The following is a 50,903-nucleotide window of genomic DNA, read 5'->3' as shown; positions in this document are numbered from 1 at the left end:
GAGCTGAGGAGGGCCCCGCCGCCGGCAGGCGCCATAAGAATCAGTAAAAGTAGTTAAAAAACAGGGTTTCTGGGAGGCACTGCCGCCTGTCCGAGCAGAGAGGTGTCTGTGGGAGGTGGCGGGGCGCCCCGCTGCCCGCACCCCCGCGGGAAGGCACGGCCGGGCCGCAGCGGGAGGGGCTGTGCCAGGGAAGGGACAAGCGAGGCGGTAGTAGCTGAGCGGGGAGTGCCAGCCTGGCTGCTCAGCGCCGCTGTTTTGACGGTTTTGGAGTAATTAGGCCCCAATGCCGGGTGGGGAAGGGTGGCCGGGGGAGCGCGGAGCCTCTGCAGAAACAACAACTCGCTCACTTGTGGTGGGTGTGTCAGCTGCCGGCCCGCTGGCAGAAATGTGTCTAGGGCAGGTGGATGCTTTCTTTCAGAGAGGGAGGAACTAAACAAACTATTGAACATCAATTCTTTCTCTGGCTCAGATCACAGTCATTTGTTGTGATAACTAAGCTCAATTTAAAGGTGGTTATACTAGTTTATAAAAGCTCTGTAATCATTTCACATGAATGTATATAGCAGGGTATCATCCATATTACCAATGAAAATCTAGCAAGACCCAGACTGATAATTGCATGATTATGCAGAATTTTTAATGAAGTTATGTTGCTGCGTAAATAGAGGCCAGCAAGAGGTTTGTCTAGCACTAAAACACAGCTGACTCATAATAAAATATTGCAGCTTGTTAATGATATGCCATCTAAATATTTCACCAAGATTCTTACTGTAATAAGTTTAATCAGTATAAACTATAACAGGGGTTTGAATTGCCAAAATCCAATTTAGAATCAGGCTGATACTTTATTCCAAGTGGTCGAACTTCAGTTGTATCTCATTTGAAACGGTAGCAAACCGGAGAGTCGGCAGCAGTGTCAAAAGGGGCTCTTGCATACCAGCTTGCCGAGACTGATTTCACATGTGTGTAGAGTGCAGGGTTTTTCTGTTTCTTTTCCATGCAGGTACTGACTACCGCTTTTCATTAACTTGAGATCCAACTGAACTGAACCACAGTGGTGCTCCACAGAGCTGAGTGTTTGGAGTTCCATAGTAATACTTTTCACAAGAGAGTTTGCTTTGGGTTTTGTTTGTTTTTTTGGTTGTTTGGTTGGTTGTTTTTTTTAATTTGTGGCAATGGAGACCAGATCTTAAAGTTTTAAGTACTGCAGACTTCCCAGAACTTCATACTTCACTGATTTCAACATAATTTGTTTTTTTAACTGCCCATCACAAACACAGGTGAAATTAAGGTCATGAGGGGTGGCTAAATCATGACTTCTTTGTGGAGTTCTGGACCCCAAAGGCAATTGATTGACTCAATCCCATATAGTATTTTGGATTCATTCCTGAGAGCAGTTGACTGAGCCTCAGATTAAGAGGGCAAATGTAAGGCAATACATTTTTCTATGAGTATGTAGCCCAACCTGAATACAGCCATTCCAGTGTTAGTGATTTGATTTTAGAGACTTTGGCTATACCTCTTCAATCTTGAATTTATTTTTGCTCCTGCGCTTACCTTGATTCTGGTTGGGATGATAGAAGAAAGCTAAGCAGATACTTGTAGCCTACTGATGTCCCTTCTGAAGTACTGTGGGTTTTTTGAGACTTTTTACAATATTGTAGCTTTGTAGAAGCAGGTTCAACTTACTGTTTTTGTTTCAAGTGGAGAACTTACTGTTTCATTTCTCTACAGAAAATGTTGAGCAGTGCTGCTAGCACTAAATAATTGTATGAAAGTTGCTTCCAAATTTATAGCTGTTTAATCAAATGCTATGGAATTTTTCAGCATCAGTGTTTTAGGTGCATATATGGCTTGGCTAAACTTACTGTCAATCTCACTATCTTTTCCTTCAGCTAGTCCAGGAAAATTAAGGTCTGGGTATTTTATTTTTAAATTAAATGTTTATTTGCATCTACTTCAATGAATGTCCAGTAAGTAAAAATACTGTTTGCTTTGCTGTAATGAAGTATGAAAAAGCTAAGCTTTCTTTATAATAACATTTAATTACATTAACAAAGTCCCTTTGGGAAACTACTTTCTTCAGGATTATGTTTCTATGTAGTGATTGTACAGTACTTTACATCTTTTTAGTAAAATATGCAGTTTTTACCAATACTTCTAGTCATCATCTTGTGCTTCAGACTGGAAAACTGAAACATGGGTTTATGACATTCTCAGACACCTCAGGCGGTCAACATCACAGGGACTGGTGTTTCTGACTTTCTGTCTCAGATACTTCACTCTTCAGCAATATCTCTTTAAAAATTAAAGTCAATGCCCTATCTCATTAGAAGACAGTAGTGTAGTTATAACTTTCATCATATCCCCCTCCCTAAAACAACTTCCAGATTTTTGTACTGTAGGTCAGCTCTTCTGTGCCTCAGCATCATTGCATTTCCTTTATGTGAGCACCATCCCTTTTTCAGTGATTGCATAACATTCATGTGGCAACTCTAGCATTGTGAAGATTGGAAACTTACAGGAAAATACTTGTCATTTGATTATGATTCACTGCTTGGTAAGGCTGCTGACACCATATGGCAAGACATATCCATAGCCAGGAGCTACCGACCAGAGCTCTGGTTCTCTGCTGTCCCTTTGACTTAATTTTGTTTCCTAGCCCTTATCATTACCACGTACTTTAGGAGTTTTTGTTTTGTTTTTGCAAGGAACTGCAAAATTAACTGGGAGGGTGAATTAGAAAGCACTATTGAGGCATTTTGTTACCCTTCATGAAAAATGCATAGCTCCTGCCTCAAAAATATTTAAAATCTTTGTAGTTCTGTGGCGTATGCATGGTCATGAACAGAGGAGATAGCTCAAGGATTGCTGAATTTCCATGGATCTGACTGCATCATCTAATCCAGAATATGCCTGCTGTTCTTTGGGGGGGCTGAGACAGTCAGTTGCAGAACTGAGTTTTTGAGTCAGGAGTCTGGGGTTTTTGGTTGCATTGACAGTAACTTCTTTTTGTTGGAGAAGCAAAACAGAACACTGGAATGGAGCAAGGTGTGAAGCATAGATCTGATCTTTCACTCTCTGACAGCTCATTTTCTGAAAAGTCTGTGGTAAGCTCTTAGCAGAAATATTGTTGTTTCTTGGTAAGCCAATTAGGGGCACTTCCCCTAGATTCATGTCTAATTGTTTGCTAAACCAGTAAGACATGCCTGAAGAACTCAAATCCAGTATACAAATTGGTGGTAGTCTTAATTCTACTATTCTACTCTTCTGAATCAGTACAGCGTGGATATAATTATTAACTTAAGTGCTAGAGAAGAGATGACTGAATCATTTGTAATATGTTTCCATTTGCCACCTCAATAATTTACACTGTTTAGCTTAAGCAGGGCTTTTGTGACTCTGATGTATAATGTTTGCCCTGCTGCTGTTTCACCTATATTTGTAAAACTTTGTTTTAGCTTTATCAGATAAATAGCATTTAGAGCTGGGAAGGTATCACTGAGGAAGTGGAAGCAAGGGAGGACAAAAGTAGATTGAGCTAAGCAGACTTCTGTTTCCAGCAGTGCTCTGCTTATTGATTGGCTTGTTAAGCTGAAGGAAACAAATATTCATCTTTGCATGTAAAACCCATCTTGAGAATAATCTGCTTTGTTTTAGGGGAAGAACCTTGTGTAACCCTTTACAAATTAGTTGGTAAGTCACTTTGTGCAAGGTTCTTCCACATGCTGTTTGTACTCTAGCTTAATACTGTGAGTGTGATGGGTAGTTACTGACGCATTCTCCGGATTTTGGACTCGCAGCAGTTTGGAGCTGTAAGCCTATGCAGAGCAGCCAGCCAGCCTGTAGTTAACAACCTGCCCAGGTGGATAGTACACAGGTTTCCTTTGAATGATTTTTAGGATTTTACAGAAGTCCTGAACTACCCCATAGATGAGTTTTTCTGCTGTTCTGGTGCCCGTTTTGATCCCAGATTGTCTATAAACTTTTAAGCTTTCATGATTTCACTGTCCCTGGGAAAATGAGAGATCCTAACTGTGGCGTGTCATGGAGCACCGAGGAAACTATGGGCAGTATATTAATTAGTTAAAACTATATATTAATTGTACTAGAGGACCTCTACTACAGAACTGTTAGAATTTTAAAATGACATATGAATACCTGGGAAAAGATGTTAAAATAACAGTGTAGCTAGTTCAAGAGGTGCTCTGTATTATTGAATTTTTTCATTTTGGTCTTTAATCAGGATTTAGAGCAAATGCTTTTATACATTAAATTAATCTTTGTTTATATGCACATCATGTAGTATCTTGTTCCTTTTTTTTTAAAAAAAAAAAAAAGGCTTTCAGTGTTTGTTCTTATATATGTCAATTTGGGAGATGACTAGACTTGTAGCCAAAATAAAGAGCTGCACTGTAGATCCTTATGTCTTGTTTCTTGTCATATTTTGCATTTTCAGTTCCTTTCTTAGTGAATACTTAAAGGGAGCTTATAATAAAGATGGGGACAAACTTTTTAGTAGGGCCTGTTGCAATAGGACAAGGGGTAATGATTTTAAACCAGAAGAGGGTAGATTTAGACCAAATAGAAGGAAGAAATTTTTTATGGTGAGGGTAGTTAAGCACTGGAACAGGTTTCCCAGAAAGGTGGTGGATGCCCCATTCCTGGAAACATTCAAGGTCAGGTTGGATGGAACTCCGAGCAACCTGATCTCATTGAAGATGTCCCTTCTCTTTGCAGCAGGGGTTGGACTAGACAACCTTTAAAGGTCCCTTTCAACCCAAACCATTCTGTGATCTATCCACTTAACCTCTTGTGCGCTGAGTTGTGAATATATGCACATTCAGATCAGTGGATGGGCCCAGTGTCTGAATTTTACTCCCATGCCTCTGTCACTATTTAACCTGTACGTGTGTAATATCTGAAGTTACAGCCTGTTCATAAATCTAGTGTTATGTTTTGCCTTCCATCAGCATCCACTTCCTCAGCTTTTTACAGTGTTGTTGCTCTGCTGTTTGATGTGTGAAGGTCATGATAAAATCTTACTTTCAACTCACAAAAAACTAATAGTGGTAAACACTGGGCCTTGAGTAAAACTGTAGATCTATTTGTGTTTGTTCTTTTAGAGGGCCAGAAAGCTGTAAAATACTGAGAGCTAAACATTTGCTTTTATGTGTGTTACTAGGTCATTTGAGAGAAACCCAAGGTCAGGAGAAATCTTGCGGAGCTGTTCTCAGCTGGATGAACTAGCTGTGAACATTCTGGTAATCTCGGAGACAGTGGTTAAGAAGGGGGAAGTAAATTGCTTACAGTAGCATGTTACAAAGGTTGAGACTAAGCAGTAGTTTCTGTACTTGTTACACTTAATCCAGCATCCTTTCCATATGTTCTTTTAACTAGATACTAGCTTTACTATGAAATTTTAAAAAGCATAAAATCACAGAATTTCTCTAGTGTAGGCGACTTGCTTTACCTTTGTGAGGCATAGATCCTGTGGACCTTGCAAGACCAGCTCCTAATTGAATAAACATTTACATGAAACGGTTTACAAAGCATTTTGTATTAATTTCTTTTAAAACACTCTAATTAAGACTTCAGGTTTTAAATGCTTCATAGTAGTAAACTTACTTTTAAATAACAGCATTTTCTAATTTCACTGTGGTCTTCATGATATTGGGAGTAGGCCTTTCCCGTGTGCACTGAACGACTGTGCAGATTAAGAAGATTCTGTAGTATTTGGAAGCATGGAGTCTTGGAAAGTCTGTGACACTGTTATACCTGCTCCTTTCAAGATTATCAGTTTGTTTTGCCTGCATAAGCATGCTAAGTGCTAGAATCCAAAGTTCAATTTATTGTAATTTGTTATGCCTAGAACGGCAGCCTTCCTGGATGCATGAAAAGGGATAATTTCAAACCCTAAATTGTAGTGACTGATAGTTTAGCTGACAACTCTTTTTATCTGACTTCAGTGCTACACAACCAGGAGGTTTTAAAAGATGGGGAAGCAGCATCTAATTCTGTGTTTAGAAAATTGTGACAGTATTTTTTTGTAAATTTTCAGAAATACAACCCCAGTTCAGCTCCTTTCTGCACTCCCCCACATAATAATTATAATAGTCCTGAAGCTGGAACTATTCTCATGGCTAATACAGCAAAGTAAGTGCAAGCAAACTTTATGAAATGCATCATGTCATTCAGATTTCTTTCCTGAAAGCTTTTAAATAGCTCTGACTTGGCCTACTTGTTCTTTTTTTTCCACTTTTTTTGTGTGTTTTGGTTTGTTTGTTCACTTTTTTTAAAATTACCCGTTAGTCATGCAGTGTATTTAACCAGCCTTTCTGATCTGGAGGGCTGCATGATGATGTCCCTTGGAGCCTTTCTGCACAACTTGAAAGCTGCTTCCCAGCTTTTATCAAATGCTAGATCTTATTCTACTCTATTTGTTAAAAAGAAAGAGTCAAATGACTAATTAGAGACTTTAGCAAGACTGGTGTACCAGATATGTTCTGGACACTGCAATATCTCTTATATGTCTTCCCCTTTCTTTAAGTGAAATGTTTTTTGCAGGCAGGTGCATGCTGTGCACTCAGTGGGAATAAACTGGTTTCAACCCAGAAGCTGAGTAGTTACGGTGCTGAGCCCAAGCTAGTATATCATAAGGGATTTTTATTTCAACAGGCTGTTATACCAGCCATGCTATGCGGCTTCTGTGTGTGCATACAGCTGTAATAAAAGTTTAGAGATATCCTAAGTTGCAGTGCTTTAATTACTTCATTTGAACTGAATGATATTAATTGCAATGAGAGAGGGATAAAAGGCTTGTGTAAAAAGCATGTAATGTGGAGATTAATATTTTGCACTGAGCTAAAAAATAGTAATTTATCCTTGAAGAAAGGCTGTATCTTCAGATTTTAATGGATTGTGGAGAGTGTTTAACTGATTCTCTCTAGCTTGTTAAAAGTAATCTGATTAGATTAGTCTTGTGTGTATTTTAGATAGGGCTAAATCAACTGAAGTATATAGGCAAGCATAAGAAACTACAGTTTAGACATTATACAGTGTACAGATAGGAATTTTTCTGTAACTTTGGGAGCTGTAATGCATATACATTCAGATTTTAAGAGTTCTCCTCTGAAAGTCTCCCGCTGTCTACAGGTGCACTGTAAATGGGACATCTAAAATGGCGAAGTGCTTCAGAATAAGCACAGCCATGATTTACTCAGACTTCTTGTAGATTTTGTCAGAATCATTAGTATTAAAAAAAAAAGAAACAAATTGCAAGTTTGCAGTTGTATTTTTTAAAAGATGAGAAGGGCTTCACAATTCTAATTACTTCCTTTTCTTTTACTTTAAGTAACTGCTTCATCCTTGTTAGCATTTAGAAACTCTGGTAGCATTTTTTTGGCAAGCATACTGTTCGTTTAGGTGTCTCTAAATTTCCATGTCCTGAGAAACTGAACAGGTCTTTAGTATTTTGTCTCATTATGTTGAGCTATTAATGAGTGGTTATAGAATGGTTATAAATCTATTGAGAATCTGCTGTTGCATGGATTTTCCTGCATAATTTCAAAAACACTGTATAATTAGAATGTGTCAGAAATACTGCTTGCACTGTAGCCACCTTTAATGTCTACTTTAATGGTTATATTTTTTGTATCTTCACTTAATGCCCTTCCTTCTCCATAGTTTCTTCCCATTTTCTTACTGTACTTAATCTCTTCCAGCCCATCCCATAAATGTGTCACACATCCACCTCTACAGTTTAGAAAATACACCCAGTTGCTAATAGGTGGTGGATTGTGCTAATGTGAGACACTCTACCATTCAGTCAAAGCAGATGTGAAACCAGCACCCTCCCAAACATGCAGGACAGCTGCCTGAGCCCTACTCGTGTGATTGTCTTAATCCTTGATCAAATTGCAGTTTAGCAACGGTAAATGCCGTAAACTACTCGTCTTCCCCTCACCAAATCTCAAGCCTGTTGCAAAGAGAACAGTGGGATCTTCCCACTTGTAACCCTTTCCCACTGTCTGCTTTGTGGGTTTTTTTTTTCCTTTTTTATAGCTTCAGTGCCTCTCTGCTCACTGTTTGCTCAAGCAGCAGTACAGCATTGACCTGATTATTTTTGACAAGAGCTCTGAATAACAGCAAGGGTACTGACCCAATGTAGTGCTAATTTTGATCTTTTTCTTACTAAAGCTATAGCAGCAGCTGCTTCATACTCTGAAGGTCTGCTTGCATGTGTATCAAGATAGTACAACATTGCTTTTATAATCATTCCCACGTCTGCAAAGTTACCTTCATAGCAGCAAGCGGTAGATACTTATAAATGGAAGTGTGAATTCCTTCCAAGTGTGAAAGTGTTAGTTCAGGATAAAAAATTTTGGCTGGTAATGTTGGTTAGTCTGTAATAATAGTCCACTTATTCTCAGCCAAGTTTTGCAGAGGGTCAGGATTTTACTGAAACTTGGTAAAATTCATAGTACTAAAAAGGGAAAAGGTTCTAACTTGACGCAAGAAACGTGTGGAAGCAGGACATCTTCAGTTGACTGTAGTTATGTTCTGAGCTATGTAGTTGTTACAGATCACTCCCAGCAGTTTTTCTGTTCATCAGTAGCTCCAGAAAAAATCTTCAGCTTTGGGCCTTATTATAATTTCTACCTTAAAGCTTCTTAGGTATAATGAATAAAAAAGTGATAACTTTTCTTCATCTTCCAACAATAATTTCTTCTTATGATCCTTGTCAGATGAGTGAATGCAATCTATAAACCATTTGTCTATAAGAATAATTACAAATTCAAATGAGTTTAAGGGCGTAGAAGTATTTAAGCCCCTAGAAACTGTTGATACATTTCCAGGTGCTGAAATCAATTAGGTGGAGCAAAATACATTCTTTGTAGCTATAGTCGCAGGCTGTTTGTTGAGCTTGTAAGAGACCCTGGTGCCTAAGCATCCTTTTTTCTTATCTCATTTTGGTGATGCAATGAGTTAGCAGTGTAATCTGGCTAAGAAATAGAAGTCTATTACCATTTCTTCTGTATGGTGTATTGAACTGGAAATATATCTTTAAGACTTCTCTACTAAGCAAAAAGGGCTCACAACTTACAAGCTGGAAGACTCAGTAGATCTCTATTCTGATTTTGGTGGGTTATTCAGTTAAAATTTCAGGTGTACTGTGGGATCACTTCCATCTGTGATGAGCTAGTTAGACAGCTACCTCAGGTAAGAGTTTTTGAAACTGGTCACATCCCTTTTTACCACTGCTTTGTGCTTTACCAAACTCAGTGAAACCTGCCTTAGAGACCTTTTTGTATTCTTTGGGTGAATACTAGTTTTACTCAACCCTATCTTCCATATACCTGATACATATCTAATGTTGGTGATGTCCCTCACTGAGTTGGTATGAAAAATGGAGGAAAACCTCAATATTAACAATATTCAAGTCCCTTTTTTTTAATCAGCTAATATGCATAAAGTAGAATTACTGCAGCTATGACAGAATATATTTTATTACTGGTTTGTTGGGACTGTCCTGGCCATTGTTGCACCTATTATTCTGTACTGCTAAAATGGTTATAGCTCACATGGGCCAGGTAGCTTTTCATTTTGCTCTTTGATTAATAGTGCTGGAACTGCAGAAACCCACTGAGCTAGGCTTGCTTGCTCTTTAGATTAAAAGTTAGTTCTGATACTGGGGGTGTGAACAGAATAGGTAGGGGAGGTCTTGAAAAGTGCAACCAACCTCTGAGACAACACAGTCACAGTAATTTCTAGAAAATTACCAATCCTGATTATAAGTTGCTGAAAGTTGCTATAAATTGTCACCTCCCCCACCAGTATGTAAGTGTTAAATTCGCATCTCTCTGAGAGTCTAATTATATAAGTAAAGCAGTATTACCACTTTACTTAAACTAGGGGGATATTTTCCTTGTCAGGTAATTATGTGTTGGCTGTATAACTTTGTCTTTTGTTGCTACTCACAGAGCTGTGTACAGAAAGTTTTATCATCTCTTCCTGAACTGGAATAGCAGAGTAGTTCCTTGAGAGCATTTTCTTGGACCTCCTAGAAGTCTCAAGGATATACTTCTGGGGTTTTTATAAGATGTATTTATTTGTCTTGCACTAGCAATGAGAAGTCAAATCTAATCTCATGCATTAAACTTTATGTTTAGCTGTATTTTACTGTACATTATTTGCTTAGCTTTTATATGTCATGCAAACTCAATTGGTATGAGTGATTTTTTTCTTGTAATTTTTTATTGCTCCCACAATGTGTGTCATAGTTTAGTAAAACACTATTGATTTTCTTATGTTTTAGATTTGTAAAGTACTGTTAAGATGCAGAATAGTTTGTCTGTGGCACCCCAGAAGAGATGCATCTCTCTTGATTCCCCAAATAATCAAATATAAATTTTCATACTTTGGACACTTGCCACTTTGGTTATATTTTATTTCTAGATGAGGAATGTGACTTTTATGTTTCTGAAGTTATGAAGTGTGTATTGTTTCTTACGAGCAAATATTTATTGTGAACTGAGTCCAAAGTATTTATCCAGATGGAAAAATCTTTTGTGGGGGTGGGGTGGGAAAATGTGTGTAACACCTATCAGTCTGAAGACAAAGCTGCTTATTAGGCTTCATTACAGCAAGACCCATTTCATGCTGCACTAGATTTGATCTCCAGTTGATTAATTTTGTATTTGCAAATATATTTGCAAAGATCACACGTTTGAGTAGCTGAACTTTGACTCCAGTTATGCAGCCTTACACACAAACATGTCATGTATTTCCATCTGAAACATGACCAAGGCCAATTTCTGCTGTCACCATAAAGTGCTTTTTTTTTTTTTTTCCCCTAAGTATTTGTTGCCTTGTGTAGTGTAGTTCTCCTGGACATTGACTCTCATGATCACTGCATCCTGTTTGCAATGTAGTTATTTATTGTGGTATGCTAGGCATGTACATTTTCTAGAGTTTCTTCAGCATGTTACATATTATTTAATTTGCAAGTTAGCATCTTCAGAACTATTTATGACTAGTTTGTGATGTTTTGATTCCTCCTACAATTACTTTGATTCCTGTTTTGTTTTTTATGACTTTGATATGCTGATTTAAAATGTTCTCTGACAAGAAACTTCAGAAACATTGCAATTAAATGTTAGGTTAATTTAGCTTCTACAGCTGATTTACTTTAGCATTTCATTTATTAAGGAAACCTTAATTTTTTTAATCTGCCCCTGCAGTTAATTTACCCAAATTTGCAAAGTTTGGGCAGTAGATACAAAGAAGCATATGAGGAAAAAAATTAAATTGGGTAGATACATGTGGAATACAGGTCGGTGGTTTAGTTGAGTTGCAGCACTGGTTTATGGTTGATCATATTAGATGCTTTATAGCATACTTTTATTAAAAATTACAATTCTTATGGTTTTATTTCTTTGTTCAGATATTTATTCCATATGTTGCTTTACAGACTGGAGTATTTGGGTTGTCTGGTTTCACTGGTTTTTTAAGTTATGGTACTTGCTTTAGTTGTCTGTTTCTTCAGTGTTTCTCTAATGCGGTATTGGAGAACAATCATGGAGGAGGTGAGAAAACTGTTCAGAGAAATTTAAACTGTACTTCACAAGCTTGCAGATTTTCACACATACCCCTTAATCTTGAAACATGTGGAATGTAAAAGTAAAGGAGCCTCACTTGGCAGTCAGTTCTGATTTCAAGACTGAAAATTTTTCAAAACCAGCATCACCTCTTGTGCATTTACATTGCACATAGGTTATAATCTTCTATTCCGCTGTTACCCAAAGTTAGTGCTGATAAGAACAATTTGAGTGAAGAGCTGAAGTAGCATTTGGAGAGACCTGTATCGGCAGTTCTTCCTTACAGATAGATATTCTTATGTCTAGATTTGGTTTGGGTTTTGGGGGGGAGATAGTGGAGGGAAAAAGAGGTACTTGGAAGCAGGGAGTGGATGTAGGGAAACAAATGAGAGGAGCTGCTTGAACTGGCACTGATGCCTCAAAAAATTTCAGTGTAATTGCTGCCTGCAAAGAGTCTTGCTTGTGAATCTGTCAGCACCTAGTGAATGTTTTTGTGTTTTTTATAGTACCCAATTTTGAGCCTTCCTAATTTTCTGTCTTTTTTTGATATATGTAATTCACTGTAAATCTGATCTGGGAGATCCAACTAGAGTTTCCATTCCTTCTGTTAAACTAAATTATTTCCTGTTTCTTAGAAAATTTGTAGTTATTACTTTGTTAAAGACAATCTAGATGGAATTGTCTATACAGTCTTTACTTTTCTGTGGTTTATATTACTAGCAGGATGCTAAGGGAAGTGATTGAAATATTTGCTCAGCAATTAAAAGACATTACTAGCTTCAGGGAAATAGATTAATTGAATTTTTCTGGAATGTAATTTTTGTTTGTTTAGTGCTTTTCTGAGGTGTTTTAAGATGGCTTACCTGTGCAGAAGGATTTCTGTTTACAGGAGGTTATAGATGGAGTGACTTGAATATTTAAAACAGAAGTCAAGAATCCAAGGTGCTTGGATTCTGCACAGAATGATGGTAACTCCTTAGATAACAGCACAGATACAACTAAGGACTGTTGGAAGATCAGCAGAAACATTAGAGAACAAGATGGAGGTATGAGGGAAGGTGCCAAATCCCAAGTGGGAGCTCACCTATAAGGTATTGGTGAATTAAAAAAAGAGGAAAAAATGGAAAGAGATTCATAAACCATTTTGAATTTGAAGTGGACAAAGTTTAAAATATTGGTATGCTTTAGTTCTTGTTTTATGTGACAAGTAAGACCATATGGATGAACAGTGGTATTTTTCAGTTCTATCTAAAACAGTAGGTTCTATCCACGTTATATTGCTGGAGAATCAAGGATGTATCACAATGCACTGTAAGCATAATACATCATCCTTAAATTAAGGATAGCAAAGCCAAAGCACCTCAAGGTGATCCAAGTTTGAGGAAAGTCTGATAAAATCCTTTCCATTCTTCTTATTTTTTTGTAATCATGCTTCACTTGTCCATAGTACTTTCCAGAAATAAAGTTAAAAAATTACAGTATTTCTAATGTAAAATGTCAGTAAAGGCAAGATTTTTTTCAAGAATTCTTTCTATGAGATGCAAATAATAAACAGCCACACCAAACCTTTTGTGCTGTTCACATCACAAAGACTTTTTTTCTTTCATGGGATTTGTAGCCTGTGTGGTTTCCGTCCTCTAGGTTTAGAAGTTCTCTGTGTGTTACAAGTTTCTTTATTTTTACAATGCATTCTTGGCTAAATTTAAATTGGTGTTTCTAGGTCACTGTGACTAACCTGAAGTTTTAAGTGAGAACAAATTTCTTGTTGCTAACTTTCAAATAAATTCAAATGCAAAAAACCCTTCTCTTAGATCAGATAGTTCTAGTTCCAGCTGATGAAATTGAGTTTGTAAGTGTAACCATGGGACCTTTTATAATAATAAAGCATCCTGCTGATTTCATTTTGAGGAACATAGGAAGCATTAAATGCTAATTCTCAATGGAAGTAACTTATTTTCTTAGCTTCCTTGTTTTTATAGGAGTAGTATGAATTCTGTTGGATATTTTTTTTTTAGGAAGGGTTTTTTTTTTCTCTAACATAAACATAGTGTTTCTTTGTAGGGCGCCAATGCCTCTGCTTTGGAGAAAGAGATTGGTCCTGAACAGTTCCCTGTGAATGAACATTATTTTGGCTTGGTCAATGTAAGTGAATTTTCTGTTATTGAAGTCATGTTTTTTTAATTTGTATCCTAATTTTGAATTTAACAGGATTATCTTTTAAAACTTTATCTATGAGAATATTGTTCATATTCTCTTCTAGAGAAGAGAGGTTTGATTTTACAGTGATGCTGCAGTCTATGGGAGCCTTGAGGTTTTAACATGAAAATGTGTTGCTTTTGTAAAAACATAGTACTTGTGGGATTAGTGGAAGTTCTTCTATGCAAGGACATAGCCAGGAGATAAATGAGGGTAAATAATTTTCTTGCATGTAGTAATACTCCTTTTTTAAAATTGTTTGACAACCTTGTGTAATAGTGAATCGTTATTTTGTATTTGTCAGTTTGTATAGATCTGACTTGACGGGGATCTGTTGGACAGTGAGGGTTGTTTACCTAAATTAACTATGGAGAGAATGGAGCATTGACGTTGATCTTGCCAGTGCTTCTGGAGGAGAAAGGCAGCTGTTGTGCCTAAGACATCTTTTACCAATGAATATATGAAGTTACTTAATAGAAACAAAGATTCAGTGGCATCAAATTTATGATGTGAAAATACTATTTTGGCAAAACTCACTAGAAACATAAGTATACTTCTGTTTGCTGGTCATCTAGGTACGTTTTGTTGAAAACTGAAACATGATCTATCTTTTGACACACCAAATAAGGTTAACATAACTACTAAAGTGTTGCAGCTCCTTACAAATGCATTTCACTGACTTGTGTGGGTTTCTAGCAGTTTGTGTTCTCAGACACCAAACTATCTAAACACATTGAGTTATATTCCTTAAGTATGGTGTTAATGGCCATTCCAAAGCTGCTGAGGTTTGCACCATAATGAGAAAAATGGAAGGCATCTCCAATTGTAACATAAATAGCAGAGCCATGAATAGTGTGAAGAGGGAAAATAGCATTCTAAAAATAACCAGAATTATTATAACCACATCCATTCTCTGTTTTGAAGGACAAAATATGACTAATACTGCTGTGTTTTATTCCTTGCACCCAATTTCTTTAGGATGATCATTTTCATGCTGTTGTTGTGCAGAGCTTTTCCTAAACTATTTCTAGTTCTTTCATGATTTGAAGTTAATTGGAGCACTTTAAAGGGGCCAGTTACATGGCTTCAGCATCAATACTAGTAAATGTGTGGTTGCACTGCAAATAGAATCAGGTATTAAACCTGTGGACAATGAAGGCTTTAAAAGGTTTTTTTTAGGAGTTATTTTCTCTTTGGATCAGTAAGCTGAACCATCTTGCCTGCAGTCAAACTATTGCTAAAGCCACTGCAGCAAATATGGGAGAAGGGTCTGACTGTTCCTTCTGACAGCCTGTTAAAATAGATTACGTGTAACTTAGAACTGAAGTGCAAAAGGGATGGAACAATGTTCTTGTTCCAGAATTTCATCTCAGTTTTCATTTTAAGAAGCTTCTATCTTAAAAAGAGCCTTCAAATTTTATTTTTACATTGAAAGTGTAAAATTTTACAAGTGCTCATGAAGTCAGGTTTAAGCCGAAAAACCTGTTTTGGCATCTATTTAAAATATTTATGCCAGACAAACAATGACAAATAGATTTTAAAAGCTACGTGTTTGTACCTGTTCTTCATTTGTGTTCTAGGTGATGTTACACTTTATACAGTATCTGTGTATTTGATCTGTGCATGTAGCTCCAGGTTTGGAAATATTCATCAGGCCATTGAGAACTGTCTTGTCAACCTGTTTTTTGGGGTTCTGTTGAAGACGAATGCTTAGAAGCCCACCCACCCCCTTATTTTTTTTTTTTCAGCCAACATTTCTAGCCAAGTTAAGGTCATGATTGGAAAGATCTGACTCCTGTGTACTTCTAAAAGCAAACCAACTGCATTTCAAAAATGTGACACTGCTATGTAGTACTGTTTATTTGTGGAGAACTCTCTCCAATACAGAGAAGTGTAGATCAATAATTGAGATATTCAGAAGTTCCCCAAGGCCCTGAATTGCTCGAAGTTGGACAAATTTACTTCTAACATGAAAAAAGTCAAAATTGCTGAAAGTACTTGACATGCAGGAAAATATCTAAAATGCTAACGTGCAAGATGCCGATTTCAGAAATAAAAGTTCTTCTACGTTATTTTATGTAAAGGTGTTAGGAAGCAGAGTTGAAATACTGTTTAGAAGGACATTTAAAAAACTTAAAGCATGTCATAAAATGAATTTTTCACTTTGACTGCTGCAAAGTGTCTTGCATCTTACTGTCAGGACTTTTTAAAGATGTTTGAATGGAATTTTGTTTCTTTAATTCCTTTAACTCTTCCATTTAGTTTGGTTCTAATAATCTGTGTGGGTAGCATCAGAGCTGGATATGTATAACCAGTTAACTTCATGCTTTTTGACATGATTTTCTATGAATACAGTCCTGAAATCTCATTAACTACTTGCTTTGTAAACTTTTCGACTTAAGAGGAATCATGACCTTGTATTTTTTTTAAGATCACTAATTTTTAGTTTCTTCTGTCTCTAATTTTCTGGGATTATTATAGACAAACATATTAACTACCTCATCTGAAAACAATAGTACTTGGTATTTCTATTGCCGATTTTGTCTTGTATTGCCGATTTTGTCTTGTATTGCCGATTTTGTCTTGTATTGCCGATTTTGTCTTGTATTGCCGATGATTTTGTCTTGTATTGCCGATTTTGTCTTGTATTGCCGATTTTGTCTTGTATTGCCGATTTTGTCTTGTATGCAGATTCCAGTGGCATGGTGCTTATCTGTTCTCCTAGGTCACTAACATACATATGGATTAGGTGCTTTCCTAATTCACGTGTTTGTTCAGCTTGCATATTTGTCTTCCTCATATCATAAATTTTAAATCTTGTTCCGTGCTGTTTGTATATGGTGTTAATTAATGTAACTATAATTCTGTAATCTTTTTAGCTGTATTAATTAAACTGTTAATTTTCTCTTTCAGTCAGCAAACTGATTATTAACTTGAAATCATTCTGCTACAGTAATCAAATTTTAGTAAACAGTAGTGGCCGTATTCTCTGAGTACCACTTAAAAAAATAGTCTGTTCTGTAGTCAGATTTGTATGCTTGTTTTGTTTATTTAAGATATTTTTCTCTCAGTGCTCTTGAGATGTAGAATCTCATTGCCAGAATATCTGGGGACTGGCACACCCAGTATTTGTTTCACTTTTTTGAAGCAATAGCATTGTACAGTACAGTTGTTCAATAAATTGCAAAGAAAAAAATCAAAAAACCCATGGTGTATTTCTGGTGGATGATATGCTAATATCTGAGTGTTTCTTCTTTTTAAGCCATGTGGAACACTGCCTCTGGAAGTTATCGCTGTCTTCCTTTCTCTAAAATGACACTGCCTTCAGATGTGGCAGTTGTAAAACAGCTGCTCTTTGAATTTACCTGCATCATGTACTTCTTCTAATATTTCATTATAAGCAGGAAATATTTAACATGTACCTTGCTAACTATCTCTAAAAAGTACTTTGCATATCTGACACAGGCAGCTTTTGTTACTCTCATACCGTTGAGACGCAGTGGTGCTGCTGATGGATGCTGTCTCTTTATGTTTTCTTTCTGTTCTGCTGTATCATTGGCACCCCTCCACATCAGTATCAGCAGGATCTCCCCAATCATGCTATGTCTCCAGAAGTTTTGATTTTATGATGAGCCCTCAACTGGATCTTTTTTGTCAGTGTTTCTCTGCTTTTTTTGTGTACCCGGTGTCACTGTGACAGTTGTCTTCTCTTCCTTTTCTTGCTGTTACCAGCTGTGATGATAGAAGGATGAGTCTCTTACAGCATGCCTACTAGTATTTCCCCAGTAAATTAACTCTGACAGATGACTTTTCCATTTTCAGTATGTGACATTCTTAATGAGCAACCTCTTTCTATTATTACTTTTTAACAGACCTAATAAGAAAATGTTTGTTTTCCTTTTGTTCTGTTTTAACCAGTTCGGCAATACCTGCTACTGCAACTCAGTCTTACAGGCACTTTATTTTTGTCGTCCATTTCGGGAAAAAGTTTTGGCATACAAAGTGCAGCCTCGAAAGAAGGAAAGCCTCCTGACATGCCTCTCTGATCTCTTCAACAGTATTGCAACGCAAAAGAAGAAGGTGGGAGTCATCCCACCCAAGAAATTTATTTCCCGATTGAGGAAAGAAAATGGTAAATGAAAATTTTATGCAGATTTAAGCATTGGAGATTTAAGCATACAAAATGTAAACACAACTTCCTTCTTAAGTGAGTCTAAACTGTCAAGTTTTAACAGATTTCTGGAAGATTTTTGAACTCATGTTTGTGGTGTGAATTTCACCACCTCTGTAGCATAGGAACAGAGATTATATCAGAACCATGCTGTGTTGTAAGAGGATTATGTAGTTATCTTTGTTTCTGTACTTGCTTAGACCATGTACAGAGCATGTACTCTGTCTAAATACTCAGTATTTCAATTTTTCCACACTGGCATCATATTCTGTAGAGGTCTGCTGCAAGTCAGCACACTTCAGGTCGTTGCTAGAAACTGTCATAGGCTAACCTAACAGAGTTGGTTAAAATTGAACTCTCTAAGGAGGCTTAATCACTCTTAGCCTGCTTTTTTACATTTGCGGTGGGATAAATTCCTTATGATGAGAACTAACTAGTGGTTGTTTCCCAGGGTTACTTTGTGAGGAAAAGTTCTGTATGTTGATTTATCATCTCTGCTTGAACCTGTAAGCATAACAAACTTATAGTAGGGGATTTTTGCCTCTTGATGCTGGTCTTGATGAACTAATGGCCCAAGGCAACACAACTGAATGTCTTTGTTTCTTTCCCTCTCCAAAAAATCACCAAAACATAAAACCAATCATGGTTTTCTTCAGTTCCAATAAATGTCCAGACTAAGTTTCATTAATGTTATTTTTCAGTTGCCTGTTTCTTACAACCTGAGGAATAGGTGAGGGTAACCTACCATCTGTTGTGAGAACAATTCTTCAAAGACACTTCACAGTGTAACCCACAATTGTATAATAGGATAGAGAAGGGGGAAGGGCACAACTGATTGCTAAAAGCATAGTAAGTTGGTATTATGAAGTATCTGTATTTTTTTCTTTCTTCTTGATCTCTTCCTTTCCAGAATTATTTGATAATTATATGCAGCAGGATGCACATGAATTCCTAAACTACCTACTTAACACTATTGCTGACTTACTACAAGAAGAGAAAAAACAGGAGAAGCAGAATGGCAAACTCCAGAATGGCAGCATTGAGAGTGAAGAAGGAGACAAGACTGATCTGACGTGGGTCCATGAAATCTTCCAAGGAACACTAACCAATGAAACCAGATGTCTTAACTGTGAGGCTGTACGTTTAAAACAAAACAAAACCTCTTAGAATTTTCACAGGTTCTGGATCGTTTTCCCTAATACTAAGCACACTTTTTCATTTATTAGGATAGATGAAATTGCACTCTCTCTATTAAAATATGGAGCATAGCCTATTTTATGACTGTATCACCTCTATGTTCAAACCAATGCTCATTAAGGTATGTTTCTCAGAAAAAGCGTAGTGTTTTTTCTGTTCCTCCTCCCTGTTTCCATCAAGGCAGTCTGCACCTGGCTGATACAAGCTGCCTTTTTGTCTTCATGTTATTTCCTGTGTCAGTGATTGATAGTTTATGTTGTGTTTCTACATGAGAGTTGCTCACTATTTATTTAACTCTGGGATTAACTGAATTTCTTGAACTGGAAGTCTGTGCTTCTTGGTGCTGGTCCATACCCACTGTATTTGAAAGCAAAAGAAGTGCCACAAGGTCTAGAATTAGAAGAGCCACACCACCTTCAGACCAGGAATTTGTAGTTAGTCATGTGCTATGTCTGATTTAATATTTCTAAAAAAAATGAAAACCCAGATGGAGAGAGGAAAAAAGAGAAATGATTACAACAGAAATTACTGTTCTTGGCATTTTAAATCTAAAATTATGGCTATGTGGTGAATAGAAGCTCTAAAAATGACATTAATAAGATTCTGTCTCAAGAATTTTGAAATTAAATGTGACTGTTCCACAAATGGAGAGATGGTTTTCCTAACTGCTAACCCATTTAATTGAAAACCCATCTGCCTGTTTCTGCATTTCCTATAAGTATTTACTGTTAAACTCTGAAGTGCAGCAGAAAGCTGTATCAGTCTACAATGCAGAGTGGCATACACTCAAAGCATCTCCATCTCTGAGAGCTCCAAGTGGTAAAAACTTGGTTTTGCCAGTGAAGTAAGCAGATGTGTCTTGAAGTCTCAAGGGGGAGAGATGTTTTGCAAGAAAGATTTTTGGGTTTGTTTTTTTGTGATTTTCTGGGTTTTGATTTTTTTTTTTTTTTGTTTGGTTGGTTTCTTTCAATATTCCTCTCTGGATTTGTAACAACACATTAGATTATTTCTTGAGTTTTAGTTTACCTCAAGAAAGGGCCTGTGTGTGTCTCTGTATGTGTATTTATTTTTTATCACAAAGCTCTCTTTGCAACATGGACATTGCACCATTCCAGAAATGAATGGTTAGAAGAAATCTGCCAGTTCTAAGCTGTTATGAAATTTTTTTTCCTATTTTTTTCAAGGTTAGTAGCAAAGATGAGGACTTTCTGGATCTATCGGTTGATGTGGAACAAAATACGTCAATTACACACTGTCTAAGGTAAATGAAACCATTTGAGAATGGGACAAATACCTGCTCTTGGTCAGAAGAAAAGAACCTAGCTTAGTTTCTCTGTTGTGCCACAACTGTAGGCTTTGATTTACAGTAAAATATGTTCTTTTCAGACTGCTGTTCATTTTATCTTTATCATGGGGTTTTGAAGCTAGTAGTTTCTTAGTGGTTTTTAGTAGTTAATGAGTATGATAATTTCTTAGTGGTATGTAAGATTGGTTTTCACTTCCTTCTATGGGGATTTTAATTTGTTATATCATAGAGGTTTTATCAAAACTAAACATGGTATGTTTGATATCGTAATAAGTTCTTGTTTATTTTAATACTGTTATTGCATTTCAGTTGTCTGGTCCTGATGTTTGTGGTCAGATTTATTTTTTTTTCTCTGACAGAAATTTGTTCCATGTATTTGACTGCTAGGCCCAAGGCTTATCAGCTGCTAGGATACTGCAAGTTGCATATAGCATCTGGCTTTTTAATAGCTGATAATGGATGTGTAATTGCTAGGAGCTGAAAGATAATCCAGACTTTGGCTAGTCAGTAGCTAATGGCTATAGCTCTTAACACTTAATGTCTGCCACCAAAGAAAACATGGAGTGGCTACTTCTGGAAACAAAGCACAATCACCTTATCCCTGTTTATTACCTATGGTGTTTGACTCCTGCCCAGAAAGGTATAACATTAATACTTGAGGGTGTAATTTCCACATTTTTCCAGCTGAACATTGATACTACATCCCAAGACTGGGACAAATACATCTAAAACGTGTTGGGAAGGTGTGAGCGATACATGAATAAGAGGAATTTAATTTCTGTGTTTTTTTCAGCATTAGCAGCGGTAACTTTTAATTGGATGGTCTGACTGAATGAATATCCCTGCTTATCTGACTTTTCTTTAATTTCCACAGAGGATTTAGTAATACTGAAACTCTGTGCAGTGAATATAAATACTATTGTGAGCAGTGCCGCAGTAAACAGGAAGCACAGAAGAGGTAAGGTTCAAATACTCAGGCTAATGTAAATATTCTCTTAAAATGGGCAGCTGTTGGAAAAATACACCTTATGAATTCGGTGAAAAGAAAATGTAAGACTATTTTGGTCTGTGTTTGGACCAAAGAGAAATGAAGAGGTTAATCTTGTATTCCTCCCTGAAGAGCTTATATCTGGTGCTTCCAGACATTTGCATTTTCCTCAGTTAGCATTAATCAGCTTAAAGCCACTGAAAACCATCCCATTTGCTTTCAGTATGACTACTATATACAAAAATCTTATTTCTCACCTCATACTTGGTCACAGGCAGAGCAGCAAGACAGATTTATTCCATCTTTCTTCCCATTGATGTGATGAAAAATTAATGTTTTCAACATAGACAGTTGTCCTGCATTCAAATGTCAGTTGTCTAGTTAGTCTTTCAGAATAAATGCGATGAACATACATGAGAAAAGCAGCCTTTTGAAAATCTTCAACATTTTAGATGCTTTTTAAGAAGCTCTTCATCTTGAATCTGTTCTTGAACAAAGCTTTGTTTTAGGTGATCTGCTAATACCTGTTCTTTGTTTAACATATTTTTGTGGTTCAGAATGCGAGTGAAAAAGTTGCCCATGATTCTAGCTCTGCACTTAAAAAGGTTCAAATACATGGACCAGCTGCATCGATACACCAAACTCTCCTACCGTGTAGTCTTTCCCTTGGAGCTCCGGCTCTTTAACACTTCAGGAGATGCTACAAATCCTGACAGAATGTATGACCTTGTGGCTGTAGTTGTTCACTGTGGCAGGTATGTTGGTTTTCTGCTTTCTGGACTTTAAATGCTTTTTTTTGGAATTTGAAAGGAGTCTGTCATCCATATGCCATTTTATAAATATATGAGATATATATATCTATACATCATGGCTGATAATATGGGAGTGTGCTAAGCAGCATCAGAGCTAGAGAAAGTGTTTTGGTCTTTTACTACTTTTTTACCATTTTAAGTTTTGCTTTCTGACTACACAGTCTAAGGTTTGCTCTTTTATCAGCTTTCAAAGAAACAAGTTGTTTCTTTGAGCCGTAGCAAAGTAAGAGCAGTCTTTAAAAAATCAAAACCAACAAGAAAAAAAAAAAACCACCCCCAACCCTACTTTCCAGGAAAGCTAAATGAAATAAAAAGAAATCTTGGAAAAACACTTACTAAAATAGAATTAAGTCACAGTTCTTATATTCCTACTTGCTAAACTGCTGAAGGTTTTTTAGAAGCTGGTGCCACCATGTGGAATAAACTGTGTACTGCTGATTTTTAAAAATACCCTTACTCTGTTATTTTTTTGTTGTTGTTGGAGTGGCTTTAATTCTGTTTTTAAAAGCAAAGAGGAAATATTTTTAAGCACTTTTAGGCAAAAATCAGTCATGGAAGGCAAAAATATATTTATAACTGCCTTCTGGAAGCTTGAGATTTAAATTAATAAGTTATTACAGCACATAAATGTTTGAAACATCTTTGTGAGGAGCAAGACAGTATAATCAACACACTAATATTGCAGAGATTTAGTAGAAATAAAGGACATACAGTTCTAGGTGATTTCTGTTGTGGTATAGTTGTGCTATTTTTAATTTCTTTTTATTGTTTTAAGATCTCATGCATTTTCTTCTGTAGATTCTTAATTTGCTATATCTGTAACTGCACTTACATGTTTTAAACAATGGTGATTAATAATTCAGATGTATTAAATAGCTTTGCTTTTTCTTCCCAAACCTGTTGATTTATACAGGGCTTTTAGGAGTCCTGTGACTCTCCTGGTTTCAGTTCTTACTAGGAACTTACCAAAGGCTTAAGATAAACTGTATTTTATAAAATAGTTGAGTTCTCATCATTTGTTTTAACCCTTTTGCCCTTATAGTTTTACTTTTCATTTAATTGCTCTAAATGAAGACATTTCATTTTGTGACAGGTAGTGTGTATCAGTAATTCTGGAAGGACTAGAGAATTACTTTCTTTTGCCTAAAGCTGATATAAATAGATGTCATTTTAAAGCCTTGTGTAGATCCAAGTAAAAACTAAAGCGGGGGGGGGGGCGGGAAGGTAATTTTTTTTTATTTTCCTCACTGGTCCCTGGACTATTCTCTCAGAATTTGAGCTTAGTAGCTTGATAGCTCATCGTTTTCCACCCATTATCTCAAATCACTACCTTTTCAGGGCAGTCCACCTGCCTTTTCTCTGAAAATCCACCTGCCTTTAAGTTAGGTCATTTTGTTGTCCCTTCCCTTCGAGGTAAGTGTTCGGGATACAGGCATTGGAATCAGACTGGGAAACTGAAACCAGAAAAGTGGGAAAAGCAGTTGCAGAAAGCCTGTCTGCAGTCAGCCATAGGCTAAACCACACTGAGAATTAAAAATAAAAATCTCCTGTGCAAATAAAATCAGACAGACGATTATTAAAATTTTTGAACAGTGGTCATAATATTCAGGAGTGATGAATACAACCAAACGGTGATTGAAATAACTGGGTTTTAATTTTGGTTTTGGAAATAATATGAATGACTGAGTGAAATATTTATGAAATTCTGTATTTTGAATATATTGTATTTAGCAAGTAGCAAAGACAGAAATTTTATTTCAAGCAATTTGGCAAAGTCTAAGAACCTAAACAATGTTACGAGTAGTGTTAGACAACATTAAGAGTCAGGAAATCTAACTCTGCCAATAATAGTGAGAATCATGTGGAGAGCAGTGATCCTGCCTTTGTAGGCACAGGAGTAATAAGTCTTCAATCCTTTTTTCTGGCAGTGGTCCAAATCGTGGACACTATATCACCATTGTGAAGAGCCATGGCTTTTGGTTGCTGTTTGATGATGACATTGTAGAGGTGGGTATGCTATTACATGGTGAGAACAAGTGTAGACAGCATCACTCTCCAGCTCTCTTTTTATGTCTGGGATTAGCTTTTGCACCTGTGAAAGTATTTCAGCAAAATCTGTGCACAGAATAATTCTGAACATTTCAAAAGTAAATGCAAAAAAAAAAAGCATTTTTGTGCGTCATTGTGATAGAAGTAGTATGGAGAACGGCAAATGAACATGAGGGTTGTATGGACACCTCAGACATGCAGTGGTGTACACCTGTTCAGGCTGAAATACCACAACTATTTTACTCAAGATCTGAAATGCTCTTATTACAGCCCACCTTTTGAGCTCCTTTTTGTGGCTAATTTGCTTTGTGCTAGTTGCATTTCATTGCTGCATTTAAGAACTTCTAACCTTTTTTTTGTAGGCAGTTTTCCCCAACAAATTGAAGTGTAGAAACACTGTAAGAAAAGATTTGAGAGACTGTAATACAGTCCTGAAAGTGTACAACAATGTTTGGTCTATTTGTGTTAACATTTCAACAGTCTGCTCAAGAAAATTTTTCCTTACCTTTTCTACTAACATATTTGTAAAGACTAATATCCAATATCTATCTATCTATCTATCTATCTATCTATCTATCTATCTATCTATCTATATCTCCATGTATTTCAAATAATTATTAAGCAAATATCAAACAGAAATACCACAGTAGCACTGCTTTTTGTAAAGATGAAAATGTACTGTTTTCCTCTGAGATCTCATGGTCAAGGTTAAGGCCTGAAGCTAAGTGTCTAAATAGGTACAGCAAAATCCTTGCTTGTGTTGAAATAAAGATGATGTAATATGTGCTTTTTTTTTTTTTTTTTTTAAATCTTTGCTTAGCTTTGAGCATCAGGAGTGACTTCCTGGTGATTTGGATGGCTTGTATGACTATGAACAGTTGCCATTCCCCCGTTACTGTATTTTGAGGGTTATTTTCCTCTGTTTCTGTCATGGATGAAGTACATAATTGTGTCATCTAATTTTGGAAATAGTGTTCAATATTTTTAAATGCAAGTATTCACTGTCTTTTCCGTCCAGGAGGTAAACTTTACATTTTAGAAGTAGATGTGAAATAACCATCTTGTTCTATATTTGTTTTCTGTCAGTCACTTCTATGTTGTATCTTAGCTTTTAGGTCAAAGCAGAATTTCTTTTCATCTGCAAATGCTGTTGGCACTTTTATAGATGTGCCAAAACATAGCTTTTAAATATACACTGTCTGTTATTGGACAATAAATTCAAGGAGCTGTCACAAGTAAGCTAGAATGTAGTTCCTCTCTCTTGGAGGGATGCTTTTTTTTTCCTTTAAGTTGCTTTTCTAACTTTAATCATGGCTTTCTTTTTTTAAGTTCATCTTTTACAGAGGTTATCTAAGTGCTGTAAAAATAAAGCTCTTTGATCTGAAATTTCTACTTTTTATGTCTTCCATGGTGCTTTGTTTTCACTGTCTTGATTAGTGTTAGCAGTATAAGCCCTGTCCTGTAGCACTACCTCTGCCCCAGCTGTGGATCCAGAAGTTTGACTCCTTTTCCTGCTAGAAGATTCTTCCTGGCTGGCGTTTGCACGTGGTGTTTGTTTTCTGTGAAATTCAGGCTTTATTTTTTCTGCTGGTAGAGGGCATGAAAATTTGCACATGAGTTTTGCACAAGCTGTTTGAGATCATTGGCCCTTTCTGATGACCTGCTTTGAGGAGTGTAGTATTAAGGATTCCAGTGGGGTTTGTCCCTGAGGATCTCTTCACTGACTATCCATCGTAGCTGCTCCTGCCTTGTAAGAGTGTGATGAGCATGAAACTTACCTCTTACCTCCCTCTGGCTAGGAAGTACCACCCTTTCTCTTTTCTCAACCTTCTAGAACTCGCCTGCATTTCTTCATTCAGTGATCAAGTAGAACAGGATAGTGGAGACTGCTCTTCCTTTCCTGATGCTACAGGCTGCTGGAAGAAGTAGCTGCAGTTTTACTCATCTGTTCTCTCTCCCCTGCTTAGTCAACAGCTCTTGAGAATTAGTTCCTTACTAGTGCTATAGGTTATTCACTGAAAAAGTGAATTAAAGCCGCAACCCCTTTTGTCAGTTCCATTTGCTTCCTAAAGAGGTTTAAATATCTACTCTGTACTTACTGTTTTCAACCTTCTTGTGACTGGCCATAAGGTGACACTACAGCAAATATATTGCTGTGTATGACATTACAGAAGTTGTCCTCAAAAATGGAGTGGCAGAAAAACCCCAAAGCCCCAAATCCTCTAAAACATGAATTCTGCGTAAGTTTCTGGATTTAGGGCTAATCACACGAGTCTTCTACTCTTCACAGAGTCTTAAGAACCTGAAAGCAGGTGGGTTGGTTTGGGGTTTTTTTTTGTTTGTTTTTGAGGTTGGAGACTTAACATTCTAGGTGTGAACAGGATTCATAACAGAACAGGTATTAGTCATTCAACTTCAGAAGATGAGTCCAAACTCACTGTACCTGTATACAAATACTCAACTGAAAGAGAACACGGGAGAAAGCCTTTGCCCTTACAGTTAAAAAGCTTTGTTGCATTTTTGTCAAGGGATATGAATTAATAGCTCTGAACTGTCAATAGGAAGTAGTTTATCCTTATTACACACTAAATGTCAGAGGTGGTGAAGTCATATTTATTTATCTATTTAGATTTGCTTGGAAGGCCAACTTCCAATTAAATTGAAGACAGATGATAATCAAACATACTACAGCATATGTGAAAAGCAACTGCGTCAAATCCAGGAGGCAAATCAGTCCAAATAATATACTGCGCCAAGCAGAATTAATTGAGAAACCTGAGTAAATGATCTCTGGCTAATTTGACATGTTGTCATTAGAGCAGCTAAGTGATACATTATAGTGACAATGTTTATCTGAAACAGAGAGGGAGAAGTGTCCATCCAGGGAGCTCTCCAGATTGAGAAAAGGGGGAGAATGTCTTTGCTTAAATATTTGTCCAGAGATTTGCAGCATTCAGTTGGATGCTATGAATGGTATGCAAGAAAAGCATTTGGTTTGAGGAACCAGAATAGTTGTCTGGAAATGAGCAAAGGATACTTAAGCTCAATTAACAGGAAAAATCATCATAATGCCAGGTGAGGCTGCAAAACCCTAAAAATAGTTGTGAAACTATCAGCTGGTTGTTACTCTAAAGCTGCAACTGGGTAAAACTTTGCTGTCCACAATATACATGGTCAACTAAGGATGGGAAGAATAGAGTCGATATGATCCTCTTACAGTTCCACTGTTTTCTGTGGATAGTGAAATTAAAGAAGGAAGTCAGTTTTGCTGTGATAAAACTAAAAATATCTGTAGGATGAATTAATCTACATCAAATGTTTGAGTTGCATTCAAAATGAGTAGTGGAAATAGACTTGATTGCATGGCAAGTTAGTTGGCACTTAAAATAAAACATGTTTGAGTTGTCTGCTAAATATATTACAAGGAATGAAGAATGTTCTTTTGCTATTTTTCTGTTAAAATGTGTATCTAACACTTTGTAGTAGACGTTATGTTAATAAATTGTGTGAAAATGCAAAAGCCCTCAATATGGTATTTCAGCTTCTCTGAAGTCCGTAAATGGAAATGAGAGAAAGACAAAATACCTTTTTGGGGTTTCCCCCCCCCCATTTTTTTAAAAAAAACCCCAAACTATTCAAAGGAAAACTTATGCAGCTTTGTCCTGCAACTGATTCATCTTCTGGAAACTTACTGACTTTGTCTTTCTTGTACTTCAAGAAGGCTGGGAAAAGGATGGCCTAAACTTGCAGGTTGTTTGGCAGTGCCACTTACAGAAGCCAATGCTTTTGTGTTTGCTGGTGATGCTAAAGTCTGTTCAGTGAGTGATGATTTAGCACACTGCCAAATAAATTCTGTAGCTGAGGAGGCTTCTTGATGGAGTCATAGTGTGGTCCCTTTCTTCTAAGTTGTAAGCACAAGCTGGTCTCTGCTATTCCTTCTCATGATCAAAAGCAAGTGTTCAGTCCAGAGTCTCGTGTATTCTGAACGTTTCTTTACTTCATCAGTGTTATTCCTTGGGGAAACTTTTGGCTAGTCTCCCTTTGGTCCTCCATAACAAATTCAGTTTACTTTAGCCTTTCATCTCTGTGGATCCAGAGTCCTAAAGGTATTTTCAAATACTAAACCACAATGGAGTGCTGAGCAACACAGTCATTGGGAGTATTTTATTTCAGTGTTTTGGTCCTTGTGCTTACTCTCCCCTGACTTGAGAATCAAATTCAGTAATGTAAAGCCAGTTGTTCTCAGGAGCGGGATCAAGACTGTAGAACTTGCATCCTTAAAAGCCCTTTAAAATGCCCTACAGGCCTTGCTGGTTGGAGTATAAAATGAAAAACTGCTTTTCTGCAATAGTTCACAACTTTAAATATAAGCAGACCATTTAATTCTATTAATATGGCAAAGAATTTATTTCTTTTAAAACACAAACCTTGTGGCAGTATTTCAGTAGGCATTGTACCAGCAAATCCTAAGGAAGCAAAGCTATCATAAGACCAGAAGATCATAATCAGATGAGATCCACAGATTTCATGATATAATTACCAGTAGCACTAGCAGGACTTCTCGACGTAAGAGGGTCACAAGAACTTTAAAATCTGCAGTTATTTTAGCCTAGTGTTCAAGCTGTTCAAGATGGTCCTTCTGTACTCCCAACTGTACAGAAATCTTTGCTGATCGGTGACTGCTTTTTTTCATTTACATTACAAACATATAGTCAGGAAAGCTAACACTAGACTGAATGAGAAAACAAATATAAAAATGTCGTGTACTCTTTTTAAGGGTACATTTTCATGGATCCCCTTTTTTATAGCCCAGCTTAAGAGTGCACCACTTCTGAGAGGCTTATTATTTCATCTTGATTTTCTTTTTTTTCAATAGTGAATAAGGTATTAAGTGGAAAAAATGTTTTGTTTTATTTGATTGGATTCAATGATACTGAAATATTGCTGTATTAATACTGCGTGGCTTTCCAGCATCGTCTCCAAGAACTGAAAATAATGCTTTGTCTAGGAAAAGCATTCTTAGGATGGTATTTTGACTGAGGCTAATTAAAACTCTCATTGATTTTCAGAAAATTGATGCCCAGGCCATTGAAGAATTCTATGGGTTAACATCAGACATTTCCAAAAACTCAGAATCTGGATATATCCTCTTCTACCAGTCAAGAGACTAAAACAAAAAGATACATGTATTCAAATGAAAGAAAAAAAGGGATCAAGATATGTCCAAATGGAACATATTTATGACAGCAGAAGCAGTTCCTCATTGTTGCTGTAGGACCAGGACAGATCCAGCACGGCGAATAAAGGTTTCTCCCTGCCATTTCGTGGAGGATTAGTGCTGACTGCCGAAACAAGAAGAGCTTTTGTTCCAGTTTTCTTTCTGGGCTTTTTTTACGTGCTATTTTCCAAAATCTGTGTTACCTCTACTTGAAACCTGGCTGCTTATTTGTTCATGAACTGAAGAAGAGATTTAAAAGTAGCATTGTAGAATTTTTACCATTTAATGTTGGCCTGAGGCTATACCTTGGTTTCTACCATCGTCGTTTTTCTGTATTTTAGCAGAATGATTTCAATATTCAGTGTCAGCTGAAGGCATATTTTAGGATATGAACAGCAGCTGGTTGCTGGATATTTTTGGTGACTCAGACTTGAGAAGCAGTACAAAGCTAAGACATATTGGAAATGTCAAGTCTGTAATTTTTATAAAAAAAAAAAAAAACAGACAAAAATCTGCAGCATTGTAAATTTCCCCATTATGCATTATCTTGGGTTTAGATAACACTAACAGTACTGCTTCTTTTTATATTTTTATTTTTACTGTTCTGTTTCTTCTTCAGAAGGTATAGAACTTTATCCGTATTCAGCCTAGTCTATTGTGCATTTTTCTTTTGAAGCAGAAGTTTTGACTTATAGCCACATTGCTGCAAATTTAAGGGGAGCAGAAAAGCAGTTACCTTTTGAAGAATATTTCTGGCAACCAGTTGCTGTAGAAAGTTTGAAGTTACAGCATTTCTTGGAGCTATTGTGTAAACCAAAAGTGCCCTCATTCTGAAACAGGATCTGTTCAACGTTTCATTCAATACATAGTAAACTGATGCAACTAGCATTTTGAATCTATGCTAATACACAGAAACAGCACTAATTGTGAAGGGTTAACCAAGGGGAGCATTATTTATGTAACTAATCCAGTTGTTCTTAGTCTTCAAGATAATGTCAGAAGGAAAACAAACCAACCAACCCAGACATCACCTTGCTAAGTGTTCCTCACCATCTGTTGGTAATGTTTGTAGTGATCTGGGAATTGTAACTCCCACCTAAAAATGCTTCTGATTGTTTTACCTCTATAGGCCTTGCTTAACAGGGGAAATTGTTAGTCTTTTAAAGACTGAAACTAAGTAATTATCCGTTATGTGTGTATATATTATAATCTCAAGGATAACTAGAAAGAAAAGACTAAGGAAGTTTGTAAGAAATCTCAGAAAATCTTCTGTAATTTTCTTTTTGAAAAGTCCTGTTGCCGTGCCAAAGCTTGTCACAGCTGGCTCTAAACTACCAGTGGAAATGAGTATTTTCCTTTCTTCATCTTGTTAGATAACACAAGAGCTGTCCTCTCTGTGGTTGTTCCCAGCACAGCCGTTCGTGGTATATACCAGTAATTGTTGTTCTTGAGGACATTTAACTTATGCAATTCTGTGGTGTGTACAGGATATAAAATATTTTACCAAAATATCGTCCTCAGGTAAACATCATCTCACGAACAGTTTCTTGTGGTGGCTGTATGTATCTGTTTCTTCTTACCATGACCAGAAACTTAATGTTAGCAATTAACTCCTGTCTTCAAAATGCAAATTAATCATTATCACTGTATTACACCTGGGTACAGGTTCCATTCTCCTGGCACATCTCCTCTTCCAGAAGATAAAATATGGACATTGGGTTTTTTAATTATTTTTTATTATATGGAGTACTGTCATTTTAAGAGACATATTCAATAACAACAAACCTTGTCATCTTGTTCCTATTGTGTGAAAATTGTTCCTGGCTAAGAGTCTTCTCCCCTTGTTCACACACAAGCTGTGAGTCCTTTCCTGGTGGCACTACCAGAAGACTGTCATCACTAATTCTTGCAAAAAATGAAAAAAAAGAGAGCACTGAGTTAAAAATAATCTTAAACAGTAAATACAAAAATTAATGTAGTACACTAGACATGTATTTTGTATATCTGGTGATACATTTTTACAAATAAAATACCTGACTGAGAGATAATATTGAAAGATATATACTATAGATTAAAAACTGTTAAAAGTGCACTTTTGCTACAGATTTATAAGGAGACTAAAAGGAATTAAATTGGAAGAGAATGGTGTGATGTTACTTCTGTATAATAAATGACCCCACCTGTCTCCAATAAAGGTCATGTATGATCAAATGCACATGGCCCAAATGCTTTTCCTTCAATTTCAACCCAAGGCAGAAATAAAAGTAATTGGTTAGTTGCTTGCTCTCCTTAGCTTCTCCCTCCATGCTGGCTGGCTGAGGGATTGTGACCCCTCTGTATTTGCATGCATATAACCTGTGCATAAGGGGTTTAAACCAAGAGAAATGAGTAATTCAGTGTCACACATTGTAAGTGATGTGCTGGTAAATTGAGAAGAGGTTACCCAGGGCCTTTTCCCCTGACACTCAGCCCGCTGCTGGTATTCCTTGATCTCTTCCATCATCCCCTGTAGCTCTGCTGTTGCCTTTCCCTGTGATTTCTTTTTCTTTCTCCTTCTTTTACCCCTTGCTGTCGGACTCTGTAAGACTTTGTTGCAAATATTATCCGACTGATCTAGAACACAGAGACATTTAAAAGCAAAAATAGTACCATATGCTTGGAGCTTTGCAGGTTCATTGCAGGACAGGTCTTCATTTCTGTGTGGTTCACTGGAGTTCACTTCTGTATGGGGAAAATTTGATCAAAGGCTGCTCCTGTGAGTAGGAATTCATGGGACTAGGTCAGAACACATTTGAAGCAAATGAGATTCAAAAATGACAGCTGCTCTGTAAAAACATGTTTTAAATCCAAAATACTCTCTGGTCCTTGTCCTGCTGGGTCACACATTAGCAATAAATAAATGGAGCTAATTTTAACTCCAGTGAATGTGAGTTTGACTTTCAGTCACTTTAGAAAGTATTACCCAGAATTGATTTTGTTGAGGGCAAACAATTAAGATCAGAACGTCTGAAAGCAATGTGGTTTTAGCTTTGAATACCAGTAAGGCAGGATTGATATTAGGATTTGGGGGCTGGTCTTGTCATTTCAGGTCTTCTCCAGAATTTAGCACTGGTGTGAGGGTGCAGACCATCCCATGATAATTCTTTGTCTCTTCTAATCACCAGCTGAAGCAAAATGCACCTGTGTTAATATTTTGCTTCACATTCAGCAGATCATACAGTTCCTTTGTGAAGAGGCTCTGCATTAAAGACTTCAGAAATGGAGGTTGTTTATGAATTGGTGTTTGTGCTTGGCATGTTCTAGTTACCAGCAGGAGCTTTAAAAGTCACCACGCCAGCTCAGTTTAGGATATGTTTAAAACAAATCATACTTGATTGGTACAAAAAGGAAAATAGACTAACAAAGGTCCCGGAGACAAGTAAAACCTTCCCATTGTAGTCTTCGGCATTCATCAAAAGGAAACAATCTCCTGAAACATAATCGATTCTCAACATGTAAAGTCCTGCTAGCATTTGCTGTTGTTGCACTAATTAACCTTCAGGCTACTTCTGTCTGCTTCCCTCTTGCTCCTGCAAAATCGGTCTTATCCACAGAGTTTGTTTCCACCTACCCAGCAGCAGCCAGCTGGGCGGGCTAGGGTGTCTGTAGGTGATAGCTCAGAGTACATAAGGTTAAAAATGAAGCAGTATTGGGGGGATAGCCTGAGTGTCATCTTGTCCTTTTGTTCTGAAGACAGTCCTTTATGAAGGAAAATGGTTTGGTCCTTTCTACGATCTAGCTGTTCATTTTAACTAGCTTGCCTTTGTGTAAGCACGTGTTTGGAGGGGATGTGTGCTGGCTCTGTCGCATCTGGGAAGCTGCGCTTGAGTTAAAGCAGAACTGAGCAGCCCTAGGCCAGGGTGAGGGTCTTGCTGCTAGAGGTTGTAGATACAACACAGCCTGTAGCAGCGTTGGACCTGATGCTGTGGACTGCAGAGCGTTGTGGCCCCAGGCAGCCTGAGCTCCTGCCTCTGGTCAGGCTGTTGTATGAACCTGTTGCAGCGTGCACAGTCTTTCTGCACTGCACCTGCAGGAGGGAGAAAGCCCTGAAAGGGAAGGGTGAATTACACAGTGGCAGTGTGTTATTTGAGTTGCTAATAATAAGCACATTTAGTGGTTGTCGGTTGTTTTAAAAGCTCCTTAATACGAATAACAAACACAAACCACTGCAGTGGTTATCAACACTTCAGCAATGTACTTACTGTTTTCTCCCTTTGTCTTTATCAGTACAGTACAGTCTTCTGGATTTTCGTCCAGAAACTACTAAAAACTGCATAAGATTATGAAAATCTTGACTTTAGGACCTTGCAGTAGGAGAACTGGTTACCTCCTGCAAAGATTTTTCTTGACAAGAAAGTGTAATGAGATCAGCTGGGCCTGGAGAGGTGGAACATGGCACCTGAGGAGGTGAGAGGTGGCCAGTTTCCTGTTGAGGTCCCCAAAAGGCAAGGGGTGACAGAGGGAGCAGCGGAACTGCTGAACACCGTTTGGAGACGGTGTTCATCCTGAAGGAGAGGAAGAGTGAGCTGCCAGCAAGGGAGAGCGTGAGGCTGCTGCACTGCCTTGATGTGGAACGTGACAGTTCTGGATGAAAAGAGTCTCCAGCAGCTGGGGTTGGTAACTCGACCCTTCTTCAGGGCACCTCATGTTTGTCTGGGGAGGTGAATCTGGAACATGGGAGATGATGGGTGCAGGAACAGATGCTCTCTGAGACCCACGTGGCATGATGGAGGCTGGACCCATGGGCCACTGTCAGCTTGGGCAGGGAGTGAAGCCTGGAAATAGAGGGTGGCTTAGAAACCCCAGGGAGTTGGACCTGAAGGGCAAAGCTAAGAAAGGATATATGAAGGCCTTAAAATATCAGAGCCCCCAAAGTATTACTCTAGATACGTTGGCCCAGATTTATTGAGGGCAAAATGCTTTTGGTGCCATGCTGCTGAGAAGTGTCCTCTGCACCTGGATCCAGCCCCAGGGAGATGCACCAAAGCTGGGGCATGCAGTGGAGGCACAGATTACACAGCCATTTGTGTAGAAAATTCAGATAGTCCCAACCGGGTCTTCCCTGGTGATTTCTAAATCACAGGCAATGTTCAAGAGAAAGTCTGCAAAGGAAAGGGAGAAAGGGCTCAGACCTGCGTTTGGACTTGGGAACATCCCCAGATCTACCCAGAGTTAATTTCCTTTTCAATACGGTTTTTTATCTGGAGTGTGCTGCTTTAGCAAAATATATTGTGTGAGGAATATAGAGGTGGAAAGAGACATTTACTTGGCTTTAGGGCCTGGACTTAGAAGGGACAAGCTAACAGGAGCTCCAGCTGACCAGCTAGAGTGAACCTCAGACTGCAACTGAACCACCAGACCACAGCCATGACCAGTGCAAATGCAGCTGAAGCTATTTCTTCTGTCTAGCCCTTGGTGTAGACGCAAAAGAAAATAGCAGGTGGTTTTCAGCAGGAGCTAAATAACTTTTTAATTAAGTATCCTAATTAGCGCTCTATTAGTGCATTTGTTTCCTTCCCTGAGAAGCAGTTTGCTTCTACTGCAACAAGTCACTGCAGTGCTATAAAGCAGAAAGCAGGGACTGTGCCGTGAAGAAACAGAGGGAGGGATGGCCTGAAAGAAGAGAAATTGTATCTGGAAGCCTGGCTATTTGGGGCTATCTGTAGTTGGGAGCCGGGGGTTGGTATCTCGGAGTTTTTTGTGTGATAGACCCCTGTCAAAATCAGATGGAAAGGTGTATTTGGCCAGGAGCTTCACACTAGCATCAGCACAGATTTCAGACCTTGTGAGACGACCTTGTCTTGACTCATCTGCACCCCCTACATTTCGGGTCTGTTGTTCCTTTTCCTTTTAGCCATGGACAATTTGAAATATGCTTGATATTTTGAAAGCATCAGGTCTGCAGCAGTGTCTTTGAAGGTCTCGGGGACTCTGTGTGTTCAGGGGGCTGTGGCAGGTGTAAAGTCTCATCTCAGCAGCACGTCTCTGCATCATGGACAGTCCCTGGGGGATGAAACCCATGTGGGTGGAAGTTTGGCTGTAACTGGGACAGCATCAAGTTGCTACGTGTTTTGCAAGTCCAAGCCACATCTGTAGGCCCCCCTTTCCCATCACTTGGACAGGCTGAGGTAAAATACATCAGTGCCAAAAGATTGCTCCATTATGAAATTTCTCCAGATCTCTTTGCTTCTGCCCTTGCACCAGCAAACCCTCATCTCCTCCCCATCAAGGGTGCAGTGAACTGCATGAGAGAGAACGTGGTGGTGATGGAGAAAAAGTGTTATTCTTGGCAATCCCTTCCAAGTCCTCTTTTAATTATTTTTTTTTTTTATGTTAAACTGTTCATTTTCAGATTTTGAGTCACAATATTTCTCCAAGTGAAAGGCCACGAGTTTGGAAAAAATCCAGTTTATTCCTTCAAAATTCTTTGCCATCACTTCAGCATAAGTGAGCCAAATCACGTTGGTACCTGCTGCTGAAGTGGATGGAGGAACATCCCTGAGACCTCCATGTCTCCATGCTGAGGGCACTCACTGGCATCTTTCAAAGCCTCCTGCCAGGCACTCGGGATGTCCCCTGAAATGTGGGGACAAGTATGAGGTGGTCAGGATCAGACAGTGAGTCTTCAGGCCAGGAAGGGGCATTAAGGATGTCTGAAGCCACTAAACAGGGTGAAACAGAAGTATTTTTATTAACTGTACCTAAGGTACAGTTAAGTGAAGAGCTGAAAGGTAATTTTACCCTTATTTGCCTGGTTTCTTATGGGTGGTATAAAACTGAATATAAACCTAGGTGTAAATTTTCAGGGCCTCTTAGTTTCTTGAGCCTCAGACCCAGCAGAAAGGGCAAAAGCTTTGATTTTGCCAAATTTTCCCATTCATCCCCCAACAGGAAGATGTTACTGGATTTGGGAAAACCAGTTTCTCCACGCTGTTTCTCCACAGTTTGTGGAGTGCTTCAACAGTAATGACTTGGGGACAGGATTCCTGTGAGAGCTGGCAACTGACATTATCTTCTTCTAAAAATATCACACAACAAAACATAAAACCTCTGCAAAATAACCCATCTGAAAGAGTGGGATCCAATTTTGGGCTCTCCGGAGGCCGCAGCTGGGCTCTCGGTTGCAGTGCAGGCTGTGAGTTGCAGCTAAAGGGTGGTAATTAGAGCGGTGCTGCCTTCGTCCCAGGGAGAGGCATCCTTCCTCGAAGCAAGGCTGGCGAGGAGATGAGCTTCGAGAAACCTGCTGTGTTAAAAGGGCTTTGCTGGGAGGGAGTGCAAATGAGAGCATCCTCTGCAGCACCACGTGTAGGTGCAAGCCATAGGGGAAACAGGAAGGGAAAAATAGGAGGTTGTCAGGAAGGTGGCTTGACTTTTTGTTATGATTGTGTCCCTGCAGAGCAGCTGTGGTTACGAGCATCTTGATGACTCCCACCACACCAGCCATGGCTCCGAGCATCCTTGTGCTGGGAGGAGCTGCAGGGCCACCCAGTGTGACTCTCCTCAGCTGCTGTCAAAGTTTATTCCTCTCTCTGGGACTGCAAAGTGGCTCCTGAAGTTGGGGGTTTTTTTTCTTCCCAGGGAGGAAAAAAAATAATTCATTTCCCTCTCCTCCTTCCCCAAGCGTGTTTAATCATTTGCCAGTTAGTCATATTCCTAAGAAAAGCAAACGTTGCATGATGGTGAGTGACAGCTTCTGAAGAACTGGCACTAATTATATCTCGGCACTGAAAAAAATAACATGCCGGGCTGGCGAATCTTGCTGGAAGGGAGCTGGCTCTCCTCCAAGCGCTCGTGCGAGCGGCTGAGATGCCCCCAAATCACCTAGCAGCCACTCTCCTGGCCCACGGACCCCTTCTCCATCTCTCTGCTGTAGGTTTAGGGATGGTTAATGCCATCCTGCTTTGGATTTCATCCCATCCTTTTCCACCCTGATTTTCCTCCAAGCCCGGTGGGAAGCGTTTAGGGAGGTCTCCCTTTGACTTGTATGTCTTTGATGGATTCAAACTGCTGCTCGCCCCCTCAGCAGCCAACGCTCCCTGAGTTGGCACCATCAGCTGCTACCTTCCCCAGTGCTGCTCAAGCAGCATCGCCTCTTCCTCGGGTGCTGGGAGAAGCTGGGCATTTTCTTTTTCTCCTGTTGCCCTCACCGCAGTGTTACTCGGGGCTCAGTCAAAAGATGTTAGCAGCTGCTGGGGAGCTGCAGATGAGTCAGGAGCAGGAGATGGAGGGATGAGACGGATGGCCTGGCTGAGGGATGTTCGGCCAGCTCTTATTGTGTATTAACTCTATTTATCCTGATGAGTGGGTGTTTTACCTTGCTGCGGCATCTGGGACAGCCAAAATGCCCTGTTTTGGGAACTATTCTCCTAAGACATTTCCTCCTGTCTCCCATGGCTGGCAGGGACTAGGGGCCAACACCCATCTCACTGCAGGACACAGGGAAGATGAAGACTGGCACCAGGACTGTGTCACACTTGATGTGCTGCTGTGGGTACCAGGGTCATGCTCACCTTGAAAGGTTTTGAGGACGAAAATACTGTAATTCAAGGGAAAAAAATATGCCTCTTGTTTTGCCTGGTCATGTAAGTGCAGTGGCAGGGAGGAAGGTGCTCACACATGGCCTGGTGGTGGGATGCCTTGGGGTGCCTCTGCTGTGGCTGCCAGACCAGCACAGGCACGGGCCTGAGCTGCCAGGTGGGTGTCCAGCCCGTGAGGGATGGCTCCAAATCTGAAACAACCCCAAAGGGCTGAGCCAAGCTTCTGTAATGAGGCTCCTGCCGTTGCCCTTCCATGGGTGCTCTGCGAACAAACCCTTGCTGCCATCCACTTCCCCTTCCCTTCCACACTTGCTCAAGGTTTAAGCTGAGGCACCAGTTAGTGCCACAGCATCCATCTAGCATCCAGACTGCGCACCAGGTAACAGCTCTGACCCTGGTCAGAGCATTCACCTCCCTATTTCCAGTTAAACAGAGACAGGCAATCCAAACAGTCTGTGCCTTGGGGCAAAATCCCCTATATTTCTCTAAATGTGCAGTGAGCCAGGGCTGGGAGTCTGGTCCCCAACCCCCGTGAAGCACCTGTCAGCACAACAGGGTGCAGGATACTCCCCAGAGGGCACAGGATGCTCCCAAGGACCAGGATCAGGGCTGGGTTTATTTTTCCCAATGTATCAGCAGTGGTTTTCCTGGATGGGGTTTTGTTTTCTTAAAAAGCCAAGGAGCTAAAAATAGCCCTCTGCTCGCTCACCCGCTGTATCCCGGCATGAAGCCGGTGCAGGCTATGTGCGGAGCCGACCTTCAGAGCCGCAGCTCCCGCAGCAGGAGCACGGCTGCCTCCTGCTTCCACCTCTGTGAGCTGCCTCCTGTGCTTGGCTATTTAAAGAAGCTATTTTGCCTCTTGTGTGTCTCAAGAAACACCTGATGGGGAAAGCAGAGAGATTTTTTTCCTTGCTGAAATAGCCACCTGGCCACAAATTATCCCAAGCTCGGCAGTTTTGGATCAGATTTAATTACGCACTGGGCTATAATGACCATTCAGTTGCATGGGGATATAGCACCTCCCCTCCCCACAGATAAGGAGGATGTGGGCACGGCTGTCCCCTCTGGGATCATAGGCCTTGGGGTTTAGGGGTCCAGAAAAACAGGCTTTGAGAGTCAGGGACTCAGTGAGGCAGGATCTGGGGGGTTAGGACTCAACAAGGTAGGATTTGGAAGCCAGAGACTCAACAAGGCAGGATTTGGGATGCAGGGAACCAACATGGCAGGATTTGGGGGACTCAGCCTCGCAGTGAGATCTGGGGACAGACACCCCATGAAGCAGATGGGGAACTGCTGATCCCTTCCCAAAGGACAGAGGTTTGGGTTCTCCAGGGTCTTTTCCACCACAGCAGCCCTCCTGGCCCTGGGAAGAGCAAGATCTGCTGCGGTGGAGCAAAGACACAGGAGCAGCACTGCACCGGGCTGGGTTAAGGGGATTCACTTATATCCTCCCTGAGACATCTGAAACACTGCAGGGGAATTGTGCGTATCACTAAGGCACATAATAGTGCTCAAAACTTAAAAATGACCTTGACACTGGTTTCTGTAGTTGAGACAGCAGGTAGCTGCTCTGGCATGTGGCCACCCTGCAATGCCCGGTGTGGGCTTCATGAGGACAAACCCCACTGGAGCTGCTGGCACTGGGTGCTGGGTGCTGCGAGGTGCCTGGTGCTGCTGCCTGTGGCTCTGCAGCTTGCCCCCAGCCCTTGCTCTCTGCTGTCATCTCTGCAGCAGTTTTCACCTGTGTAAACTGCCTGGAAAAAAGTAAATAGTGGGATCCAGGCTGCTGCACAGCTGTGACCTCAGCTGAGCTTCTTCCTGTCTTCTTAATACCTCCTAATTCTTTCTGCTGGGTCAGAGGCAGCACGTGTGGGATGAAAGGGGTGTCTCCCCACAAAGGGGATGTCCCAGGTTTGCCCCTTGTACCCCTATCACTTGGTGCAGGTGGGATGGGTGACCCTTGTGCAGGCCTGGGCATTGTGGGCAGGGACAGCCAGACCCAGCTCCCCTCTGAGCCCTGGAGAGAGCGGAGCAGCACCCATCCCTGCTCCCAGGCGCTCGCAGCCATATCGCACCAGCAGCACCACTGGGTCCCCAAGGCACAGAGCCACGCGTGAGTCACGCTGCAGCTCAGCACATGCTGCCGTCCCCATCAGCCTGTTTGCAAACAAACAGAGAGGCTGAGAGCTGCTGCTTGGGAAGCAGCACAGCGGGACCCAGTAAGGGTGGGGGCCCCAGCAAGGCCCTGCCGTGACTGTGCAGGGTTTGGGGTCTCTGTCCACAGCCAGACCCTGTGCCACCATGGACTGATGTGCTGAGGACAGCAGCAAAATGGGGACTGCACTGATCCCTGTGTTGTACCCAGGGGTGACATGGGTCGGGCAGAGAGGACAGGAGCGCTTGATGTGCAGAGCCACGTTGCTGTGCCCGTGGGGCCATGGCTTTACCAAATGTGGGGTTTTCACCTGTTGCGTCTCCTCTAGTGACAGCTGCTCCCCCCGATGTCCCTGTCCCTGGAGCTGCTCTGGGACCAGCTATGTTAAAGGTTTTCTTGTGTGAAGGAAAGCTATAGGACCCACAAGACTTGTGGCAAGCAGTCAATGGAGTGGAGGGGACACTGGCCCAGTAATTCCCCTTCCAAGGGCATGCTGTTGCCCAAAATGCTTGGGGAGCTTGTGGGGTCAGGCTTGATGGGGCCACAGCTGCTTAGAGAGCACAGAGATGGTGGGAGAGAGTCTTCCCCAGAGCTGTCAATGTAACTGTGTCATCAGAGCACCCAAAACCATGTTCTTCTGCAATGTCTCGAGCGTTGCCTGTCCAAGAGGCAACAGGCTGACTGGTACCCAGGAGGTTCTTGTCTCCTGCAGTACCATCCTCCTTTTATCTTTCCCATCTTCTATTTTTCATGGTGGGACTTGTGAAGGGGAAAGAATGCTCCTTTCTGAAACCTAGCACTGCTTGGAAGCCATTAAGGAGCTCTTCAAACCCCACTCATGTGGGAGAAAACAAGTACAAACCTTTTTGGAGAGTATGTCTAAAGGCTGGAGGTTTCTCCCCACTCTTCTTCCCACCATAAAGAGACACCAAATTATCCTGATTTGGAGGAAGAAGTGTGAGCGGACAAGCTGCATCGCCGGCAGGAGCAGTGGAGCTAAATATAGCCCATTTACACAAAACAAGAGCATTGCGGTGAAACGACATTGATGGTCGTAATTAGCGGTTCCCTAATGAAGAGCTGGGAAAGCAGGGGTGTCCCAGGGGAGAGCGGTGCCTCTACTGATCATCATGCAGATGGTGGATGTTTTGGCAGCAGTGAGGGTCTGCAAGGATGGACCTGGCAGAAATCCCCCCCCATGTCCCCTGTAGAAGTGGCCAGGAGCCTCCTCTGGGACCAAAGCAGGGAATAAATCCCCCAGTGTGGCACAGGAGAGAAGAAGATGGAGCAAAGGGCAAAGAGACTGAGGAGGCAACCCTGGGAGGTGCCCACCCGACTGTGAGATGGTGATGCCCCAAGGCAATGAAACTGAGCAGGGAAAAAGGCTGGCAAACACCCGGCCGGGAGGACATGGGTCCCTACGAACTTGGTGGCTGGTCTCAGTGACCCAGTGGCCTCATTTCCAAAGAGCTGCAGACAAACAGCTGCATCTCCCCCAGTGCTGCCACCTCACCTCTTCAAATCAGGACCCTGGCTGTGATGCAAAGGGATCAGTCTTGGCATTCCCAGGAGCCACATGCTTTCCTAGGATATAGAGAAACAGCTTAAGGAGGGATGGGTATTCAATGAGCTGGTGGCGGGGAGCTCATCAGTGTCTCCTTCCATCACCCTAAAGCCACTGCAGCCCCTGCACCTCCTGGTTTCCCCATGGGACCCAAGCCCAACATTAAGCACCACACTCATCCATATCCCACCCTGGTCCCCACCACCTCTCAGCCCTGTGATGTCCCCAGATTCAAGATTGTCCCATGCTCAGAGACCTGCCTGGGTATCCCTGCAGCTCCAAGACTGGGGAAAGCACCCAGCATATCAAACTCTGTCAAAAAATTTGAGTGAAGGGGAGTTTGGCCTGGAATTGTCTGGGGTTGTGTTTTCTCCATCACAAGCAGTGATTAGGGTAATGAAGGGATCCTCTCCCCTCTGCTACCATCCCTATAGCAACCAGCAGCCTCTTCCCATTAAACAAGTGACTCATCAAACATGATTACACTGATATCAGGGAAGATGATTGTGACTTCTAGCTCTGACAAGAGAGCTGACCTTTCAGGAGAAAAAAAAAAAAAAATAAAATAAGGGAAATAGCTCAAAACTGGATGGGAATGTGCAGTTCCATGTCTCATCCTCCCCATGTGTCCTTGCCCTGCTTGGGGACTCCCAGGTGGTAAATAAAGGCAGATCAGATGCAAACAGCCTCTGTGCTGTGAAGTGTAAATCCCCCGCGGCTCCGTGCCGGTGGTGGGAGGCAGGATCTGCAGTGGGCAGCCAGCCAGCACCGATGCCAGCACTCCCTGAGGTGTGCGTGACCTCTGTCCTGGAGTGACGTGGCCCTGGGACCAGGCATGACGTCTGCCATGCACCCTGCTTCTGTCCACGCCACGCATCGTATTCCTGTTTGTGCCACGAACCCTGCTCCTCTCTGTGCCACACGTCATCTTTCTGCCAAAGCCGTGTATTGTTCTTCACATGCCAGGGAAACTTCTGCTCCAATCCCAGAAACTCCCACGAAGACCCCTCCAGTCCCTTCAAGTTTAGCAGGTTTAAAGTACTTGGAGGGTCTTTTCCCACTGCTAGATTTCTACTTTCTCACTCCCTCTGCCAAGTGCCTTTCTGCCATAAGCTCATCTGTGGGAATCTCAAGGAGGATGATGTTTCTCAGCCAAGTGACATCCAACACCACTGCAGGGAGAGGCATGGCACAGCTCTGGGGTAAAGTCCCCAGGGCAGAAGTAAATCTTTTGGGAAAAGAGGACTTTCCTGGTTTAAACTCCAGCCTGGAGGATGGAGAAGGCAGATTCCAGTATATTTAGTAGCTCTCCACTCTGGATGGATGTTTGTGCTCCTTGAAATGTCTCTTTTACCCTGGTGAAATTCCACCCTACTGAGACACAGCTCTGGGCAGTGGTGCCAAAGGAGAAAATGCAGTGCCCAGAGGGGGAAAAATGCCTCTGTACACCCAAAATCCAGGTGTGTGCAGCTCAGGCTGAAGGTTGGGATTAGACCTAGTTTGCCAGCAAGCCCGATGCCCACAGTGGCCATAGCCAGCAGCAATGCTGCCTGCAAATGTTACCCCATGCCCAGGGAAAGTCAGGGAGCCTTTGCCACTCCTACTGAAATATATATAAGCAGAAACAACATCTCCTGCGTAATTAATGAAGTGAGGACTTCACGCCTGTGCCCTGAACTGGGGGAACAACCAAGCCCATCAGGTGCAGAGTGCTGAAATCTGCCTTTTCCATGTTGTTTCTCTTACTAAAAATTTCAGGGGCAGCTGGGCATTTTTAGCTCCCTTTGGGCCACATCCTGGTGGGCTGAGCAGAGGTCCAGCTTGGGCACCCAGGCAGTGGGAGGGCAGGGGGAGGCAGCATCTCATGCAAGCCCCTGAGAGCTGCTCCTGTCATCTCCTGGCATTTGGCTTTACTCTGTTATAACTCTCCCCAACTCAAGCTGGTTTTTTGGTTTTTTTTTTTCCAAGCCAAGTACTTGCTTTATATGGTACTCTCTTACCAGAAAGCAGCTGTGGCCTTTTTCTGACAAATGTCCTAACCCACCCCATGTTTCAGACCAGGGCTCTGGATCTGGTCAGTCCCCAGCCTAATTCCAGGGGCTTGGGAGATGCTCAGAGGGGAGCCAGGCGCCGTGACTCCGAGTAGGATCCTGTTTAAATGTCAGAAGCCAGAGTTAAAATCAATAAATAGAGAAGACCGGCTGTGCTTGGGCGAGGGGGTGTCAGAGCTGCCTTTTGCTCAACTTCAAAGCTGAGAACTTGTTCCCCAGGTTTTATGAAACCCGACGTCCTTCCTGCCCAGCGGGAAAGGAACTGGGGAGGCTTGAGGTCCTTTGAGTGTTGCCGCGGGGGGCTTTTCCCCGCTGGGTGGGCTGCCTAACATCCCCCCCATGCTGGCATGTCAGGTTGGATAAGCATGGGGGTTTAACACTTGCAATGGAGCAACAAATCCATCCCCACCAGCACGCGGTGTCTGCAGATTTCTTTTGGTGCTGATGTATTGCCGGCTCCAGGGCAGCCAACGGCTTTTCTGTGTGGACCTGGGACCTTCCTGGTTCTCAGACCTGTGTCTCTGCCAGGGATCAAGTGTTATGGTGGTCCCAGTGCAGGTGCAGCAAGCACGGTCCTCCAGATTGGCTTGCTCCAAGGCTGGTTTTAGAAGGCTCATGTTGGTGGCAGCAGGTGGCAAGGCGACCAGAGAGAGGGAAGGCTGCCCAGCACTCAGCTGCAAAGAGAATCCAGATTTTTTTTTAAAGAATCTTTCTTATTTTGCCACTTCCAAAACCACAGAAAAACTTCCTTACCTCTGTGCTACATCAGGTAAATTAGTTTATAGTTAATTATTAATTATCACAATCATCTGCCCTATTATTTTGCCTCTCATCCTTGCACACTCACAGCATTCACTATGGCTTGATGAATGGCAGTGTAGGGGAAACACAGTCACTCCTGATGAAGTAGCCAGCCAGAGCACCAAATACAGCCTGGGAGAAGGAGGAAAACACAGGGCAAAAGCCCTTATTTCAGAAAAAACACCTTGCCTCAGAAGCCCTGCTTGCCAGAGCTGAGCTGACATATGGCAATGTGGTGTGTGCCAGCAAAGGTGCCTCAAAACGTGTTCCTCTGGCTCAGGCAAGTGGTGGAGCTGAAGGACTTGGAGCAAAATCATTTGGGTGTGAATGATACCACTGAAGTAAGAGGAAAAATCCTCCCCCTGGTTTGGCCTGAGTGGTCAGAACTGGGAGAAGCCAGAGCGAGCCTTCAAATCATGCAGGGCTGCTCCTTCCCTCCCAAAACAGGTTGGCATTGCTGCCACTCACCCACCCTGAGGTCCTGTCCCCCTGCACGTGCCATTTGCTCCTGTCCCCGTGCATGCACCAGTGGGGTCCTGTTCCTGAGCACATGGCAACAGGGTCCTGTCCCCGTGCAGGTGCCAGTGGGATGTAGGGATACAGGCTGTCCTTGAGCAGGGGTGGTCCTGGGAGCCCAAACCTGTAGCCAGAGCATGGCTGAGGCCAGCCTCAGCGATGGGAACCCCAACAGCCCCCTGGGCCAAACCTGTCAATGCTGAGGTTTTGTGTGAGCTGGGGTGCAGTACACTCAACATCTCTGCTGTGAACCATCCCGCGTCCCCCGGTGCACGCACCTCTCCAAGGCTGCTGCTAAATGGGGGAGCGTTCACAGCAGCTGGATGTCAACAGTGCAGTGAGACACAGTGTCCACACACTGGACAACCCTGAGATATTTCATTTTGGTGCTGGGAGGTCTTGCACTTCTCTGCAGAGCAGGGAGTCTGGGACCTGTGTTCCCCAGTGCTGCCAAAGCCAACCATCCATCCATAGGCCTGCAAGAGGTAAAAGTAGGATTACAACAGTGCTGCTGCAGGCAGGATGGCAGAGGTCACTTCTGCAAGCTGGGCACTTGAACAGGCCCCTTCCAGATACCCATGTGAGGGATTTTTTCAGCCGAATCAACTGTTTTTCAACAGAAATGGATGATTTTATAAGCCAGGCTCCTGCCTTCCTGCCTCTATCTCCTCTGCTGCCTGGGTTTAACATCAACACCTCAACCACCCAAACCCATCCTGAGTCCTGATGCTTCCTCCTGCCCAGCTGGGAGCACCAGAAGTCCCCACTCTCCAACAACAGTGACAAGAAAATGGCCTAATTTCCACCCAGTAGCTGCAAAGATTATGCAAAGCCTTTGAATGTAGGACTTCACGCACTCTCCAGCAGCACATGGCCCCTGACAGCCCTGTTTTGGGGAGGCTGGCGGGCGCAGCGTGCGTGTTTGCCACCCTGATTAGTCAGCACTGCTAATTATAGCCACGCTTTTCCTTCTTATAGCTCTTCAAGCACCATTGGAGTAATAGGGAACAACAGAGACACTGAAATAAGTGTGTGTCCTCTTGCTGCGGAAAAGATGCCGGTATAAAGATGGGGGTGAATTTCTAGCGGTGCAGCTTTGCATGGTCTGCGTGGGGAGTTTCAAGGCAACGCACGCGTGGGTTTGCCGGATCTGCCACAGGATGCTCTGGTGGAAGTGGGAGCTAGGGTGGGAAAAGCTCGTGTGATGCGAGGAGGTAATGATGTTTTCCCAGGAAAAGAAATAAAGCTGATTCTAATGCTTTTAGAGAAAAAAAAAAAATGATGGAGGATTGCATCCTATGTATTTTATCAAATGTGTCGCAGGTGTGGTTTTATCACAGCCCATGATGGAGAGTGAAGGATGCCCAGACGGGCTTCCTGCCCATCTGCGGAGCCAGGGCAGGGCCTGCGAAGGCCCATGGCATTACCAGCCATTGGTGATGGTGCAGGGCTCACCACGCAGCCCAGGGGAACTAAACCCCGCTGCCCACTGGCTCGGTTGCCTGTGATTTTCAGGGCATTTCAGTTGCTGTTTGTAAAACCAACACACAGTGGCGAAAATGCTGCCAGTCCATTCGCTTTTGCAGATTATTGGCACTGTAGTTATTCCTCTTGGAGAGCTCTGTGCTACCTGTTATGTCTGTTAAGCATCAGTCCTTGTGCAGACTTTTGTTATCAGTGGGCTCTGCCTTGGACAGCCAGGACTGGCACCACCCAGGCATTCGTTAGCTCCCACCTAATCACCACAAAGACCTGGCTATAGAAATAGCTGCAGAGAAGCAAGTCAGAGATGGGGATAGAGATTCAGGGGCTCTCGAGTTAATCTCCTGCCTGTCAGGCAGCCACATTGCCAGCCCCTTGTTTTTTAACCAAAAAAAGCACAGTTTCTAAGGCAGGATGAGACCCAGGTCAAGCCCTGCTGTGGGTTGGCAACACCCCACATCCCTGTAGGGCAGTGCCAGGGGAGGACTGTGCGTGATGTTTAGCACTGAGCTTCCTCCCAACAGCGAAAAGCCAAGGAGGAAGATGGGAAACGAAGATGGGAAATGAGAAGGGAAAACCTTCTCCTTGCTGAACAGCATTACCAGGTGAGACTGGTGGCCTCTCTGTGTAATTAAAGCATCAGGCTTTTGCTGGTGTCCTTGATTAGCTTTGATTTTTTGCTCCTTACTATTAACTCTGTAATTTGAATAGAGACGAGGCATACTTAATACATTGTCAAAATGTTCTTGCAGATACCCAGGTAGCTCAGAACATCATACACAACTATAAAAGGCAGATGCTCAAATACTACAAACACGACGCACAGTGGTACATGCGCACAGATGCAACACAGCTTGCATTCAGGACAGCTCTGGAGGCGGCATGCCTTGGTTTAAAAATGGCCAGATAAGGTAATTTTTGTCACCTGTGCCTTAAGGAAACCACAACACTCCTGGGGTGCCCCAGTGGCCCTGGCACAGACAATTTTCCCTTTCAGACAGACAGACAGACAGACATGCCAGCTCCTGTGCAGTTGTCAAATCTTGGCAGCCCGTCCTCTGCTGCTCTGCACCCAGTGCAGGCACCAGCACCACTGGGAGGGTCTAGGGGCATCCTATAACAACTCCCAGCTAACAGGGAAATAATCAGGCACAGAGCTGTGTGGCTGGCACACAGAAGGGTTTATGTCCTCCTCAGTACGGGACCAAAGGCAGAGGAGTCTGGAGGCATGTTGGCACAACCCGGAGACCTCTTTTAGTCTGTTTTGCCATCCAGAGGGGAGACCCTCCCTGGGGGCACAGATTCCACCAGCCAGCCCCCACGCGATGCCAAGGCACAGGGTTGCTTTGTGCCATGGGGCAGCAGCAACATCGCACCTGCTGAGGTTCGGCGGTCTGCAGCATCCGGGCAGAGACCTGGCTGCAGCACAGGGGGAGAGAAGGAGGAAAAGCTTTGGGTTTCTGCCAGTGCTTCCCAGTGTGCCACCAGCCTGGCACATCCCCTTGCACATGGGGGGGCATAGCCAGGTGGTGAAACCCCCCAAAACCTTATCAGAGATGTGGACCCTCTCCTCCCCAGGCTGTTGAAGGAGGGCAAGCAGCTCCGCTTGCTGGGTGAGAAACCCATTGCGATGAGTACATGGAAAGGGGGCACTTCTCCAGTGCAGGGGGATAATACCTGCGGGATCTGGTACTCAATGAGGGGCGTGGGAAAAGCATCCTGGGATTGTGCCAAACTTGTGGTGGGATGTTAAGGGGAGGAACTAAAGGTGGGGAAGGGAGGCAGCAGCATGGTTTGGGACTACCAGGGCCACAGTGGGCTCTGGGGGCCAACCAAGAGACCCAAGTGTTTGAGAGGGTTCAGCAAGTGAGACTTCAGGAGGGGTTGGAACCTGGAGGTCCAAGCTAACTGCCATCAAGACTACGGGGTTTTGGGGACAGCTGAGACCCATTGGGGTCTGTGCACAGAGGCAGCTACAGATGAGAGGATCCAGTGGCCAGACTGGGCAACTGGGTGTCTGAGAGCACTCACTGGAGGGATGCACAGCATATCTGTGTGTGCACGTCCCTGCTCAGCCTTGTTGTCGGCTGGACCTGGGGCTTGGAGCTGCAGCAGCCTCCCCTCAGCCAGGTAGGGGATTTGGCAGCCCCCAGCAGATCCAGTGGGGACAGCAGGACTGTTCCTGCTCAGACCTGCAGTTACTCCATCAGCATGGCTGGGCTGTGGCCGCCTGCACTCGTCTCAGCCTGGGGGCCCTGGGTGGGCCGTGTCCCTGCAGAGCACCTCGCACAGCCATCACATCCCCTCTGCTGCAACAAGCTCGATCCAGCCCCTCTTCTGCACCCACCTCCTGGCAGAGGCAGCTGCTGATGGGAGTCAATCAAAGCTCCTCACCGCCTCCCCTTTCCCAGGCGGTGCATAATTACTGAGAGCGGGAGCGAATTCATTCAGCTCTTGCTCAGATTTCCTCCGCCCATTTTCATGTTGCTCGTGTCACTCGGCACACAACAGCGCTCAGTCACGCGGCCGGCAGCCCCAGGTAGATGACGATTCAAGTCCCCTGGGGTGGGGCTCATCCTGATTAAGAACCCAGATGCTCCTAACTGAGATGATTGGGTTCAGCCAAAACCACCGATATTCACCTAAATATCTTTGTACACCAGGAGCTGGAACTCCTTCCAGGCATCAAGCTGCACTGCATGACTACAGCCTGGAAGAGAGAGGGGGATGAAAGAGTAAAGCTGGAGTGTTATGAAACCAGTAGGAAAGGGGGGGAAGGTGTAGCTGAAATACTGCGGAACCAGGAGCAGAGCATCCCTGCTTTGAGGATCCTGCTCCTGAGCTGAATCACAGAGCCGTTTGTGGCCGGAAAAATAATCGTGTCTTCAGGATTTGTTCCTTACCATGCTGATCCTTTCCCAAAGAGTCAGGAAGGAAGCCTTGGAGTGAGTGGGTGCTGTGGTGCAGGGAGAGGGACAGATCCCTGCACCCACCTTCTTCGGGCAGGTCCCCCTGCGCAGGAGGGTGGATGCCAGGCTGGGCAGCCCATGTGAAGCTCCCAGGGGTTGATCCTCCTCATCCCAGCTTTTACGCTGGCTGGAGGGAAGCCTGGGCAGGGCGAAGGCTCTAGGATGTGATGTCTCCCCCGGGGGGGAGTGTGTATCTGCCCCAGCCTGGTTGCTCAGGGCTCCCTGATCACCCCTGACTGCTGGCTCCTGGGGGTACAGGGGGAACGGCACCGCTGTCCCTGGGCATTGCCCTTGAAGTGTGGGGCAGCTGAGCCTCGCCATGCTGGATCACCCCTCCGCTTCAGATCCTCGCATCCCTCAGCACAAGCAGTATAAATAAATCTTGCCCAGCCGCCTTCGCGAGCTGCCGGGGCCTGGCTGGCACCCAAACTGCATCCGCAAAACGCAGGTGCAGAGGGCCCTGACCTTGGGGAGGTGTGTCGGGGTGGCAGGAGAGCTCATGAATGAACGGCGGGGCGGGTGCGTGCATGGGTGCGTGCGGGTGCGCGCACCCCCTCGTGCCTGCGGGTGTGGATGTGGAGCAGGGAGCCAGCCTTGTTGTTATTCTGATCACAGCGGCTCTGATTCACAGACTTGGATCATGAATATAAGTGAAGACTTTGACGTCAGAGTTGAGATTTATCAGCAGATCCAATGGGGCAGGAATATTAAGTGCAAGTCGATGCCAGCTATCTGCCAGCGTTATTAGCAATGCTCACCGAGGAATGAGGCTTAACACCAAGAACTGGTAGGACTGGGAAGGAAAAAAATAAAAACGGGGTGAAGCAAGCTGATCTTCGAGCATTAAAGCCAGGTAAAACAACAACCCTCGGCGGTCACGGCTGCCTGCTGGCTGGGCTGCATGCGGAAAGGGGGGATGCCGGCGGTGGGGACATGTACCGGCTGCGGGCAGAGCCCCCCCCCGACCTTCACACCTCTGCTGCCTAACGCCGGGGGGGGGGATTTACTCTGCAAGGGGGACCACGCCGAGCAGGGCAGGATCTTGCAGTTGTTTGCAGCCGGCTGGCAGCATCTTGCACCAGTCTTTTCCAAAGGAGGGGAAGGGGGGGGAAAGGAGAAAGTTAATGCAGGCTGTCCCTTGTCACTACCTTCTCGTTTTATCAGCGGCTCCGCATCCATGCGAGGGCTGGCCTATTAATAGTATTTATTTTTACTCACCTCACGCAAAAAAGAAAGGGCTGTGGGGCGGGGG

General features: G+C 42.3%; 1 protein-coding gene across 2 annotated transcripts; it reads left to right on the top strand.

Moving 5' to 3' along the window:
• Positions 1 to 13,647: 13,647 nt before the first annotated feature.
• LOC113480054 (ubiquitin carboxyl-terminal hydrolase 12-like) lies at positions 13,648 to 31,752 on the top strand. 2 transcript variants are annotated; one of them, XM_026848597.1, is made up of 8 exons: positions 13,648 to 13,742; positions 17,715 to 17,928; positions 18,878 to 19,104; positions 20,349 to 20,425; positions 21,345 to 21,428; positions 22,016 to 22,213; positions 24,199 to 24,277; positions 29,389 to 31,752. In XM_026848597.1, the coding sequence occupies exons 3-8, from the start codon at positions 18,895 to 18,897 to the stop codon at positions 29,488 to 29,490; spliced, it is 750 nt and encodes a 249-aa protein (XP_026704398.1). In that variant the 5' UTR covers positions 13,648 to 13,742; positions 17,715 to 17,928; positions 18,878 to 18,894; the 3' UTR covers positions 29,491 to 31,752. The 2 variants fall into 2 exon arrangements, with proteins under 2 accessions (XP_026704398.1, XP_026704396.1); XM_026848595.1 differs by having other exon boundaries at positions 13,657 to 13,742; positions 17,855 to 17,928.
• Positions 31,753 to 50,903: the final 19,151 nt, after the last annotated feature.

This window comes from Athene cunicularia (assembly GCF_003259725.1).
Source record: "Athene cunicularia isolate RWA chromosome 4 unlocalized genomic scaffold, athCun1 chr4_part3, whole genome shotgun sequence".
Classification (NCBI taxonomy): domain Eukaryota; kingdom Metazoa; phylum Chordata; class Aves; order Strigiformes; family Strigidae; genus Athene; species Athene cunicularia.
Note: the sequence above shows the minus strand (reverse complement) of the source record. Positions and strands in the feature narration are given on the sequence as shown.

Coding starts and splice junctions, on each gene's coding strand:
- LOC113480054 (XM_026848595.1), top strand. CDS start 13,717: ATGAACATTATTTTGGCTTGGTCAAT. Junction 20,426..21,344: donor TCAATTACACACTGTCTAAG/GTAAATGAAACC, acceptor TAATTTCCACAG/AGGATTTAGTAATACTGAAA. Junction 22,214..24,198: donor GTAGTTGTTCACTGTGGCAG/GTATGTTGGTTT, acceptor TTTTTCTGGCAG/TGGTCCAAATCGTGGACACT.